Genomic DNA, 72089 nt, shown 5'->3' with positions numbered 1-72089 from the left:
AGCACAAAACATCGTATATTTTAAAAATAAGAATATCATCCTACAAATGAATGCCTCTGGAAAAAACCCTAAAACACAAACAGATGGTTTGTGTACCTTAAAAACATGAAGAGCAATCGCTTGTTTTCTTTGTGGAATTATTAAAAAACAATTCAACACTACTATCCTTTCTTTTCTTCTCTCAGGGAGTATCTAAAGCTGTTGATGAGGGAAATGTTACAGAAATTAAAATATTTCTAGATTTCAGCAAAGCACTGGATGGTTTTTTTATGACATAATGATGGAGAAGAATAAAAACAAGTAATAGTAGAGTTGTATGGGTAAGGAGTGGCTTAAATAATGAAAACCAAGGAAATGGAGTCATGTCATTTAAGGAAATCACTCATTTCCAACAAGACTCTCTTCTTGGCCCTGGCTTGAAGATGTGAAGATGACTATAATCAGACACTATGATTACTTATTTTTACATTTGTTCCAAAAAGAAATTTGAAACAGCCTATAACCTATACTAAAACATGAAAATATTATTTAGAACAAGAAAAAAGAATGGAGGCAAAGTGAGAAAATTTAAGCCAGAAATGAAGTTAGTACTCCAAACACATGCCACAAATGCCATTCATCCCCCACAGAGCAGTGGAAATTTCACCTCATCTACTTAGCTTTCATGATTAAGAGAGAGAATTTTAGATTCAGAAATATAGGCCTTGTTTCCTCATCTATGAAAAAGGGATAATAATAGTACCTACCCTTAAAGGGTGAGATGAAAATTGAGATAATACTTTTAAGATCTTTAGCAGAGTTGTAGATGCAGAGTAAAGAGTTCAGTTAATGTCAGTTGAACCAACAACTCATTTTTAACATTTATCACATTGTATTTGTTTTAATTCTGTCATTCATGTCTATTTCAGTACTTAACACATAGAAAGTGTGCCCTAAATGTGCACTGAAGGAAAGAAATCTGCAGATTCCATAAATCAATATCCATAGATTTTTAAATTTAAGACAAATGAGGGCTTAACTGCCAAAAACAAAACAGAATTAGGGAACTTGTAAATTCCTATTTTTATAAATTAAAAATTAATTTCAAAAGTGCAGGATATGATTAATCTAGCTTGAGAGTAATTTGCATGAAAAATGTGGAGGTTTAAATAGACATCAAGCCAATACACATCAATGGTGTTAAATTGTTCAAAACTCACTGGATTATTACTAATAATAACAGCACCTACAGAGATACATATACCAAGTCATTCAATCCTTAGGACCACACAGATAAATTGAAGCTTGCAGATTAGGAAAGAGTGGATTAGGAAAGATTATTTGACTTTTTTAAGGACACAAAGCAAATATTGGCTGAGCTCTTTCAAATTTGAATCTAACACCCACTAACTTAACCATATGTTATATCTACTTTTGTGTGTGATGAAGTATTTAGACCAAGGTGAGAAAGGTTGATTGCATCCTACAGTGGAAGGTGCCATTGAAAAAAATGAATGATCCCAGAAAAAGGATTATATCACATGAAAACATTTAAAGGGATGAAGAAAGCACTTAGAAGAGAAACTTTAAAATTGAACTACCCTAGCTGCCATTAAATATTGAAGATCTAACATTTAGAAAGGTCTTTCAGATAGCTGATCCATTTAATTATGGTGAGAAGTTCAGTTCAATACAAGGGAGATATTTTAAAAATTAGATACGTCCAACAATGGGCAAGCTCTCTTACTGGAAATGTTTCTTCTCTATGGAGTTTAGTTTTATTTTATTTTATTTTATTTTATTTTATTTTATTTTATTTTTGTTTGTTTAAAGATTGTATTTATTTATTTATGAGAGACAGAGAGAGAGAGAGGCAGAGACATAGGCAGAGGAGAAGCAGACTCCCTGCAGGGAGCCTGATGCACGACTTGATCCCAGAACCCCAGGATTATGACCCAAGCCGAAGGCAGACACTCAACCACTGAGCCACCCAGGTGCCCCTGGAGTTTTGTCTTATATAACTATACAAAAAGCTTTTTCTTGCCAGAACATGTTACTTATTTTACAACATTAAGATTTTTTTCTTGCTACTAGGCTTTACATGTGTTGTTCTCTCACATAACCCTTTATGGAGAGTACTTGCAAGCCAACCTTGGCTACAAATGCTTGACCCCTGTAGCCAGAGACCAAATGTCAGGTTTCTTGCATATTCACAGCTCCTTAGTCTTTTTTATTTCCTGGTTCTGCCTTGACTTTGAATAAACAGTTCAGTCTTAGCTTCTCCAATTTATGTTTTCAGTTCCCCAGCTCGCTCCATTCCCAACTCAGGATACTTATTTAATTTCAGCAAATCCCTTGCCTGTAGCAATATATGTGGCCACTTTGTCCCCTACTGCCCCACCAGGTTCCCAAAAGCAGATTAGACTTCCATTAACTTATTCTCCAGGGCCTACTGGAAATTCATAGACTTGACACTGAACCTAGGAATCGAGGGTCAGACAATTGTCAACTTATAAGAGTCTGAGATGGATAAATCTTTCTGGTGACAGTTAAACCAAGAAAACAACAAAAGCCATTTAGCAAAACAAGATTGAAGTAGCAAGTAAGCCAAGTGATTTATGTCATATTAAAGTGGCCTTTTTTTGTTTAAAGGCCATGTTCTCATCTCTGCTTCTGCTAAAGCAAATAGTTTGAAGTTCCATTGAACAACCTGGCCACCGTGTCGCCTTCAGAGGAGTAAACGATCTACTCTATAGTAGACATTTATACGGTAAATCAGCAAGACCATATTCCAGTCAGACCATACAAACATAAGCACTTAAGTGAGCAGCCACAACTGATTTCATTTTATAACATTTATTTTCCATTGTTATTACCAGGAAATGCATTTGTAATCACTTCTTTCAATTATTGACCAAATGGAAGCTTTAGTCTCTAAGGCCCAAGGATCACACAGCAAAAGGCAGTAACCATGGTTCTTATTTAATTTCTGATTCAATCTAAGTGTGTCTGGCATCAGACTTTTCAGAGCCATGTAGGATTCAGAATTAACCTAAATACTAAACCTTGTTTGGTTCTACTTGGAGTAGTTATTAGCTGACCTTGCACTAGTCAAATAGTTTTTCTGGAGTCTTTCCTCAAATACACAATAAACCTAATAATATCTGATTACTTCATAAGCTTCTAGAGATAACTAAGTGATATGACAACAAATAAAAGCACTTCAAACAAATGCAAAGGGTTAATCAAGTACAGGGCATCATATCTATTTGGATGGTCTTATATATACACCTTGAAGTCAAATACAAACTATTTTCCCCTAAATAGACCCTCTTCTTGAATGTCTTCATATCAGGTCTGAAGGCTTAGATTAAAGGGAGTCTAAATATTACCATAGGTCCAAATTTGCAAATTTCGCTTTTAATTCTCTCTTTATTTTACACCTAGTCACAAAATTCTATTAATTGTTTACTTTGATCCATATTTTAGATGATTCTCCTCATCAATTTTCTTTCATTTCTTCACCTCAGACCTAGATATCTGGTTCTCCTGCTTTCAAGGCTCTCTTTTCCATTATGACCATCACAGGCTTCCAAAGTCATCTACCTAGACAGTACATTCTTCTTGCCATTCCTGCACTACTCTCTCTTGTCCTGACCTCCTGCTCATTTTTAGGTAAAGTTCACATTCCTCAAACAACTAAGAAGCCTTGTTTTACCTGTATTTTACCTTTTCTGTAACTATTGTCTCATGAACTTCCAAATATTTTTCAAATACCTATCACAATTTTTGTTCTGACCAAACATGTTCCTTCAGTATCCAGAAATGAATGCATGTTCCTTTCCTTCTTGCATGTTCTTTTCCAGAAAAAAATTATTCACCAACCCATTCTCTACTGATAACCATTGAGCCTAATTCAATTCCTATTTCCTCCATTAATTCTTCAGAAGGCCCAGAGCTCCAAATGGACTTAATATAAATTTCTGTAAAATTTACATTCATGTTTTAGACTAGTCTATCATATACTTGCTTGGAATCTTTTTTGCTAATTGATTGCTACTAAACTGTAAGAAAAGTATATTCTCTGAGATGAGTAAATTCTTGGTTAAAAATCAAACTCTAATTTTACCTTGCTAAGTAGCCAGTCACAGACAAAATTCAACTTCTCTGAGCTTAGTTTTCTCCATATGTAAAATGGGAATATTATTCTTACTGCATTGCTTTTTAGAAAATGAAGAAATGGATATTTCCCCATAGGATATTTGTAATATTCTTGCCCCATAGGATATTTGTAATAAATATTAGTTAACTCTCCCTTTTTCAAGTATTTCATGAATATCTTTTAAATCATCAACTGAATTGTTGAATATGTAGGTATACATGTAGCAGTCTTCTACTTTCATTGCATAATCCTTATTTGTGAAATAAATGCCAATGGTGATAATAACTATCATGGTAATAATAACAACTGCTCTGATAGTCTTTGTTGCATAATAAACACCCCAAAACTTAGAGGCTTGAAATAAAACATTGACTACTTCCAGAATGGCAGTTTGAAGAGATCAGCAAACCCTCTCCCAGATGAAACAAAAATAATTAGGGAAAATTACATTTTAAAAATCATTTAAATTTTCTAGAAATTGTCCCTAGGGCAGCCAGCAAATGGAGAAGCATTCATTCAAGGAAACCTACTAAATCTTTGAAAAAAACAGCATGAATTTGTGGCATTTGGGCCACAACAGGCACCCTTTTTCTTCCAAACTCAGCATGACAGATGCTCTACTTCAGGTGGATGAGGCCCAGAACAAAAGGCCAAGAGTATTTCTCTAGGAAGGTCAGGCCAACAGCATTTCTCGTCTCCCTATCCCCACCTCAGCTCTGTGTGGCAGAATCAAGAGGCCGAGAACTTGCATTTGGTTCTTCATGTTTATAGGATTCCATTGAGACTGCAAAAACCAAATAAAAAATAAATCTACGCTGGTGCTTTAAAAAAAATGTGCTAAAAATTGATAACAATTTTTTAAATGTCTGGATGTTTTTTTTCTTTATAGAGAGAGAGCACGAGAGCAGGGTGGGGTGAGGGGAAGGATCTCAAACAAACTCCATGCTGTGTGTGGAGACCAAAGTAGGGTTCGATCTCATGACCCTGAGATCATGATCTTTAGATCATCACCTGGGCCAACATTAAGAGTTGGATGTTTAAGCAACTGAGCCACCCAGCTACCCCTAACACACGGAAAGCTTAAAGCAAATATGATTGCATTAAGAGAGAAAACAAAATGGGTGAGACTGTAATAGCAACTATGTCCAGGAGAAAGCTGAAGCACAAGTAAGGTTCACTCTTTCTACCAGAAACCTAGAGTCACAGATCAAGGGGCATGGGCACAGAGAGCAGAAATGGGCTAATGCAGGTAGCTCTTCTATCAAAGTAGTCATGGAAGACTTGCCACAAATTGGCTAGGCCAGTTCCAATTGAACCAGTCCTCTCCTATAGATAAAGAGCAGAGGGCTATAGATTGACCCCCATCTAGAGTCCCAAGAACTGAGACAACACTTCAGTTGGGAAGTGGAGAGAAGGAGCAAAGATGTAAAAATGTAATAAAGATGAGGTATTTTAATATCCTGAATTACTCTGAATGAAGTCCTCTTTACTTTGGCTGTTGTTGGAAAGCCTTGCCTCCTTACCTGTTTCCAGCCCCAACAACCTGTATTCCTTTCTTCCTACAGGATCTCTTTCTTAGAACCCTGAGCAAGCCCTCTCATTTAAGAAAAATTCTATTTGAGTATAAAACTAAATCAACAAACGTTTTTACTACAAAGGAAGAAGCATGTGAAAAAAATCCAGAGATAAATGAAAAAGATAAAGATGAACCAACAGAAAAGTTGGCCTTGGGAGTAGCAGATTATGCAAGGTAAAAAAGAATATATATTATATATAAACATCTTCAGAAAAATTTGAAGATACAGCATTCACAAAATGAAAAGAAGCATTTTTGGACAATAAGTAATTTGAGGAAAAAAGGCCTTAATTCTTAGGAATTAAAAATATAATTGACGAAATTTAAAATGAACTCAACAGAACTGCTAAATTATAAAAGGACATGGCTGATGACTAAGTTAGAAAAATAGAATAATCATACAGTGAAGGAACTCTTCCAGAATACTGAGCAAACACTAAACCGGAAAACATAGGGTGCAAAAAAGGATTCAGGTCACCTTCTATGTAATAGGAATTTCATAAAGAGAATAAAGACAAGAGAAGGAAAGACCTAATCAAACAAAATGGAGAAGAAAAAGTGCCCAAATTTGAAAACTTGTTTTTTCAGATGAACAGAGTTGTGGAAATTAAAAGATTCACACCTAACCATATTGTCACAAAAATTGAAAACTTTAAGCAAAGAATTACCTACTATATTAGTCAGCTAGATGGTCATTACAAAATACCACAGACCAAGTGGCTTAAACAAAAGACATTTATTGGGATCCCTGGGTGGCTCAGCGGTTTGGCGCCTGCCTTTGGCCCAGGGCGTGATCCTGGAGTCCCGGAATCGAGTCCCGCCGGGCTCCCGGCATGGAGCCTACTTGTGTCTCTGCCTCCTCTCTCTCTATGTCTATCATGAATAAATAAATAAATAAATCTAGAAAAAGACATTTATTTCCTCAGAGTTCAGGAGTCTTGAAATTCAAGATCAGGGTTGATTTCTGGTGAAGTCTTTCTTCCTGGCTTGTAGACACCTTCTCTTTGTGTCCTGGCGAGGCAGGCCTTTCTTCAAGTGCACAAGAAGGAGTGATCTCTGGCGTCTGTCCCTCTTCTTACAAAGACATCAGTCATATGGGATTAGGTCTCCAACCTTCTGACCTAATTTTACCCTAATTATCTCCCTGAAGTTCCTATATCCTAATATAGTCATGTGGAGGGTTGGAGGTTCAACATATAGATACTGGAGGGACACAACTCTTCACAACACCCAAAGAGAACTAGAACTGTTGGTCATAAGCAACACTGCATGGAGCAGTGTTTTCAAAGTTCCAATAAAGTAGTATTTCCAAAATTCTAAAGGAAAATGATTTTTTAAAAATATTTTATTTATTTATGAGAGAGAGAGAGAGAGAGAGGCAGAGACACAGGTAGAGGGAGAAGCAGGCTCCATGCTGGGAGCCCGACGTGGGACTCTATCCCAGAACTCCAGGATCAGGCTCTGAGCCAAAGGCCGCGCTAAACCAGTTGGGCCACCCAGGCTGCCCTAAAGGAAAATAATTTTTAAAAAAGAATACAAATCAAATTATAAATAAAATGTGAAAAAAAGTTATTGAAGAATTTTAGAAAATTTATCTCTTGAGCACTCTTTTTGGAAAAAAAATACTTAGGGATGTACTTCAGCAAAATGAAAAGTATATTTAAAAAAAAGCAGGATGTGTACTACAAGAAACAGTGTAATTAACTAAGAATGTGAGGGGGTAAAAATCCAGAAACCATTCTGAATCCAGTTTAAATTATAACAAAAAGTCAGAAAGCCTTTTGAAAAATGACTTAGAGAAAATAAGTAGATTTGAATAGTAAAATGTATACTCAATTAAGAATGTGGAAGTATCTTTTTTTTTTTTAAGATTTTATTTATTCATGAGAGACACAGAGAGAGAGAGAGAGAAAGAAAGCGAGAGAGAGAGAGGCAGAGACACAGGCAGAGGGAGTAGCAGGCTCCATGCAGGGAGCCTGATGTGGAACTCTATCCTGGGACTCCAGAATCATGCCCTGAGCTGAAGGCAGTGCTAAACGGCTGAGCCACCCAGGGATCCCAAGAATGTAGAAGTACCTTAATGGTAAGACAAAGGTATATGTTTCATTGATATATTAAATAATATAGTTTAATATGTTCTATTTAATATATTTAAAATATTTAAAAATTTTTAACTTAATATATTAAATAAATCCTGTTAGCTAATAAAATATTAAATAAAAAATGCTGGGGAACATGATAGCTGTTAGGTAACTATTATTCAAAAGAATAAACCAAAATAAAGATTTTGAATAACATTTTGAATAAATAAAGGGGAGTGGGAAAAGATAATCTATATGAAATTGCTCTTTGGAATATTTTCCTTTGATTAGCAAAAACAAAATGGTATAAGGCTATGTTTTCTTCTTTATGAACACAATCACATTATTGGTTCTTCAGTAAATAATTATTTACATGGTAATAATATTGAATAGTTCATCTATTGCTTCTCAACTTTTAGAATCAATCTATGAACAAATATTAACATTTGTTGGTGTAGTCTAGTGGCAAAATAAAATATAAATGTAAATACTATAAATATCTATCTAATCCATATCTAGACAAAGAATATATCCATATCCTTTTGGAAGAATACATCAGGAATTTATCAGAATAGATTAACTTCAACCCTAATAAACCCATTTCCTAAATATAAAAATTCTGTGTCCTTCTGAGAAAATGACAAATATTTCAGGAAATCAAATTTGGTGAAAAACTAATAAAATTAGCCCTAAAGGCATGCTACAATTATATAATGAAAATTCACTCAGTGTTTAATTTCCCACATAGAATTTTGCTACGCCGTATTTTCCAACATAGAGAGATGATTCCTCAATCCTTCTTATCACTGATTCTAGCCCTGTAGCTTGCCTCTTGATAATTTCCTGTATCTGATTCCTCCTGAGAGTCATGAGCTTCCCAAGATGTTGCCTTGTCTCTCTTAAGTTAGGCCACACATAGCTGTAGCCAGCCTTTCTGATTTAGGAATGACTACTGTCTCCCTTTTTTTGAAATGTCATCTTTGGGATCTGTTTGATTTGGATGGTCTTCTTTTCTCTTTCATTACTTTGTAAACTGGTCACTCCCAAACTTCTAACCTGGTCACTAAAATTTTAACCTTTTCAGATAAGAACATACCTTATTATTATTATTTTTTCATCTGCCCACTTCCATCCTTGCTCTAATTTCAAAATTTACTTTTTATCCCCCCCTGATGGCAACCCAGCTTCCCCTGGAAAACCTAAGCAAACTTGATTGCTCAAGCCACTGTCCAAACTACAGCTTTCTTCTATTCCTTCTCCGTCTATCAGGGATTATGATAATTACATGGACTTAATTCTGTCCCCAAATTAAAAAAAAAAAAAAATCTCTTTTCTGATATTGTTAAATCCCTTTGTGTTAGAACCCAAATGCTACAGACTAAATTCCATCTCCCCCAAATTTACATGTTAAAGCCCTAATCCTCAATGTGACTGTTTTGGAATAAGGAAGTAATTAAAGTTAATGAAGTCGTAGGGTAAGGCCTTGATCTGTTGGGATTAGTGTCCTTATAAGAAGAGACATAGAAAAGAGACAGAGAGACATCAGAGAGTTCTCTCTCCTCCCTCCCCCCTTCTCTCTCTTTCCACCCTCAAAGGGCACAGAAATAAGGTGGCCTGTCCATAACCCAGGAAGCAGCTTGTCACCAGAATTGAATCTGCTGGACCATGATCTTGGACTTCTAAATTCCTGAATTGTGAGAAAATTAATTTCTGCTGGTTAAGCCAGGCAGTCTCTGCTATTTTGCTGTGGCAGCCCAAACTGACTAAAACACTAAACTCTGGGTCCCTGACATACAAAATATAAAGAGAACATATGAAATTAAAATCCAACCCACAGCCAGCATGAGCCCACAACTGATGTATTTAAAAGCCTCAGAATAAGACCTTAAAGGGTTAGCCTTTCCACCAGAAGGTTCCCTTCTTGACCTTGATAAAGTCCAAAACAGGATAAAGAAGAACAGAATTTGGACTCTCAACCCAAGCGCCAGTTACCTATGCTTGGCCCTCCACATTTAAGTTAGAATCTCATGCACCAGCGCTCTGAAAGCCATGTGAATCTTATCTGTCTTTATATTATAAAGCTTTGGCCTGAAGTTCTAGATAAGAATCAAAATAAAGACAGCAAAATTGATTCCATCCACCAGTGCCAAAAAGACAGATAAAAAAACCCTGCATAAATGATATAATTCCTGATGTTCAAACCCTCGTCTCAGCTGGCCTCACCATAGGAGCTATATAGCCCGCTGGGCCCATTGCATCTTTTTTTGCTGAAGTAGAATGAATGGACTGTACTTACTGAGATCCACAAGGTCTTGGCTTGTTAAAAACAGCCATTGCTTTACAGACTCTGGCCACCACAGTGGGACGTAGATAACTTCATGTGGCATTTGTTCACAAATCTTGTAGGCATGTCAAACTTTCTAAGAACTATATAACGTTTTCAATGTACTAGATAATCTAATTCCTCCCTATTCCAATAATGAATGCTAAAGAAATAATTCTAGATTTTTATAATAAAGAAAATTTGATAACAACTCAAATGTCTAACAAAATATAAAGAGCATATATACTAATGCGTTAATAATTATCATAGTGTAATGCATTTTTCTGTTTTCCTAGATTTACTCAATTTTGTGTACTAAACACTTATTATTAATTGAACATGTGCTTTTGGGATAAAGAATATGAGATGCCTAGAAAAGCAATCACTAAAACTTTGGGCGTATTTTTTTGGTCACATACCTCTTGTAGCCAAAACTAAGTTTAAGCGCTCTGCTTCCAATGGTTCTGACAAACAGCTTGAAAAGCTCTTTACTTGGCCTTAGGAAAACAACGGACTGTCTGTGCCTGCCCAGATGCATGGTTAACAATTACAATGTCATCTTCTTTTAAAAGAATGGCTACTTAACCCACATGAAAGGCCATTCACAAGCAGGCCCTAAATAAGTGGACACCACTGTTTTGAAGCTCTTTCGGCAATTGATACTCCATAGTGTTCTCTCACATGCTTTAGACTCAGAAATATGTGAGAAGAAGAATATAGGGACCCCAACAAAAGGAAATGGAGGCTTAACAAAATTTCTAATTTCAAAAAAATTTATTGAGTCACTTGTCAATTATTTATACAAGACTGAGGAAGCGGAGATGACTAGTGGTCTATGCACGTCCTCAAGTAACCTTCAACCTAATGAGCAGTACCAATATGTATATAAAGAATTGTAGCACAGGTGTTGGAAAGAATTATGAAAATAGATACCAAGAGCTATGGGAGGAGAAGTGAGAGAGTGACAAGTTGTAAATGTAGGACAAACTGTGTATGGCTTGCCCTGTCTTTGTTGGTGTCACTGGGTAATAACGCAGTGGGCAGAGAGCCGCCCTGCTGCACAGTTCTGGCCAGAATATGGAATACACTCTCAGTAGTGCTCCCTGGGGTTATGCAGCGCTGCAGCTCTAGAAAAGGAAATCCTTAAGGCCTTCAGAGGATTACAAAGACTTGCAGGTGGTGGCTTTGAATCCACTGCTTCCTAGACTTATCAGTTTGTAATGCTTTTGGTTGCAGAAACTTAAGTCTATGATTTATGAAACAAATATATCATTATCTCAAATTCCAAAATCTAAAGAAGCCTATTATCAATGCTCGAGTTCTTGTTTGTGTAGAGATGATCTGCTTTTTTCTTCCTGAAGAGCTGAAGAAGGTGAGGGAGAAAGCACGCAGGTGATTTAGAGATGAGCGTGCCAGGTAGAGAGAATTGGCAAGTGCAAAGTGTTCCAGCTTCCTCTCTGCAGACAAACCAACCTGGGCTGCTGGACTTCCTCCTTCCTGCCAACTACCTTCTCAGAGGTCCTTTCTCAATTCACCTTCACTGACCTCCATATAGAAAAAAGTGAGCATCCCTCATGCAGCCCTGCCTGACATGTATTTCTTTTTGTATTTGTCTATTTCCCTCCAATAGAATGTGGCTCCTTTGAAGCGCAGGGGTTTAGTCTCTGTTTACTGCTGTATTCCTTATGCCTAGACTGTTCTTGCATGTGATAGATGTTCAGCAAATATTTGCTCAATGAATGAGTGGAGGGCTAGTAGCTAGTGCAAGTGCATGGCTTCCATACTGCTATCCTCGTGTCCAAGGCATGCACTTTGGGGCAGTTCTGCTCTACTGAAGTGGGACTTTTAAACTCCTGCTGTCTTGCTTCTCCCTCTGCCTATGTCTCTGCCTCTCTCTCTCTCTCTCTGTGTGACTATCATAAATAAATAAAAAATTTAAAAAAAAAAAAAAGGGATCCCTGGGTGGCGCAGCGGTTTGGCGCCTGCCTTTGGCCCAGGGCGCGATCCTGGAGACCCGGGATCGAATCCCACGTCGGGCTCCCGGTGCATGGAGCCTGCTTCTCCCTCTGCCTATGTCTCTGCCTCTCTCTCTCTCTCTGTGTGACTATCATAAATAAATAAAAAATTTAAAAAAAAAATAAATAAATAAACTCCTGCTGTCTGATTCTCTCCCATAATAAGGTAGTTGGATCCAGGAAAAACTGCAGTCCTCAGCATGCACTTTAATCTAGTTTTTGAACTTTTTCTGCTTCTGTTCACAGTATTTTACTATGCAGATTTCCCAGATGCAGTGCACCATTGCAAATCTCTCTGCATTTTGGGAGTTGCAGTCTCTGAATGAATATAAAAATATCAGGATAGTTATATAAAAATTAGCCATTCCAAAAAAAGAAGAAAAAATAGCCCCTTAGTTTCCTGGTTTATAAAACAAACAAATAAACAAAAACTATTGCTTTAGCCAGGAGCCACACAGTTGAAGAAGAATTTAGTTTCTATCCTCTTTCAAATGGGAAGAATTACTTGATTGACTTCCTGAGATAAAGCGAAAGTAAACTATTGATTACATTTCTCAATTAATGGAAATTTCATCCTGGTTCTAACAAAAAAATGCTAACACTTTCAATGCATGTTTTCACTATTTCATCATTTATTTTTCAGTTCTCAAAGATATGTTTTCTGAAAAATATTCTAAGCTGTGTTATAATTCATTAACCAGATGCTTTTTTAGCCCTAATGTCAGAAATTATCAAGTAGAGGCTATTAAACATCTGTCAGTGATGCTAAAAAAAAAAAAAAGAAAAAAAAAAAAACCTTCATCTAATTCCTAAATTGATTTAGGTAACATTTAAATTTTCTTCCAACTTTATATCCTGTTGACAGTAAATACATCTGAAATTGATTTAAAGAAAACATGTTTTACAAATGTAAAAACACTGTCTTACGTTTAATTCTTCCTTGGATTGCACAAATTACCTGCACAAACACTTGATGGAAACTGCTAATCGTTCACTCAAATATAGGAATTGTGATTTTGTTGGGAAAGGCAATGTGCCCAGCTTAAAAACTACATTATCCAGCTCCCCACATAGTTAGGCCTTTTGCCCTATTCTTGGATGGAGAAGCCACAGTGGTTATTATATAATGATATGAGACCTCTTGAGACTGGCTTACTCTTTTCCAATTTTTTCTCAACCTCCCTCTCTGGACTTGGTAAGCATGCCCAAGGCGGTAGAGAAGACAAGAAAAATGCTAAGCTTTTTCTTATTCTGAATTTATTTTCTATATAAGAACTACCTTTTTGGTTCACTGCAACGTATCTCATCTGTTCTCCAAATAAGTTGGATATAATATATTAGCTATCTGAATAAAAGAAAGGGTCATGGGCAGCCCCGGTGACGCAGCAGTTTAGCGCCGCCTGCAGCCCGGGGTGTGATCCTGGAGACCCGGGATTGAGTCCCACGTCGGGCTCCCTGCGTGGAGCCTGCTTTTCCTCTGCCTGTGTCTCTGCCTTTCTCTGTGTGTGTGTCTCTGTGAAAAAGAAAGAAAAAGAAAGAGAAAGAAAGAAAGAAAGAAAGAAAGAAGAAGAAAGAAGAAAGAAGGAAGGAAGGGAGTGAAGAAGGAAGGAGAGGAAGGAAAGGAAGAAAGAAATAAAGAAGGAAGAAAGAAAAAAAGAAAAAGAAAAAAAAAGAAAAGCTCCTCCTGAAAGCCGCCCGCCCCCTCCCCCCTAAAGAATAACCATCCTCCTCCCGCTCCTCCTCCCTCCGCCCTCCCGCCCCCCTCCCTCCCTGCCTCGCCCCTCCTCCTCCCTCCCTCCCTCCCTCATCCCCTCCCCTCCCTCCACCACCCCTCCTGCCCTCCCTCCTCCGCCTCCCTCCCTCCCTCCCCTCCCTCCCCCTCCTCTTCCGTCCTTCCTCCCTCCCGCCGCCCGCCCTCCTCAGCCTGCCCGCCCCCGCCCTCCCTCCCTCACCCCTGCCTCCCTCCCGATGTCCTGCGCTTCTATAAATTACTGAAAATTAAAAAATGTATTATAAGATCAAAATCCCATCTTATTCCAAGTGTGTTGGTCAGAGTTCTCAGGTGCGAGCAACAGAAACCATTTCTAGCTGATTTACGCAGAAAAGGAACTTACTTAAGAAGCTGAAAACCAGGCTTGGGGAAAAAAAGAATTTGTAGCCAGAATCCCAGGCAAAATCATTCCAACTGAAATAGCTTTTGCTGTATAATGAATCATTCCAAAATTTAGTGACAACCACTTGTTTAGCTTGCAATTTTTTGGTTCAACAATTTAAATTGGGTTCTTTCATGGGTTTGTGATCAGGTGCCAATGAATGAGGTGGCTCTGATTCTGATGTTTGGCTGGGTATGGGCTGACACAATAGGTCTATGTGATTCTCATCAACCAGAAGGCTAGCCCAGGCTCATCTACATAGCTTCTCAACAGGGTTCCAGAGAATGAGAAGTGTGCCATTCTGTCGACCTTACAAAAGACGGATATAATTTTCACCCACCTTTACTCTCATGGTGTATCAGATCCCACAATGCAAACTAGAATTTAATATGATGAATTTAAACAACTGGCTTCAATTAATTAGGATCATTTTATCCTCATAGGGTGCAGATGAGCTGTTCAAATTTATAATTGTAAATGTGATCACTTTTAACTATAAAAGCTACTAACCTGTTTTTGTGTAACAATTTTTATGTCCATTTCTCTGTTCATTTGTTTTATTTATTTATTTATTTATTTTTCATTTGTTTTAAATTTTAAAGTACTCTGAGTGGCTCGGCCCTTGAGAGGCCCAGACGGTTAAGTATCCAAGGCTCCGGTTCTGATCTCAGGGTTTTGGGATTGAGATTGAGCTCTGGGTGGGGCTCTCAGCTCAGGGCAGAGTCTGCTTGTCCCTCTCCTTCTGCTCCTTCTCCCGCTCTTGCATGTGTGTGCTTTCTCTCTCTCTCTCAAATAAACAAACAAATAAAATCTTATTTTAAAAAAAGTTCCCTAAACAAAACAAAACAAAAGTTCCCTGAATGGTATTTGAAATTGATATGGCACAAACATAAGTTTTTATTTTAAGTTAATGGAAAAACTTCCAAAAATAAATGATTTCTAATTTTATAAAGTTCTTACTCTAATGTCATATAAATTTCACTTGATAGACAAAGTGCTTCTAATTGAATGAATAAGGTACAGTTTGGTAATTTGGTATGTCTTGGTAATACATTTTCAAATACTCATTGGAAATTGAGAAAACAAATAAATATAATGTCTCTTTAACAAATCATTTTCAAGATAAGCAAAATTCTTTTCATATAAATTTTAAAATCAAACTGTCAAATTCTTCTAAGAAATAGAATTTTTTATTGGGACTACCTTAAATTTATAGGTGGCTTCAGAGAGAATCAACAATTCTGTAATATTGAGTGTCACCCTCCAAAAACATGGATAGCTCTCCATTTATTTAGGCATTTTATTTCTCTAATAAAGTGTTTTAGCTTTTACCATAGATTAACTTTAGATTACAAAACTTTAATTCCTATAAGAACTTGATAAATTCTTATTCCATTGTAAATTAATACAACTACATCAGTTTCTTCAGGCAAATTTTGATATGGTGTATTATTTCTTTTCTTTACATTTCCAAATTTTCAATATCTTCTGTAAATAGAACATAATTAATTTTAAAATCTGACATACTAGTCCTCATATATTAACTAAAATAACAGTCAACTTGAAGACCTGCAATTATACATAATGATGTATATATACATTATGCATTATGTATTATGTACTTATGTCTTCCATTTTCCTATGTTCTTTTTATTTGTTCCACCTCATATACTCTTGTTCACCTGATATATTTTCCTTTCCTCTTTTCTTCCTCCTTTGATACAATGAAAGAACCTTAGAACACTATAGACCTATTTGACTCTTTGCTAATTTTTGTATTATTTTGCTCATGTTTCTTTTTCCATCCTTATACTTTCATACGGGTCTAATCTGCTGTCAAACCTATTGGTTTAGTGTTTCAATTATATAATTTTTAGATCGGTCGTCTTCAAGTCTGTATATTTAAACCCTTTGAAAAAACTTTGTTTGACTTTTATCTCTAAAATGAATTAAGTGTTTTACCCCAATATGTGTCTGATAAATCCAGTCTCTGGAGTTCTTTTGGGTCTATTTATTGCTTCTGCTGATTCTGGCTCATGCAAACTTATCTTATTAATATTTAATATTACCTTGTAATATTAAATGATTTGATGGTCAATTTTATTTGAAAAAAATCTCTTTTAGATAACATTTGTCACTTTGTGTGATATTATCTTCTTCCGAAAGGGTCTTTATCTCCGGCTTTCAATTACCTGTGGACACTTGCAGTACAGGATCAATGTTTGAGGAATCTCTGAGCTGCCTGGGGAGTCCCCAGAGTAATCTTCACATCTTGCCTCCAGAATTCAGCTCACTAACAGGGATGTTTGCTCATAACAGGGATGGGTTATTGCCAACTTAGGCAGTTGCTGAGCTCAGGCTCAGTTCCCGGCCTTTGGAAATCTGCCCCAAAGCACAGCTTGCCTGCCAGCTGTTTATGGGGTGTTCCTACTCAGTCACTCTGGTCCTCTTCACTGAAGTGGTGAGTTGCCTCCTTCCCTGGGCAAATGCCTCTGGTGTCAGCAACTCTAGTTCACCTCTCTGTGGTGTTCACCCTCCGGAGTCCAAGATTGGTTATGTTTCACTGACTTGTCGAGTGTTCAATGTTAATAGGAAGATATTTTCTGTATATCAAATCATAATGGCATTTAGATTCCATTGAACAATATACATTCTAAAGTTATCTACCATATTTATCTAACATTACCAGTATTTACAACATGCTAACATTATATCATTTTCACTAACTTAAACTTATCTTAAGATGCAAGATACTAACATAAAAAGGACAAGGAAAAGCTCTTTTTCATATTATGTTAAGAAGCTCGTGAGAAAAATTTTGAAGGCTGTGTCTATTTTCTCAGCATTTGATTCACAAAACTTCCTTAGGATAGTGTAAACTTGTTTAGAACAGAGCTGTGCTCATTAATCTCTACACTTTACTGTCTGGTGCAGGACCTTGCATAGAATAGTCCCTCGATACATATTTCTTGAGTTATTAAATTTTTATTTTTTCCCCCAAGTTTTAAAATTGTGTTGTGTATGATATCACTGAGTAACTGATCAGCGATGGAAAACAAAATTATTTCCATTAACTCTAGTCATTTTCCTTTCTAATCAATACAACAGTTGGTTTCAGTATTCAAATGATATTAAGACCAAGGTTCCATCTGCTTTTTCTGCAATATTGGTTAATTTACTCTAATTTGCATGCCATTTTAAGTAACCTTGAAAGAACTCAGCACAGATTGAACAAATTAAAGATATTTGTGTAATGTGGTTTTTGCCATTTTATGACATTTTAAGGTTTAAAATTCCCTCTGAATAATATTTACAAAGGCATGTGGATGTCTGAAATTTAAATATAATATTAAAATTTTCTCTAATGTATTTTATGGCATAGTAGGGAATATTTTTCATTTCTATAAAATCTTTTGTGAAAAATAAACTATAGACTATTCTTGCATGTGTTATTCCTGTGTATCTAAAGTCATGTTGCAAGTTTGCTATACTCCGTGAATTCACTTCTGTAGATATGTCATTAAAGAGTCAAGACTAGGGCGCTTGGGTGGCTCCATGAGTTTAGCATCTGCCTTTGTCTCTGGTCTAATCACAGGGTCCTGGCATTGAGTCCTGCGTCAGGGCTCCACAGGGAGTCTGCTTTTCTCTCTGCCCCGGCCTCTCTCTCTTTTTTTCTCTCTCTCTGTCTCTCATGGATAAATAAAATCTTTAAGAAAAAATAGTCAAGACCAGATATTGCAGTGAGGTAGAAGATCATTTATAAACTCTGCTGTGAGAGTGATTGGTGAGAGATGGTATATGCAGAAAAAGTCAGGGTCAATCTTGGAGATGGTAAGATCAATCACATGGGGTTCAAATTAATCTCAGAGACTAAAATTGGGAGTTAGTGAAAATTAGGACAGATGGGGTGAAAGGAAATTCTGAAGGCTGTTGAATATCAGCAGTCAGCACAGTTTTCTATTACACACCTAAGAGTAACTATCTTACGTTTTGTGATCTACATGATCTTTGACACTGTGGTGTCAAAGCAGGCATAGACAACACAGAAAGGATGTGTGTGGTTATGTTTCTGTAACACTATTTACTATTTATAAAAGCAGGCTGGATTTGGCCTGTGAGCTAGCGGCTCACTGCTCCTTGCTGAAAAGGGTGCTAAGACCCCAGGAGCCAACTTTTTGCTGGAAGGATTCAGTCCACTTTCAACACCAAAAAACAGAATCAAGGCCTTACTTTTCCTATGGCATCTTGGCTCCGTTTGCTGCCAGACAAATCCAATGGAAGCTAGCCCAAGGCTGTAATCCAATGGAAGCTAGCCCAAGGCTGCTGAGATTCACTCAGTGACTTCCTGCACAGTCTGCAACATTGCCCACTTGTTCATTGTTCTCAAAGCACAGCACCATGCCAGGGCCAAGTCCAGAGGGGCTTCTAAACTTAGTTACATATTCCTCCAGAACTAGCTCTTCCTTCACAACTCTTGGGTCCTTTTATTTTAGATTCGGATCTAAAACCAGAATTACTTCTCCTTCTGGTGAGTTCCTCTTAGGAGTCTTTCTGTCTCCTCCCACCAGAAGACCTTTTGCTTAGGGACACCATAGGTCACCTTGAGAGTTGCCCTTAATTTTTAAATTGGAGTCAGAGTCTGGGTCTTTGTCTTCCACAAAGACCCTAGCTTTTTATAAAGCACACCAAAGAAAATAGAAAAGTAGTCCTCTGGCAGCAGTAGTTGCACGATACCCTTCTTTAAAAACAGTGGGTCCTATTCAATTTACATTTGCCTATGTCAACCCTTTTCAAAGCAGAAATCTGATCCAAGGTGACTTCTTTCTTTGCCTATACAATGAATGTGCAGTTTGTCTTTATAAAAAGAAAATTTTGCCTGTCTAAAAGAAGCTCTTATTCAGGTGTGAGGTCATTTTCTTGGGATGCAAGCAGCTCTTTCTGGAAGAGCTAGATTTTCTAAATTGAATGGAAGCTAAATTATCTAAAACACAAATTAGACCAACACTGCATATCTTGATTCTTTTAAATTGCCAGTACACCGCTTATCTTTATTCTGGCATCATCTCACATGTGCTGGCCCATCACATAATCTGCACAGTCCACCAATCAAAATTTGTCAACCTCAGTTAACCCCAGTGAGTTCCATACATGGACAAGATGTGTATGCCTACAAGTAGTGAAGCTCCAGAACCACTGCATATGAGAAGTTCATGGACACCTTTGTCATCACCCCTTCCTGAAAATTGTAGGTGGAGGCAAATTATGCAATGGTAGACAACTTGTGTTGAGGTTTAATTTGTAGTCATTGGCATACATTTCAAGATGATGGCATAGCATAGTAGGATTGTAACTTGAAATCAATTAGATACTATTAACGCCTCATACTTTCTTCCCAGAGGAAAATGCTTACAATATTGTTAGTATCAATCTTATAGAGTGTGTATTACACAGAAATTTTTGGTTTTTAAGTGATAGGAACTCAAAGAAAAGTAACTTGGGCAAAAGTGGCTTGGAAAGGAGGTGATTACAGACTCATGCAGCTGAATCCCAGAGAAGGCTGTGTTGCAGCTGGCTTTGTGGAAACTGAATTCAAGAACATAAAACTCTCAGGACATCTGTATCTTTTATATATTCTTCTCCCTTAATGTCAGCTTTATTCTCTTCTACTACTATATGACTTTCCTCATTTGACAGAAGAAACAGGACCATGACAGCTTGGAACTTACACTGGCATAGCCTTGCTACCTAAAAGGGAAGGAAGGGCATATTTCCCTCTGACACTAGTCAGGAAGCCCCTGCGAGAGTATTCTGATAGGTTCCTATTGGTTTCATGAATATCTCTGGACAAATCTCCATTGCCGGAAGATAAGATACCATATATGATGGGTCTCAGTTCTGTCATGTACTCACTCTATGACCAATATGGTGAACTCTGGGACAGTAAATATCCCCATGCCTTGAGACCACATATTGGCTTGTATTTGGAGAACAGGTCCTACAGCAGAAGAAGGCATGGATGTAAACCAAAGCACCAGATATTTCCAATGCCGGGAATCTACAAAAGACAAACAAATGATGAAATAATAGTCTGCTAAATTACAAATCAATGACATATAATTCAATGTAAAGGGTGAACCAATGAATCTAAGAATTCTAAGGGTTTAAATGAGCACCATCTCCACATTTGCAAAGATCTGTCATTTGTGGCTCTATACCTGTGTGAGATCAACTTTCTATTAATTTTATTCACCAAAATAAAGTCCAGCATTAATATACTTTTTTTCCAAATACCAATGAACAAATTTTTATCAAAGGTGTAACTAAACAGGAAAAAAAATTTTTAAGTGTATAATTTTCATATAGTTTATGTATTACTGTGAAATTAAGCTATAATTTTATTTGTTTTATTTTAAAGTTATGTGATATCTTAATTTTAAGAACTGTCTTGCTTTAGCCCTTTTCATAAGTGTTTGCAGAGGTGCCTGAGGGCTCAGTCAGTTAAGCATCTGCCTTCAGCTCAGGTCATGATCCCAGAGTACTGGGATCGAGCCCCGAGTCAGGGTCCCTGCTCAGAAGTGAGCCTATTTCTCCCTCTCCCCCTTGCTTGTGCACTCTCTCACTATCTCTGTCTCTGTTTCTGTCTCTCTCTCTGTCTCAAATAAAGTATTTTGAAAAAAAAAAATAGATGCTTCCAGAACATACTGCAAGAACAAAAGTGGCGTGAGTGGCAGTAAAGGTGAAAAACCACTGCTTCACATCATCTTACATTGCTTTCCATGTCTCTTAATAATTCCTTCTAAAATCTTTTGGACTCCTATCCTAATTTATCTTATAATTGGTTATAAAACATAAGCATGGTAAGAAAGTAGACCTTAAAAGTCCTCATCACACACACACAAAAATTTAACTATGGATAGGGATGGATGTTAATTAGACATTATGGTGATTGTTTTGCAATATATACAAATATAGAATCATTACTTTGTGTACCCAAAATTAAGATAATATTATATGTCAATTATACCTCAATAAAAAAACATAATGTTTATCATCACGACATTCAAATTCAAGAGTGGACATAGAGAAATTTTAGTTTAGTATGACAAATAAGATGTAATTCCCAGTCCACAGACGAGTTCAACAGCCAAGGAGACCAGAGTGGGTGAAAATATATATATATACAAGAGGCATCTAAGTGCACAGGTGCTCAGAGGAAAAAGAGGACAACTAACATTTGGACTCTAGAAAACATCTGGAGCTTTAGAGCCTGAAGATAAGGCCAGAAAACTTCATACTGGAAGTGAGTCTTCAGTAGAAATTAGGACAATTTGAGATCTAGTATTTGAGAGTGCATGGTTAGCCACTCACTGGGAAGGAAAGAGAAGAGGATGCAGAGCTGCTTTATTGAAGAACATTTCTCTGCAGCTCCAGAGAGAGGCTCAAAATTCTCATGTTGGACTAATTATTATAAAAAAGTTATGCAATCAGCGGGTAATTGCAGAAGGATTGAAAAACAGGAGTCACTCTGGACTAATTAAAACAGGTTCTTGTTTGTGTGTTGGATGCCTTCACACTTGTCGAAATTGCCAATATGCTCAAAGTGTTGAAAAAAGAAGAGAATGTTGATCCCAGCAGGATCACAAATCATGAAACCCTAAATTAATTAATCGAAGTATTTACTCAGAATCTTTATTGTTCCAGGCTTATAATTCATATTCAATAAGTATTCACTGAACTCTTGAAATGTATGAAATACTTTGCTAAAGGTTGTGTGTAGGGTCCACACAGGGGACAGTCGGAGATGAGACCAAGATTGGTGGAGACCAGACCAAGGATGCCCTTAAATGCCAGGTGAGAGCCTGGAGAACTATGGAGTGTTTTTTAGCAAATAAGTGACATGATCAAAATTGTGCTTTTGGGGAATTATCTTGGTGCAAAATTAAAGAATTGACCATAAAATAAAGACATGAGGTGCCTGGTGGCTCAGTCAGTTAAGCATCTACCTCTGGCTCAGATCATGATCCCGGGGTCCTGGGATGGAGACCCTGCCCCCACTGGGCTTCCTGCTCAGCCAGGAGTCTTCTCCTCCCTCTTCCTCTACTACTCCACCCTGCTCATGCTCGCTCTCTCGCAATATTTAGGAAAAAAAAGAAAGAAGGAAAAAATAAAATGAAGATATAAAACCAGGGAAATTGACCCAGAGGCTACTATAACGTCACAGAGACAAGGAAGACTTGAACAAAATGGTAAGAGCAGAAATGTAATGGAAGGGATGGATAGAAATGAAATGACATGTGTCATTCCCTCAGCTTACTCCTACAGGTGGGAATATAAGATTAGAATATACTAAATAACACAAAATAATCAAGGTCATAATCAAGTGCTACACTGAGCAGTGTAAAATAAAGTCTACTGCTGTTGAGATGGAGGTCACTGAGAGCATGGAGTAGCATGAATAAAAAACTCAGAAATGTGGGGCACCTGAGTGCCTCAGGGATTGAGCATCTGCCTGTGGCTCAAGTCGTGATCCTAGGGTCCTGGGATTAAGCTCTGCATCAGGCTCCCTGCAGGGAGCCTGCTTCTCCCTCTGCCTGTGTCTCTGCCTCTTTCTGTGTGTCTCTCATGAATAAATAAATAAATATCTGAAAAAAACCTCAGATATGTGAGATGTGCATGTGTTCCAGGATAGGAGAATAGCATGTGAGTGGCCTCAGAGGCAGAATGAGCATGGTCTAAGTATGGCTCAAACAAGCTCATCACAGGAGAGGACACAATCTGTAGAGAGGAAAACAAGGCTGTTTAACGAAGACAGAAGGAGTGTCCAATGGAGCCCTTATTTAGAGGGGTGTCGTATGCAAAAAAGAGCTTGGAGGACACAGCAAACTTTTGTAGGAAACCAGGTATTAATTGATGCCAATGGAAATAGGGGAGACATAAATATGAAAGAACAAAAGGACTTGGAGACCAAATACAAGGGATGAAATGCAAGAGTAAGTCCAAAATGATGACAAGAGTTTTAGAATGAGTGGTTGGGTCACTTAGACTTCAATGAGTTGCTGCATGTTAGTTACCAATAAGATAGGAGAGAATCAATTGCTCAGTGTGACACCGAAAGAAAAACAAGAGTCAACTTATATTCATGTATTTCTCAACCTTTTCACACATAAAATAGTGTATTAATACAGCACACTAAGGTAAAGTAAAAGAAAATTAAGGGCAACTACATGAAACTTGGAAAAAATTAATTATGTTTTTACAGTATGTAAGTATGAAGACAAATCAAATTTTAGGGGAGCACCTTAAATATAAAACTTCCAGATAAAATCTATTCTATTTTTTTAATGGAAAACTCGAGCTTACCCTCATAAATATGATTTTGTACATACAATTAAAATTAAAAATTTTGATCTCTCTAACTTTGTGATAGCTACCATTGGAAAAAAATCTTTGCACAAGTAGCTGATAAAAATCTAAAATCATTGCTTTGCAATCACTGAAAATACAACAACCCTTGAAATTACACTGAAAGAATCCAACAGCTCTGCTTTCATTGACCAAAGCAATGTTTAAATTTCTCATGATAATTGGATGTTTTTAAATCCAATTAAAATTTTCATGTCAGAAGTTTTGAAACAAAAACCTTGCTCTTATTTCCAAAATGTGCATGTGTTTTTAGGGCACTTGCACCCCATAAAAGAGACATTACTCACCTATGGACAAAATAGTTATAAGACAGACACATATTAGTCACTGCTTTTATCTGTACCCACAAGGAAGCTGCACCGTCTTACCCTCCAACACACCTGGGGCTGTGCCCCATGCCCCTTGGGCAGTAACATGTTCTGCAGCTGTTTGGATGGTATGTCCAATGGGTTTCCAGATGGCGGGGCTCCTTCTTGGCTATGTTCAGTGCACTGGGGTGGAGCAGCAGTTTCTGGGGCTGCTCCTCTGTTCCTTGGACTTGTAGCCCTTTGGACTTGCTATCATATGATGCTCTACCCAAGCAGAATTCTTTAGTACTCAAGCAACTGCACTAAAGGTCTTGCACAGACCCTGCCACAACCCTGAAGAGGTAAATATTTGGTAGGGCAGTTGTAACCCATTCTTAACACATTAGTATGTCACTGCATACCCACAGCAAAACTCTGCAATGCAACTTTTTTTTGGTTCCTTCTGTCGCTGCTATGGAATTTCTCAGGAGAGCTGCTACTCTCACAGAAAAGGCATATTCCTGTGGGATGGGGCTCAGTAGAAGCGTGCAAGTCAACTTTTACCTTGGCCTCATAGGGAATCACGGGGGACCATGGTAGGCAAAAGTCAGTGATAGTAGGAAAATGTAAAACTCAATTTAAAATTATCTTCTGCCAGAGAATACTGTTAGGTGTCAGATTTTTTTTTAAGGTCTTAAGTTCATCCTTTAGAGGGTAAGTGTCCTGTGATCCTTTTGTATTCATTTGGGGGTTTTTGGTTGCAGCCATCAAAAGTGGATTCTGGCTAAATTTATGAGATAAAGGGACAGCGGAAGAGGGAGAGAGAGACAAAGAGAGATGGAGACGAGAATTTATTTGAAAGGATATGGGAATTTGCAAAGAAACAAAAAAAGAGGAAAATCAGACTTCTGAAGGGAAAGGAACAGGTCAATTCTGAGAACCGAAGGACCAATATTCGTCGGTGTTCTCTCTGCACCTGCCATGAATAGATACGAGGAGTTTTCCATCTCCATATCACTCCCTTCAAAATTCAAATTCCTGGGGAACTGATTCCATTCATTTTTGCTTGGCTTGCCGTCCTCACTCCCTCAGTTGGCCTGGAGAGGACTGAAAACCTTCGCTACAGCTTTGACTACAGGAGTGGACAGTTCATCATGAAAATTCAAGTCACCCTCACAAGAAGGAACAATGGGTCTTAGACACACAAAAACAACAGATATTCATTTTATCAATCTAACTCCATTTTTAGGTGAAGAAACTGAGTTCCTGAGGTAAAATGTTCTCCTCGGTCAATGACGAGGCTAGAATTAGAACATTGCTTTTCCATCTGCTAGGACTTTGCTCATTTCACTATTCTTTCTCCTTCACACATTCAGTTCTCTTAAACCTCTCTCTTCCAGAAAAATGAAATAAAATCTTACATTGCCTCCTCAAACTGCTGGGAAGTGGGCTGATGTCTGAGATATAGATTACTAAATTAAATATACTTTTTTCAACCTTAAAGATAAATGTCAGACAAGTATTCCAAGGATGTGTAGTTGCCAGGAAGCTGAAAAAGAGTTTGTATTTGGCTGTGAGCACCTAAAACCAACACACAGGAAAACCACTTCTTCCTTATCTCAGGAGTCTGACAGTTTTAACGATCACGTCAAATGCATTTTCAGGCATATTTTTTCCAGGTTATTTGTGTTGTGAAGTACTCTGTCTTGGGAAATGTCAGATGCTGTGTTTTCCGTGGGTGCTGGTTTTCATTTGAATGCACTGGAACAGGATTTCCATTGGAAAATATTCAAGTTCTGGGAGGCACAGTAAATTGTTTTTAATGCCGCTATTATCATGAGAAGCTGCAACTAGCAAACCTGAAGCAACATTCAATGTCTAAGTTCTGCCCTTGGCCCAAACGTGGATGTGCATGATGAGTGTGGGATGGAGCATTTTTAATTTCAGGAATGTCCTCTAGTAGCCTCAATGCTGGAAGTGGCTCAGAGGTCAACCCTTCCCAAAGCTTTCCTTGACCACCACACTTAAGAAGTTTCTCCATAGTAATTATAACTTCAGCCTAATTGTTTGCCTATTAGCGTACATCACAAGAGGTAATTATATCTTTGTTACAAGAGACAGTGTGTGTAGCCCTTAAGGTCACAGAGCTTTGAGGGGCACCTGGGTGGCTCAGTCGGTTGGGTATCTGACTCTTGATTTCCACTCATGTATTGATCTTGTGGTCATGAGTTCAAGCTTATTAGGCTCCACCTTGGGCATGAGCCTACTAAAAAAATAAGTAACTCACAGAGCTTGGAGTAATCTACTAGGTTCAAAATCTCAGCTAATTGCAGTTGTTGCCCTCGTGTACAATAACTCAGGTCTTGTAACCAAAAAATGTAACCCAATAGTGTGCAGTTCTTAAAGATGTTGTAAGATTTAAATGAGGTAATGGGTGCAAAGCATTTTTAACTATGACTTGTCTGTAGTGAGTATCACGTAACTGCTTTCTATTGTTATGATTGATTTATTGTCCTGCATCTCCCCCGTCCACCTGCATTGACTCTGATTTCTGTGAGAGTAGGAACCATATCTATTATTTTATTCAATGGGTATACTGTAAGAAATGTGTCTCCCACATAGTGGGGGGGGGGCAATCAATATTTGTAGATTGAATGGATGGACAGATGAATAGATGGACCAATTTGATAACATCCCAAGTGCTTTCACATATACTGTCACATTTGAGTTCCCAAGGGCTGCTGTCAGATGGCACCAATACATTTCTCATTTTATGTGTTAAGGAACTGAAACTTGCTTTCAGGAGTGACTTGCTTGAGAGCAGATTTCAAATATAAATCCTGAGCTTGAACTCTGATCTCTGACTCCAAATCTCATTTTCTTCTGGTTCAATCTTTTATTTCTTAATGTCTTCCACCTCTGAATCTCATCTACAAGATTATTCTATAAAAGAGGGAAGTAATTTGCCCCTGTTCATTGCATTCTTTTGAACATCAAAAGTTAAAGTAGGTAAAATATATATCACACTATTACGCCAATGTAAAAGTATTGTGTTTAGTATTTGGAAGATTGCAAAAGGTAGCTGGATTGTTTTGTGAAGTGATGTTAGAGGAGAAAGAAAATATTTTAAAACAAATAGAAAAGAAAAGAGAATCTGGTTAAGGGAAGCATAAAGGATTCACAATAGACATCGGATTCGAATTCTTAAGCATTTCTTGATCCCGGACCATGTGGTCAGGTCAAGCTGGTCAAACTACCTAGAGAGAAAAGGAAAGTACCTTTCTAAGGCTTCAATGATTTCTTGAATTATTGAAGGTGGTCAGCATGCATCTTTGATACTTTACCACATGTTTTCAGCTCTTGGCTAATGACATTAAGGTGCTACAGTTTTAGCCTTCTCCCCTTTATATAGAAAAGCTGAGATGATAAATTCAGAAATCTCCTAACTTATTTTTTTTACTGCTCCCAGAAATTGAAAATTCTGTTGAGGTACTAAGAAAGTTGAAAAAAAGAAATGCACACAAAAGAACTTTGGCAGTAGTGAGAAGGATATTTGCAGATTAATAGCATGATGATTGATAAACAGAATCAACTAACAATTATTGAACATTTGGTATGTGGAAGAAAATACATTCCGTGGTTTTATATGCATTGTTTATTTCTTTCCACCTATACCTCCATCATTTAATTTAATTGATTCATTCACTTCTTCAATAAATATTTACTGAATGCCTATTTGCCAGGCACAATTCCAGTTACTACATAAGACTTGCTGACCTTTTAGAGCTTATATTCTAGTGGGAGATAAAGTCAATAAGAGTCAATGAAAAATTAGCCAATAAATACTTGATAAACTATCAGTGGCAAGTTCTATGAAGAAAAAGAAAATAATACAGAAGGATAAAGAGTAATGGAGGCCTGAAGTGATTATTGCTATTTAGGTGGAGCGAATGGTCTTGAAGAGTTTAAATTTGGGCAAAGGTATGAATTAAGTAAGAGGTTAAGCCATGCAGTGTTGATGGAAGAGCATTCCTGGGCAAAGAAACGGTAAGTGCAAAGTCCCCGAGGCAGTACAAAGCTAGACTGGGATTTCCAGATCATTAAGGAACAGAGCAACATACATGAAGCCCATGACTCGGGGAGAGCCTTGGGGGAGGGCTTAAGGAAAACGTGGGGAGGTTAGATTTTCTCTTGAATGTGACAGGGAGCTCTTGGAGGTTTCAGGAAGAGAAGTAACACAGTTGGATTTGCTTTTTACAAGTTCATTCTGGCTCCTGGAAATGGTTTGTAGGTTAGGGGCCTTGCTTGAGTGGAAACCGGTAGAAGAGTCCAGAGGAGGCTATTGTGCCAATCCCGGAAAGAGGCGATGGCGGTTGTGGAAAATGAGGGATGGGAGCAAGTAGTGGGCTGTGGAAGGTAACCCAGTTCTCTTCTGATTACTTCCACTGTCTGAGTGAAATGAGTTGATGTCATTAGCTGAGAATGACAAGATCTGAAGGAAAAGAAAGCGTGAGTTGGTGCCCAGAGTGAGAAAGTGAACAGACTATGGAAAAATACTAGGGCCGTGGGGTAGTGGGGCCTGTTTGAAGTTTGTGGTCATCAGTGTAATGTGAGACAACACCACAGGGCTGTGTTTTTCTCTGCCCACCTTCTATTGTTCTGGCGAGGGCAGAGAATTGGCTTTAACTGGGGCTGGGCTTTTGCCTGCTTAGTGCGGTGCGTGGGGAGGTGGAAATGAAGGGTATAGCTGGGCTCTGGAACCCAAGAAAATGAGGGCAGAAGGTGGTAGTGCCAGTGAAATGTGGACATTGGCAGATCAGATTGTCTCCGTGCTGCCAAAGACCTACTGGAGTGTACTGTGGACTGCACCTCTGTGTCCCCTCGAAATTCTTATGCTGAAACCCTAACCCCCCGTGTCATGGTGTTTGGAGGTGGGGGCATTTGAGAGGTGACTTGTTTAGATGAGGTCACCAGGGGATTGAAATTGGAGTGGGAATGTTGGCATTGGTGGTCAGATGCTTAAAAGAGACTTTAAAGATTTGGGGGTGGGGGGGGCAGGCCATCGTGGAAGTGGGAATCTTTAGTAGTACAATGCAGTGTTTTATATTTGCTGGGTGTTTTTCCTCCTCTGTGTCACCGGGCCCTTCTGGGTTGTCACAAGGGTCCCAAAGTGGAGGCCAGCCAAGCTCACTGCCAATGAGGTGAAGGACTCATTTTAGATGGTTGCTGTCTGCAGAGGTGCCTCCTGTTAGTTAAGGCGGCGATGCTGGCTTTGCTGTGGAGGTGACACGAGGGGGTCGGAACATGCCCTGGCCTTGGGGCTCGGTGGGAAGGGGTGCACTGGGCCTCCCTCGAGGCGGGGAGCCCTCGGCCTCCCCAGGCGGGTGCAGGAAGGTGTCCGCAGGGGCCCGGGGGAGCCCTCCTTGGGGAGCCCCCGCCCGCCGCACGCTCCCTCCGCGGCCTGCTCCGGGCTCGGATGCCAGTCCGCCGCGGGGTCGCCGGGCTCGGGCTGCCGCGGGGGCCGGGTCTGCTCCCGGCAGGCGGTAGGTGAGCGCCTCCCGAGGCCCGGAGCCCCCGGAGGCCCGGGGGGGGGGCGCTCCCCAGCCTCGCCGCTGCAGCATCCAGGGCTGCGCCCCCCTTCCCGGGTCTCGCCTGACGTCAGGCTCTCCGCGGCGCGGGCGGGCGGGGCGGGAGGGGCGCCGGGGCCGCAGCGGCGCTCGCTGGGGCAGAGCGGGGGGCACCTGCGGGCGCGGGGAGGCGCGGGGCTGCCGCAAGGAGGGGCGGGGCGCGGGGGGCGGCGCGGGGGGCGCGGCGCGGGGCGGGGCGGGGCGGGCGGGCGGCGCCCGCGGGGCCCGTGACATCAGCGGCGCCGGGCGCCTGCGGCTGGAGGAGGCGGCTCGCCGCGCTGCGCACCTGCCGGGAGCTCGCCGCTCGCGCCGCGGCCGGGATGTCGGCGAAGGAGAGGCCAAAGGGCAAAGTGATCAAGGACAGCGTGACCCTCCTGCCCTGCTTCTACTTCGTGGAGGTGAGTTGGGCCGGCTCCGGGGCGCCACGGCTACGCGGGTCCTGCGCGGCCGGGGGCGGTCGCTGGTTGCTCCGGAGCCCCCCCCCTCCCCAAGCGCGCCCGCGAGCGGCGGTCCCCAGGGCGGGTGTCCCCAGGACGGGTGTCCCAGGGCGGGTGGGTGCCCCAGGGGCGGGTGCCCCCGGGCGGGTGCCCCAGGGCGGGTGTCCCAGGGGCGAGTGTCCCAGGGCGGGTGTCCCAGGGCGGGTGCCCCAGGGCGGGTGGGTGCCCCAGGGCGGGTGTCCCAGGGGCGGGTGCCCCCGGGCGGGTGTCCCAGGGGCGAGTGTCCCAGGGCGGGTGCCCCAGGGCGGGTGGGTGCCCCAGGGCGGGTGTCCCAGGGCGGGTGCCCCAGGGCGGGTGGGTGCCCCAGGGCGGGTGTCCCAGGGGCGGGTGCCCCCGGGCGGGTGTCCCAGGCCGGGTGTCCCAGGGCGGGTGCCCCAGGGGCGGCCTGCGGGCGGAGGTACCTGTGTGAGTGAGCGTGCGCCGCGGCCCGCAGCGGCCAGGATGCCCGCGCTCGGGGCTTGCGCTTGCAGCCTCCCGGATGGAGAACTCTGAGCTTTCGGTGAGAATTCAACTGCACCCGGCCGTGCTCGGGGTGTACGAGGTCTGGGGACGTCTAGAGAGCCCTGGAATTACTGATGGCTCTGTTTAAAAACAGCAACACATCCCCCCGATTATAATGACTGGGGTGCTCCCATCTACTCCTAATACTGGGTCTGCATCTCTAGTCTATTGGCCCTTTTCCATGGCTAACAAAAATTGTACATATACACGGGAACTTCTATATATGTAGGGATGTATATATGGACGTATAATATTTTTAAAAATATGTGACCCTCATCTGCTTTTGCATGATCTGTACATGTGCTTTTATTTGGGGCTGAGCAGTCTTACTGATAAGCAACTAACAGGCAGATGTAGTCATAATGACCCTCTAACTTACCAAAATGCAGTGTTGAAGAAAGGAACGATTTATGGGAGGGTTATAAAGATTGACAGGTACAGTGATTCCATGCACTGTGGTCCATTGCATTAGGAAGACATTTTTTTAAGCAAGAGGTTTATTAAGTCATAGGTAGAAAAGAGATGCATTGAATAGGTTTTGGGAAATTAGATGATTTTAGTCATAAAATTATGTTCTGTATTTAAAGCCCGGATTGCAATAAGGAATATAGGACTGTTGCTGAATTATAAACGTCCTTCATTGGTTGTCTTTTCAGACAAATATGGAGGTTTAGCACTTCCAAGTACATATACTAGATTGTGTATTTGATGATTGTGAGGCTTATCTATATTGAGGGATAGCCACTGCCTTGAAACTTAGGGGAAGGGACGTTGTCAGATTGTTCTGATAGAGAATAGTATATTTGCAAATTTCTCTTAGGTGTCCGAGATTTGAAAAATGGTTTCAGCTTAAGAAAGATGTATGTGACTTGCATAAGTCTCAGAAAAATGATGAGTGACTCCTTCATCCATGACCCATAGGGGGGAAAAAAGAAAAAAAAATAGAGATATGCTGTTTATTTAAAGTAATTAATGGATTCATTTATTTTTGTCCTTTTTCACAAGGGATTTTGAGGTCATGGTTTAGATAATTTTGTTGAAAGATAATAGAGAGTTGTCTCCAGAAAGATGTGGGCAGCAGAAGATTCTGTGATGAAAAGGGAAAATAAATAGAAAGAAAATGGAATACCTGACTTTAAGCTACATCATGTCAGGCCACTTGTCGCATTGTGCTAAGCCACTGTGGTTTTATACTAAAGCACTTTCATCCATCTCTGGACCCCTTATGTGTACTAGGAGAAATCAGTTCATTTCTGGGTTCCACCTTCAGGATGGAGCACACCTGAGGTCAGCTAGAAGCTGACCACATATGCACTGCAGTTGTATGGCTTCAAGGAAAATACTCTTATGAAAAAGGATGCAAACCAGGGAATTAAGGACTTGCCTTTAAGGAGTCTTTTGAAGTACCTTCCACAGGGTACATGTCCCTTAATCTAAAATTTTATAAGTTAAAATACCTCATAATGCATTTGAAACATATCTCTAGGAACAAGCATTTCACAAATGTCACTTCTTTTCCATGAGTGGAAATAGCCCCAAATCATTACATTCCCACTGACCTATTCAGAGACCCTTTACAAATTCCTTAGCAGGGCAAGCTCTCAAATAATTACTTGAAGACTATGTGTGGAGTTTGAGCATTAATGACATTATATCTTGGGAGTAACAGATTTCAAAGTGAGAGTCACAAAAATTGGGTTGCAAATTATCTCCCTGAAACTTCAATGTGTGATGAACAACTAAAGAGCCTCTAGACAATTGGAGGAGACAATAAGTATACCAATTATTTAAGGAGTTGACAGGATGCACTACCAAGCTTCTTTGGAATGACTCATTTTGAAGCTAGTGAGAATGAACTTTATATCTCCTTTGGAGGATGAATACATAGGAATTAACATGTCACTAAAATGCTCTAGAATAATGACACGTCGTTTTACAACATCGTTTCCCAAGACCTTAGTAACTAAATGGAAAAGTGAAACATGAGTGAATCCTTCATCACAGATCAGTCCAAAGCACCTATCTCAAGCCTTTCTCTGTTACTTCAGATAATAATTAAGCCACCTCTCCCCAATTTCCAGAGGTGTTTTGGGTTCCAGAGCATTCCTGAAATTGACCTATTTTAGTGGACAGGAATGGAGAGAGTAACCAACTGAGAGCTAGTAACAGTTTGTACAGTCATAATGGTGACCATTTATGAAGCACTTACTAGGTACTAAGAATAAAGGAAGCCAAGTGCTCTACCTGCACCATCGCATTCAGTTTTCAGAGGTTCTCATTAAGAAAGATGCTATTATTATCTATGTTTTAGAGAACAAGAAACAGAAACTCAGGTAAGTTGAACAACTTGCCCAGGTTTACAAAGCAAGGTCAGAGGTAGAGCTGGCTGTTGATTCAGAGCATGTGCTCCTAACCACTGCCCCCAACTGTCTCTCTCGACACGCTGAAAGAATATTCACACAGACAAAGTTACTGCCTTTGGTATCCCACAGGTAAACACAGGGGAATGTAGTTTGAAGTAAGGGTACATGGACCAAGGTAACAGTTTTGCCTGATAACAGACCATCTTCCTCAGCTGAGTTCTTCTTTCACAGGATGATGCTAGGCACAAAAGGTTGCTGAAGAGTGTCCACTCCCCATACTGACTGATACACTAGTTAGGGGCCAGAGTCCCCCCCCCAATAAGTCCCCATGGCCAGGTACAGAAAAAGAGTGGAGACCCCAGCATCTTGTGCAGAATGTCAAGAGTATGGAGATTAATTACATCCCTGGGGACACTGGCTTGAATTGCTCAGCCACTAAAACCAACTAATCTTGTCACAGTTCACCAATGTTAAGCAAACATTAAATTAATAGATAGAATTAATTTTTCTTACATCTTTGGTTTATGCTGCCAACTGTCTGCTGATGAAGGCTGATGGGTGACAGTAATTAAATATATTAATATTACATGGTGATTTAAATTTACCATGATGATTTCCAGCACAGTACCTTGCTTTTTGAACAAGTTTGTTAATTTGGTTTTGCATTGTTCAACTTGAAAGGAGCTCTCAAAAAAGCATATCCAACGCCTTATCAAGTTGAACAGAAAAGCAGGTTAAAAAGGAATGTTCCACTGAAGAAAAGGTTTCTTTTGCCTTTAAAGTTGCAAAGCACTCTCCAACTGTTGGTTGTATCACTTACAGTGGCAATTGCAACCAGCAGCACCCATAGATTAGTAAAAGGTCTTTCAAGCTTAATCACCCAATATTACATTTGATAAGGCTGATTTTCTGGGAACCTAATGCATTTCCTTCATACAAGGCATCATAATGGTTGTACCTGTGCTCAGACTCATTTGGTTCTCATTAGTCATCCTGCTCAAGGATATGAGTTCACATCAATCCAGTATGTAATATAAACAAATGACAAATACCTTTGAAGCCAAAAAGACTCTTAATAAATAAATAGGAAAGAGATTCTTTTCATTTAAATGTTCTATTTTATGACATACATTTTTATTACTAATTTAATGGATTTTTAAAATGGAAGTAGAAGAGCTGTATTTGGCCAATATGCAAGGATACTTTTATAGGATCACAGAGACAGATAGTTTGAAATTTTTGTTTTTTGCGCGCGCGCGCACACACACACTCCCCCTCCACATATAGGCAGGCACAAACAGAGGTCAAGTGAGAGTACATCTATCTCCATTAAGCATAAAATAGCAGTATCAGAAGCAGTACAGAATCAGAATATTTTAAACACAACAAACTTGAAATCATACAGGAAGTTTTCACTAGTGTGAATGTTGTACTTAACAATGGTTGTATTTCAGGATTTTGTTAATTCAGGCTAATTATTATGGGGTTGGAAACCAGACAGTGTGTTAAGGAGTAAAAGCCATTGTTTCTCAGTTGCCGTTCTACCTGGAGAAGTTCCAACAGCCTTTGTTTGAGCACAGATACCCTAGTTAGGTCAGTCTAAACACCATGCCCAGACATTCTGGTGTCCTGATAAAATGTTAATCTGATTTTTTTTTTCCTGCTGGAAAGTGTCCGCAGATTCTTAATTGTAGCAAACCTTAATTCACAAGACTTCTGTTCTAACTCATGATCTATATGAAAATTATATAACTCATTTGATCTTCTTGCTGGGAAATATAGCTAGCTTATTTCCTTCTACATAAACTTTGGCATCAGTAAGAAGTACAAAATCACATTTCTGCATTGCACATACCAAAATAGTAACTGTAGGCTTTTCCCTTTTCTGGGTGGCATAGAGAAATAGTCTGCTCAAAGAAGTCCTGCAAACCCTGCCAACAGAGATGAGCTGACAAATTTTTCCTCCTCTTTTAGAGTCACAATGCACAAAGTTCTTTGATGAAAAACAAGAAGGAAATAGAGATTAGATGCCTAAGTTTTAGAGAGACTAAATGAGGACATTTCCACAAATACAAAGTATTGATAAATATGCAGAACCTATTAGGGAATTCTGTGCTCTTCCTAGGCACCATCACCATCCTACTGTGTCTCCATGGCCAAGTCGCTCGTAATGTCCTTTGGCCCACTTTTCTCTAATAGGAAAAAGAGAAAACATTTGGCTTCTACCAACCTCAAAGGAGATTAAGAATAATAGTAGTAGTAATAAAACAGAGTAATCAATTTCAGTCCTCCTCTGCTTGACAGACGCTGCCCATACTTTATTTTTCATCCTGAGGACTACCCTAGAAGGTAGCATTAATATTGCATTAAAGTATTAACAAGAAGATATTATTATCCCTATTTTTTAAATCAGCAAACCGTAGCTGAGAGAGCTAAATGTTTCTGGCAACAGATGGCAATGAAGTGAAGCAGCCGGGATCTGAGTGCTGGTCCATCTCACTCTTGCATTGCCATCACACTGCTCCCCCTCTCCCATGCTCTAATAATAAAGGTAAATGTAACAAAGTGGGAATGGGGATAATGACCTCTACCATGCCTGGGTATCATGGTATCTAAAGGCATGTCCTTGAAAGATATCTGGTTGGGGCTTCTTCTAAGATGTACAGTCAAGTTTTTCTCCTTTATTCAGCTACTGAACTTGGCTCTGTTAGCACTGTCTCCTACTCACAGAAAGTGATTTAATCCTGACATGGAGGTATAGATGACACAGTATCTGTCCACCTAAAAAATGTGCTTCCTTTGGGATGGCGCAGGGCACCCAAGAGCCTCCTGTGGAGACTGAGCACCTAGGTAAGGAATGAGGGGTTGTTGGAACTGAAATAAAGCTTGGAAAAGGAGAATCTGCAGGTCTTCAGAAGGATGAATCCCAAAGACATAACAGAACCAGAGGAGGCCAGGCCATGGGGGAATTAGGAGAAAATGCATGAGAACCTAGAAGGTAAGAGCGAAGTCCAAGTGAGGGTAATGGGGATCCAGTCTGTGGGCAAACCATGGAGATTCCTTTCAGCACTTGGGTTGTCTAAGCTGGCTTGTTAAATAAAAAGCACTTAAGTCACAATTGTCTGTGTTTATGTCAAGAGTGTATTACAAATATTATGCACAGCAGATTTCCCTTCCGCATATGTGTACAGCCCAGGCTATTTTTCAGGCAACCTCTCTTAAAAAAAAAAAAAAGTGAAGAAATATTGTATTACAGAATTAATTCTAATAAAATCATGCACTCCAAGAACATCTGGCCTGGTTCCTCTATCACAGATGAGAAAACTGTGGCTTGAAAAGGTTAACTGAGTTACCTAAAGAAACACTCTGGTTAACATCAGATCAGGAATAGAACCTGAGTCTCCCGACTCCTGTTCTGGTGCTTAGTCCTAATTATTACTATTTCTAGAATTCCTCATCTTAGAAAATTTCCCCCTGGATTAAACACTTAAAATACAGGTCATTCTAATTCTAACTGTACCTGTGAACAAATTGTGCTAGTTGTTTGAAAGTTGTATCTCAAGACCTAGGTTGCCTATTTCATGACATTACACTGTGTTAATCAACATGTTAAAGCAATTGTGAATGGATCTTCTACTTTCCCAAATTGCTAGGCTCTTTGAAAAGCATGGTTACAGCTAAAGATTCTAAGTTTGGAAGTGATATTTTTCTTTCTTATTGCCTAACTGCCCACCTACAATTTCACAATTGCTTCCTTTGACATGAGGTCGCTGACAGAGGGTAAAGGAAAGAGGAAACATGGAAGGAGTAAGAATATAATTTACAACATCAGTAACAAAATAACTATTATAATGTGATGTCATTTTTCACGTATATTGTCTTTTGTGATCCTTTAAATACAACTTAGCAGTAGATATTAACTCTGTTCTACAAATTAAGTAACAGACTCAAAGAGATCCAAGAAGTACTATTCTCCTATGTTGGGCACAAGAAAAAAAGAAAAGAAGTTTGTATTTAGACTGTGAAATGTCTATTTATGAGCACCTTAGCTTCTATGGTTTCTTCTGGAATTAATTAGCTGAGAAATGTACTTTCAATAATTTTCTCATGGTCAAGTGGATTTTGGACTATGAAAGCCAAGAACGGAAATACTAATTTTGACAATTAATGTGGAGGTGTTTTTTCCTGTCAGTAATTAGACCCTGAATCAATTGTCCTGTAGTTCCATTATTCTTCAGTTGTTTTGAAATCACAAAACATTTATGTTAATGTAATATAAAGGAGGATAATGTAATATAAAGGAGGATACAGCTTTCTTATTTGCTGTAACAAGATGGCTTCTGTATATTTTTCTAGAAGTGGCCTTAGAAATAGGTATAAATGAAAGAAAGGGAGAAATGTAGGTAATTAAAATCAATGAATTTAGAGGAAAAAGTAAATGAGGTATTAGTTTGTTTAGCAGACTGTTGTTTGAGAGTGGGAACCATGGAACTACTGTGAATGTGTTATTTTACAGTTTAATGTCCTCACCAAAAGCCTGGGCTGTGCAATTGCCTTAGTGGTAAAACTGCCTTTTTATAAAGTCTTAATCATGCTTCAGAAACTGAGCCCATGTGGACAGAGCCTAAAAGATACCAATTGTATATTAAGTAGTCTCCAAAAGGGGGGCTCTAAAATGAAGTACCAGAGTGTAATCTGTTTGTACCTTCATGACAGTTCATTTATTCATTGAATAAATATTTATTGATTGCTTATTATGTGCCTTTTAGTTAAATTAGTGGAAATAATATGGAACCATTACTGGCATACTTCCTAGTCCATAGTAGAGTTTCAATAAATTTTCACTGAATGGATGGAATAAAACAACACTAACGTGAACATAAATTTGTTCTTAACTTTCTTTTTTTCAGCTAATGGAGATGTTTTTATTTATAAAGTAAGTGCTGATGAATGTCCCATAAAATATGTTGCTCTGTCTCATGAATTATTGAACAATGGAAGATTAAATCAATCTCCAAGGGTCTATATGAGTCCTCATTTCTTAATTATACTCATACTCATTTTATTTTCTAAGGCATACTTAGGGATTTTTTGAGATTTGAGACTTCAAGGAGCGGTATCATTTAAACAAAAAACACTCATCATTCTAATTTTCATAGATAACTCTTTTAGTTACATAAGACACACATTCTAGTGAACTCTGGGCAAGTCACTCACTCCCTCTTCATCTCAATTTCCACATTTGTAAAATAGTGAAAATACTGTGGGCACATTCGTTTTGTGACTCTTTGATTGTGTACAAATTATATAATATGGCTAGCAATTTCTAATGCTTAGCAACTGAGTAACTAACTCAGTGCTTAGTAAATGAGTTTTCTGTTTCTCATTTGCCAACACCCAGCCACTCCTTATCTTGTCTGAAATAAACTTTTTATGTGGCTTCAGACTTTAGTAAATTCTCCAGAAAGAAGGTTGTTTTCCTGACTTTTTTGTATCACACATTTTGGTATGTTTTATAATGTGCATACACTGATAAAGTAATTTGTTTCAATATATAAATGCATACAAACAAATGCTTATTGGATTGCATGCTCATTTTTTATTGATAGAAACACACAAAATAAAATGGAAGCCACTTGCTTTGAATATCCTTACTTGACCTTGTCAGTGGGAGAAAATTCACATTTACTGAACACCTTCTATATACTGGTGTAACCCTCTACTGCAAGTCTTCACCCAAGGATGTTGGCAGGCGCACATTCTGAGACCTTGCCATTCTTATCTTTTTAGAATTCTGTGCTACCATATATGAACTCGGCAGCAGCTATCCAGTGCAAATTACTTATCTTCTCATGTTTCAGTTTGGCCATCTATGAAATTAAAAAAAAATATGTCCTGCAAGAAAAGATGAATCAAAGGATAATCCAATCTCTGAGAATGAATGACCTCATTAAGGCTATTAGGGTGAAATTCATTGAAATTTGTCTTTTGAGACAGTTGGGTATACCCTAAAGAATTAACAAGTTTTTGCCTCCTGTGTGATGATCTGGAGATGCTTGTATCATAGCAACTGAGATTTGAGTGATTAAAACATAGAGAGCTTCCAGTTGTAAAGATTTGGGTATATTTTATTTATTTATTAAAGATTTTGTTTATTTATTTATTTGATAGAGAGAGAGAGAAAGGAAGAGAGCACAAGCAAGAGGAGTTACAGAGGGAGAGGGAGAAGCAGGCCAGAGCTGAAGACAGACTTATAACCAACTGAGCCACCCAGGTACCCCAAGATTTAGGTTTAGATCATAAGTCTTCTCCATGGGAAAACATAAAAAGAAAGGCAATTGTATACTAGAAAGAAATGAACTTTTGAAATGAGTTAGACAGGATATAATTATTTTTTCCACATTTTACTTATTTTTTTAAAGATTTTATTTATTTATGAGAGACATAGAGAGAGAGAGAGGCAGAGACAGGCAGAGGGAGAAACAGGCTCCATGCAGGAAGCCCAATGTGGGACTCAATCCCAGAACTCCAGGATCACACCCTGGGCTGAAGGCAGGCTCCAAACCACTGAGCCACCCAGGGGATCCCCTTTTTCCACATTTTAAAACTCCAACCTCTAGAGCAATAGAAATAGCAGGGAGAATATAATAAGTTCTCAACAAATTTGTGTTGCATTAATGTCATGTTGGTCAAGAAATTTGTCAGTTAACAGAGATAGGGAGATAGAAACTATACTGAGCCTCAGCTTTGGTCTTAGTTTTGGCCTCAGTCTTCTCTGGCTGAGTCCAAAGCCTACTTACTGATCCTTCTAGTCCAGTTAAGAAACGAGCGAAGAAATTGCTAATACTTCATCACCCAGATAAGTATTCCAACATGTAAGAAGGGCCAGGTGCAGCACCACCCAAAAGACGCCCTCTCTATGGGGGGGGGGGGGGGCGCTATGAAAGATTTTACAGACTGCTCATTCCAAAGTTCCCATCCCACCTGCTTCAATAGGCCCTGTCCCTTCCTCCATACTGCCCTTTCATTTTAAGATTGCAGAGGTTAACACAACAGAGAGGAGAGATGGGTAATAGGAGAGTGGCTCATGAGACATTGTTAAGTTCTTATCTAAAAAAGTTGATTAGAAATTCCTTTGCTGGGGATCCCTGGGTGGCGCAGCGGTTTGCGCCTGCCTTTGGCCCAGGGCACGATTCTGGAGACCCAGGATCGAATCCCACATCGGGCTCCCGGTGCATGGAGCCTGCTTCTCCCTCTGCCTATGTCTCTGCCTCTCTCTCTCTCTCTCTCTCTGTGACTATCATAAATAAATAAAAATTAAAAAAAAAAAAAAAGAAATTCCTTTGCTGGATAATTGATAGGTCAAATAAAATATATCAGGCACATAATATACACTCAATAAATGTTAAATCAATCAATTACTTATTATATAATAAAATATATAAACTTTTATAGTGCTTAAATTAAATGATTTAATGCCAAATTTCGTGCCTGAATTTAGTAAACAACTCAGAAAATGTTTCCAAAATGTCTCTAATTCAATAATTTCTGTTTATAATGTAAAATTATATGTCACTTTAGATCTCAAAATCAGAATTTTTTTATTGTGCTATCTCAAAATTTTAGTAATTTTTAGTTACATTTCATTTCCCTGACATTATTGCATGACAATATTTTTTTTCTTTTACTTCTATGTTGTTTCATATTAGGAAATATGTATTGGACCCCAAAAGTACTGTGCTGTGTACATTTCCTTTGTAAGACCATTCAGGTAAAAATATGTATGCTTTCTCTATATGAATGAAATAATTCAAGTAATAGTGAAAATGTCTTTTAATCTAAGTATGTTAAAATTTTAATTTTTTTAAGAGACCTCAAAAAATACATGCACAATACCAATCCCAGCAGAAATTGTAGGGTGGCATTCAAGGTATATAAAGATAAAATGTACTTAATATTAGTTTATTTCTCAATGTCTTTGTGAAGGCAAAGCTCAGAGGTGGAATCTTTTAGAAAAAGGCAGTAAGTATATGATCATGAACATGAACTCAGGTGGTAGATTTCTTGGAGTTTATAATCTAGCTAACCAGTTGTATAGTTTTGCGGGAATCATCTAATCTGTCTATGCCTCAGTTCTCTCAACTGTACTGTGGGGATGATGATAGTACCTGTTAATAGTAAGAGGTTTTGCAAAGATTGCATGAATCAGAAATGTAAACTACTTTAAATGGCATCTGGAAAATATTAGTAGCATTAAATTGATACTTGTACCCATGTCTTTAAGAGTCAGGTATATGTTCCAGGGAGAAAGAAATTACGAACCTAGAAAGATTTAAAAGTAATTACTTTCAACAATTGAGGTACAGGTCCCCAGCCTCAGGTCTTAATGTCTAATTTAGTTTAAAGAACAAAATGCTTTCCCAGACAATGCACATACTTCATTGTCTAATTATGTAAGAGGAGCCAATCTTCAAAACCTGAGGTTAAAACTGGTGATTACAAAGCTTACTATGCCAGTCTAATGCTGTATCAATATTTGGGTGATAAAACAGAAATATATTATTATTTTAAACTTTACTCTTTGATCATTGACTGATTGTAATTAGTGTTTTTGGAGCTGCAAAGATGTAATTGATATTTGGATATAATAACATAGAACAGGGTTTTCCCATCAAACTTAACATATATATTAGGTCTGGTTGCTCATCCCTATTAACTACTATTGCTTTTTGAAGGATTTAGTTTGAGTTTCTTGTGTTCTTCAATGCTTAAAAAAAACATTATTAGAATTCTAGAAATTTATAATAGGAACATGTTCTGTGATAGAAGAAGGCAAGGATCTTTTAACATGGGGATTTTTCTTTTATCGTATTACCACACAACAAGAATTGTGTAAACACTTAACATATATGTTCAAGCTACCCATCCATGTATGTTTTTATTCTACATTGAAGCTACTGAGTATGTCCTTTGCTTTACTAGGCCCTGGGGATAGAGAATTAATAAATAAGACCATTTCTCTGTTCTCGAGGGTTTTATCACTGAAGAGAAGAGAAAAGTGAAGGAACAACTGCCATACCATATGACAATCACTATGACAGAGGCCTTCATCTGGCCATCTCTGTGCAGTTAGAGAAAGTGATCCAAAGGAAACATCAAGGACAGAAAGCATCTGGAGCTTTAAGGATGCCCAATCCCTGGTATTTTATACCAGAAGTTCTTTACGAGGGAAAACAAAAGTGAAAATAAAAGCAGAAAACACCCAACATATAATGAAGGGTTCTTAAGATATTACCAAAAAAAAAATTAAAATTGCATTGGAGAAACTACACAGGGAAGAAATTTAAGACCTTGGAAATCAGATGATTAAGAGCGTGATTTAAAAGTACCAAGTACTTTTCACCCTTGATGCCTCTGTTTAAACCCCTCGCATGCATGGCCAGCTCTCGCCTCTGTCCTTAAGTGGCATTTCCACTGAAGCCTGGGGCTATTCTTTCCTGAAAAGCACCAGACTAATGCCAGCTGGCGACATGTGCCAGAGTGGCAGCAGGGTGTAGCGGGGCTTGTGCTTCCAGGGAATTTAACAGATAGGGTTCCCCACTCTGACTTGCTACTCAGAAGCTGAGCATGTCATTTAGCTTCTCTGGTGGTAGCAGGGTCGGTAGCAGGGTCTCTTCTCAAGATTTATCTTAAAATTCCCAAAGGGGTCATGAGTATTAAATTAGATAATTTATGGGGAAATGCCTAAATAACAACCCAATAAAAATTCTTTTCTTCTTAGACCTGAGTTACTGCTCAATAAATCCTACCTTCAGTAACTAAAAGGGAACTCAGCTGTAGAAAAGATAGGTAGTAGATTTGAGCACAAGAAGCAATTTTCATGTTTGGATGCTGAAGAAGTTGGTAGAGAAACTATGTAATAGTAAAGAAGCAGTTTTTTTTTTTTCCCCAAAGGGCACATATTCCCTGAAACACCCTCTTCCCCTTTGGCAATCCCAGCCATTGTAGCAATGTCGAGGGGAAAGCAGGTTGACAGCCATGAGCAAAGAAGTTTACAGCATGTGTCCTGGAGGTAGGCACCTGGGTAGGAATCTGGGTGCTCCCACTCACCAGCTTCGTGACCCCTGGACAATTCATGTAACCTACATCTGCCTCAGTTTCTCATCTGTAAATTGGGAATATCCTTTAGAAGGTGTGGACTGAATGCAGCAGTCTTTTATAGAATTTACCACAGTATCTGGCACCCACATGCCCAACACAAATGCTATGTGAGTGTTAAGATATTGTTCATGTTTTCTGTGTAATAGTAATGTCCTGACTTCTTTTGATTGAATTTGGTGGACATTTACTGACCACCTAAAACTTCCAAAGCACTGTGAGATACACAGTTCTCACTTTTAAGTATATAATCTTAGGACCGGGGCTGAAATATACAGAAAACTATAATACAAGGCCGACAAACAGGTCCTTCAATAAAATATATATGGAGTACAGGAGTCAAGAGTCTTCAGTTCTGAATGAAGAGCATGGAGAAGGTTTCAAGGAGAAAAAAATCATGTGATCTTGACCTTTATGAGGACAATTTTTATGGGACACGAATGTGAAAATGTAATGTGAAGCAGAGACAACAACATGCCTTTTGAGACATCAGTGTGATGGGAACATAAGCTGTTTGTGGGTTGGGACAGTGGAAAGTAGGTATGGAGCAAAATTAAATGAGAAAGGCAGACTAGGCTATATAATGTTAAAGGTCATAAGTACCATTCTAAAAAATTGGCACTTATTTTGGTTATTGGTGGGACACTCTTAAAGGCATGATCAGATGTGAACTCTAGAAAAATCAGCCTAGAAGCATTGTAGAGGATGAAATGAATCACGCAGAGGACAGAGGTAATACATTACAGAGGGTAGTGACCATGTAAAAGAAATGGAATAGAATGTTTCTGAAATCATGCCAGCATATGGAGAATTCTAGAACTAAATGGCAATGTAAGCAACCCCTCATTTCACTGACAACAGATGAGGCCCAGAAAGGTTAAATGACTTGCCTCAAATTCCAGAAGCTAGTGGAATAAATGAGGGGAGAAACTGGCTTCTCCTGGCTCTAAGGTTGGCATTGGTTTCCTTCTATCACACTGCCCTGTTTGAATTTGTACCTATGCATGCTATTGAAACCACAGCCAGTTTATTTCTGAAAACTAGTTTAGAAACCTAAACCTTGAATGATGTTATAGACTCATTCTTGACCTGTTCCTTCCCTTAACAATACTACACGTTAGTGTGTTGTTTTTTATAACCCATATTTTTGAGATTCATTGTAGTTCATCTAAATATGCTGCAATTCAGATAGCCTTATAAACTATAAAGCCCTATACCATATTGAAGTATATATTATTGGTAATTATCATTGCCAATATTTTAAGGAAACATTATCTCTATTAACTACAAGGCAAAAATTACTGAGGAATGTCATTAAATATTGCACCGTAGGAAGTGGAAAATTCTATCATCGCTGTGCTGACCTATGACAATCTCCTTTGTGGCACAAATTTAGTAAAATTCCTTTGATCTGCTGATATTTCTTCTGTTTTGAACTTGATTTCAATATATTGTGTAAACGTTTTAAATTTCACATTTTATACAATTTGGGGATACTTCATCAGAATTGATTCCCAGCCTCTCATTTAAAATTTGTTATTCAGGGACATCTGGGTGACTCAGTGGTTGAGTTCGTGATCCTGGAGTCCGGCATTGAGTCCCACATCAGGCTCCCTGCAGGGAACCTGCTTCTTCCTCTGCCGTGTCTCTGCCTCTCTCTTTGTGTGTCTCTCATGAATAAATAAATAAAATCTTTAAAAAATAAAATAAAATTCATTATTCATAAAAAAATAAATAAAATGAAATTTTTTATTCACTTTTAAACATGTTCTTTTTCTTGTAGATTACCTCTTGCACATGAGTAGTATGAATATACACAATTATGTTCTTTGATTCTTGTGCCAATTATTCTTATGAAAAGCAAAGAAATTTCGCTCTGAAATTTCTTGTGCAAGTGTTGTTTAAATTATCTTGTAGCAATAATGCACAATTTTCCACCAGCAGCCTTGGCCCAGATTGGCATCTTACTCTTTTCTGACAGCTAAATTCTTTGATACCTAAGAGGCATCTTTACTTTTATATTTCCAGAACAGAACCTCGGATTTCTCTTACTCAATCTTCTCCCAGCCTTCCCTCTTTCCATAAATGATGCCACTGACCTGATTGCTCAAGCCTTACATCCTTCAAATCAGCCTTTAGTCTTTTTCCTTCAGTGACCAGACCATCAACAAGTCCTGTCACTTCTGTCTCCTAAATCATATCCAGGTCGGGCAACTTCTCCACACTACACCTGCGTAAAAGCTGCCATCACGTCTTGCCTGGCTTACTGCAAGTGCCATGCAGCCACTAGCATGGATGCTCAGTGGGTGCAGAGAGTTTGCTCTTTTGTTTACTGCTGTCTTTCTCACTCGCAGAGCAGTGTCTAGTGCGTACAGTATATTCAAGAAGCATTTGCTGAGTTTTGATGAGTCTTCTAAATTTTCACCCTGCTTCTACTTTGACCCACTACAATCCATCCTCAACCCAACAGCCAGAGTGATGTTTGTAAAACAGATTTCAAGTCATATTACACCTCTGCTTAAATTCTCCAAAGCATTTCCAAATGTACTGTGAATAAACGATTAACTACGGCCACAGCCTTCAATTCTTTGCAAAGCTTGGCCCCAAGAGGCTCCACCTTTGACTTCTTACATCACTTCTCCCTTTTGACTCTGCCTTTTACCTGGTTTTTATATGTTCTTTCTTGCCACATCAAGTCTCTGCTTAAATGAAACCTTACTTAGGTAGGTCTTCTCTGATCTAAGGTAGCAATCCAGGCACTCAATTATCATAGCCATCTTTTTTTATCTTCTTTAGAGTATACACTCCTTCTTGTACCATATTTTTTAAATTTTTATCTGCCTTCCTTAGCTAGAACGAGATCTTTATGAGAAGAAAGACTTTGTTTGATCCTATCTGTGTTCCCAGGACACAGAGCAAGGCCTAGTGCTTGCAGGCTCTCAGTAGATATTTGTTGAATAAATAAATAAACAAAGGAGCATTTAATATTATATATGTTAATTGGCCCTTTGCGACTATGATCCCACCAGTATAGGAGGATTTCATAAGACTCTACATTCCCGATGGCCATAAGAAAGGAAAAGAATGGAATTGACCTGTAATTACTCTAGGCCAAGAGCAAGGTAAACTCTCCCAAATGAGAAGGAGAGTTTGTTCTTATTATCAACATGCTAGAAGCAAATTAAGTTATCTGACCTAGATAAAATGTCATGATAGATTCCATAAAATGTTTTGCTAAAATTGATATCTATTGTCGATTTGTATTTTTTAAATAGGCCTCAAAAAATCAATATTATCTGGCAAATATAATCTTTTGAAACACATTTCTTTTGTTTGCCTTGTCCTCTAAAACTGTTGTAATTTTCTCTCAAGAATTGCTTCTACTATTTTTACTCACAAGTTCCTTAGCAGATGATAATTAGACGAATCAATCTCGTTTTTTTTGAAAACCATTTTCCTAATCTTCAGGTAATTTCTTTCCATCCTCTATATTGCTACATAAAAATAGGAAATTCACACTTTTTTCTTGGCTACAACATAACTAGAGAATAAAATTCTTAATGCCTGCCTATATGGATTTTTAAAAATATCTTTTTAAATCTCATTTTAAATGCAAACGAAAGATGTCTGTGATTTTATTATGTATATATATCAATTCTATATCTGTGCCCAAATTAGTGCATACCATCTGTTAAAGTTCTTCCATTCAAAAGGAAGTTTCGTTGATGAGTATTTCAAAAGATGATACTTCTGAAGATAAGTGTGTTAGAAGGAACCATTGTAATTTTTTTTAATTTAAATCCAATTTACCAGCATATAGTATAACACCAGTGCTCATCATATCACGTGCCCTCCTTAGTGCCCATCACCCAGTCACCCCATCCCCCTCACTACCTCCCCTTCTGCAGCCCTTTGTTTCCCAGAGTCAGGAGCCTCTCATAGTTTGTCTTCCTCTCTAATTTTTCCCACTCAGTTCCCTCTGCTTCCCTTATGGTCCCTTTCACTATTTCTTATATTCCACAAATTAATGAACCCATATGATAATTGTCTTTCTCCAACTGACTAATTTCACTCAGCATAATACCCTTCCAGTTCCATCCATGTTGATGTAAATGGTAGGTCTTCATCCTTTCTGGTGGCTGAGTAATATTCGGAAGCATTGTAATTTAATTCATTACATTGTCTGGTAGTAAAATATAGTATAGGACAACAGTGTATAAAACTACTTTTTCCACAAATACTATAAATATTTTGCTCAGATCATTCTTAAGAACAAATTGAAGGGTTCTGGGTGGCACAGTCAGATTAACGAGCTACCTTCAGCTCGGGTCCTGATCTCAGGGTCTTGGGACTGAACCCCACATCAGGCTCTCTGCTCAGCGGCAAATCTGCTTCTCCCTCTTCCTGACACTCCCTCTGCTTGTGTTCTCTCTCTCTCTCTCTCTCTCTCTCTCTCTCTATATATATATATATATATGTATATGTATATGTATATGTATATGTATATGTATATGTATATATAGCGGTTTACCGCTGCCTGCAGCCCAGGGTGTGATCCTGGAGACCCTGGATCGAGTCCCACGTCAGGCTCTCTGCATGAAGCCTGCTTCTCCCTCTGCCTGTGTCTCTGCCTCTCTCTCTCTCTCTCTCTCTGCATCTCTATGAATAAATAAATAAAATCTAATATATATATATATCCCTGTCTAACAAATAAAATTTAAAAAATGAAGTAGAATACAAAGAATAAAAGTTTTTTTTTAAAAAAAGCCAGAGAAGTACCAAAAAGAAGAAAAATATGACCATTATTCTGAAAACAGATGAGGGTCTTAAAATATGTTTCTATAGAACTGTAAAGGCTATTAATACATGGGTAGAAAAATGGTGTAGCTGGAAAAATGGGCAGTTTCAGGAAGACTGCTGTCTGCAATGACTAAGGTGCATCACATTACTGAAGGAAATTATTTTCACTCAAAAAATTAATTTACTATATTTACATACATGCATATGTACTTGGAAGTCACTCTGATGTATATTAGTGGAAATATAGAAATGAGTAAGATTAGGCCCCCACTTTAAGGAAATTTTCATTGAGAAGCAGAGCAAAGACTCCAACTAACCTATAGCAGATAACTATTATAAAGAACAGCATATAAAAATTTCCTGAAAAGAAGAACTAGGGAATTAAGAATGAGGAAATTACTCTCAAAAAGAATTACCATGTAAAGAATTATGAAAAAGGGGACACTTGACAAGTATATTACTAATAGTTATAGCAATAGCAATAATAATACTAACATTTATAAGCTATTCTTCATCCCAAGTATTGTTGAAATTACTTGCAGTGGCTCCTTTCATACTTTCAACTACCTGTGATGATGGGTACATACTGTCAATGTACTGATTTCATGGATAAGAAGACTGAGACTTAAGGAAAACATTTCCAAGTTCACATTGGTGGTAGTGAGTAGAAGAGCTGATATTAGAACCCCCTGGTTGCCTTGAAAACCATATGACCCCATTGGTTTGACTACAGTATGTGGAATTCAGAGTGTCCCTTCCTGTTTATACATTCACATGTACACACACAGACACATGCACACTATAGGACTAGAACTCTCATTTCATGGCTATATCTTCATTGGTACAGTTAAGCAAATTCTAAAGTAATCATCCACAAAATTCAATGCCAAATAATGTCTTTCCTAGAGAAGATTTGCTTAATTTTCAGATTAGACATGTTGACTAAGTCTTGTTCACTTTTCTGCAGAAGACATCAAACACTTCACTGGAGCAGTAGTATCTTAAACTGAGATGATCAAACGTCTTTTAGGTGGGCATTAGGGGTCTCAGATCTGATTCCCATTTACAAAATATCTTTGTAAGATCTAAAATATGAACTAAAGGCATCAGGGAAAGAGGAAAGAAGATGGGTCATCAAATCTGGTTTAAAAGTGAAATACTTAACATTCACATTAATGGAGGGAAGACTTTTACTGACTTCATGGAGTCAGTACTTTTAAGATAATGTCTATTTATGTTAAACTGATACATATTTTTGGGGATCCCTGTGTGGCGCAGCAGTTTGGCGCCTGCCTTTGGCCCAGGGCGTGATCCTGGAGACCCGGGATCGAATCCTATGTCGGGGTCCCGGTGCATGGAGCCTGCTTCTCCCTCTGCCTGTGTCTCTGCGTCTCTCTCTCTCTCTGTGACTATCATAAATAAATAAAAATTAAAAAAAATTTAAAAACTGATACATATTTTTAATTAAAAATTTGCAAGTAAGACCTTTAATTAGAACTTTAAGCTAAACAGCCCTCCCGCCATTAATTGATGCTAGTTGTATTTCATTATCCTAAAACTAATATCATTTTTGAAAAAAAAGAAAAGCATAGAATAGTGGTTAAGAAATAAGACTTTGGAGCTCCAATCCATGGGCTCAAAATCTGCCACTTACTAGAGGAGACGGAACAGAAAATTGGCTGGTACATAGTAAGTGCTATATGCATTATTTGTTAAATTAAAACTAAAATATATTTAAGTGGATTTACATGAAAAATCTCCATCACACACATGCAGTGCAAAGCTGGTCGACACTCAAAGCTCCTATGCGTGTATTACAGGAAAGGGAATGGTGAGGAGAAATGATCAGATGTTTGAGTGATCAAATGATCGTGGGTTCTAATGAGAGAAATGTGAGTGTTTTGGTGTACTTTTTGTTCTATTGGAAAGTATCAATCTGAATAACAGGAGGACAATGCCAGATTAATCTCTCTATATAATTAGTTTTTCTAATAAACCTAATTCTCACCTCATTACAAAAAGACTCTTGAGAAGAGGAGGCATAATGTTGTTTTCTAAATTTGGTGTTTTTTTTTTTTTTAACTGAACAACCAGATACCACAGATGGTCAAGAATGTCTTCATCAAAAATCTGCCCTGTTTAGTCAAATAAATATTGTATCCTCTACAAGTAACAAAGTCTTAAGCTAAACAATTCTTAATACATGTGTGATATAAGTTTTCAGATTCTGAAAGTATTTATTGCAGTATTAAATTATTAAATGATGTACTACATGCCCATCATGTGCCAGAAACAATACTATGCCCTAACTCAGCAAAAAATAAATATCCCTGGAAAACTCACTTCATGGTTCATGTACCTCAGTGGGAGATGGAGACAGAGTGATGAAAAATAAACAGGTGAATTTCAGTTAATGACCACAAAGAAAAAAAAAGCGAGATGGTAGAAGGTTAGAGAGGGAAGGATGGATCAAGTCTTCCTTCATTAGAAAGTACAGGAAGTCATCATTAAATGATGAAAAGAAGCCAGTCATACAAAGAGCCAGAGGAAGAGCACAAAAAAAAGGAATGGCAAATGTGAAGGTAGAAGTGAATTAGACTATTTAGGAAAAGCGTGGAATTTTAGGAAAAGTGTGGAAACCAACTAGATATGGTGGGCAGGCGTTTGGGGTGTTGTATAAATATCCTACAAGAAGATGGAAGAGAAGAGAAAGAAAAGAAAAAAAGATGAAACAAGAGTCAGTCCATGCAGAAATTTATATTCCATGATATGACATTTGAATATTATTCAAGTAGAATGGAAGGTACTAGAATGATTAAGATAGGGAAGGATGTGACTGAAAATATTTTCCAAAGACCCTTTGGTTTGCTGAGTGGATAGTGGATAGGTGGGGGGGGGGGGGGGGGGGAGGAAAAGTGAAAGTACAACACCAGTTAGGAGGTTGATCCGGGAGCAAGGGTGAGGGACAACGGCATGGGCTCATAGCAGGCTGGTAACAGAGGTCGGTGAATTAGAGATATGTTCTGAAAGCAGAAGCCGTAGTGCTTATGAAGGTTTTAACTCTGAGATTGGAAAAGAGTGGTGAGAGAAGGGGAGATCGTCATTTGTTTCTACTTAAAGATGCACTGATCCTATGTGTGACATGTGCACAATAATAAATTGCTCTTCTACATCCTTCCTTCTCAGTTGCCTATATTGGCATCATCGGTGGTTAGCCTGTATTTCCTTGAACTCACCGATGTCTTCAAACCCGTGCACTCTGGATTTAGCTGCTATGACCGGAGTCTTAGCATGCCGTATATTGAACCAACCCAGGAGGCAATTCCATTCCTCATGTTGCTGAGTTTGGCTTTTGCTGGACCTGCAATTACGGTAAGAACTGCCCCCCAATGATGTTTGTCAGTCTACAAAAACTAAGAATGACCATGTTTGTGTAATAAACGCGTTAAAAACAAAAAGTAGAACTTGAAATCTTGAAACAGAAAGATCATGTCTTTGAGATATTGTGAAAACGACATGTGACTTAATAGTTGAAAATCACTGGCAATAAAAGTTAAGATTGGGTCGCCTGGATAGCTCACCGGTTGAGTGTCTGCCTTCGGCTCAGGTCCTGATCCTGGGTTCCGGAATCGAGTCCCACCTTGGGTTCCTCGCAGGGAGCCTGCTTCTCCCTCTGCCTGTGTTTCTGCCTCTCTGTCTCTCTGTGTCTCTCATGAATAAATAAATAAAATCTTTAAAAATAAATAAATAAAAGTTAAGATTATATAATTACAAACTTGATGGGTCTCTAATGTTCAGTTTTATAAATCGTTCTCAAAAATGTTTGTGACTACATAATTCTCCTTGAATAGCTAGTATGACATTTCTGATATGCTCCCTAATTAATGTGTTGATTTGGTATCTGAAGTCTGGAAAGCTGGAGGGGAAAAACAAATAATTATATAGCCAAGAACTTTCTTCTCACAAGGCATGTTGATATCACTTACAGCTAGATTTTTTTTACTGGATTAGCACTTTTTATTGATTATGAGCACTGAACATCAACAATTATAAAGTAGAAAGGGCATGATTCACATTCCTGGCATGTTGGTGCACACAGGCACGCACACACAAAAATAAAATACTTTAGATGCAAAACAAGCATTTGCATTTTTAAATATATACTATAAAGAAATGCCCTAACCTACTGAAATTAAATTTAAAACATAGTTATTTTTAGTTTGCTAACTTACACATTATGAATAAATGCATTTTCATTAATTCATTAATAAATAAGACTGGACAAGCCTTTCTACCATCTCTTCTGCCCCCAAAATCCTACATAAAGGACAAGGAACATGTTTCAAGGTTAATAATATTTATTTCTACCAGTAAAAGCCCTTAGTTTGCTTTTATCATGCTCATGAATGTCAGAGGAAGTGGTTATTAAATGAAAAGCTGTATTTGAATGGAAGTTTTACAAGATTCCCTAATGAATTGGCCAATTCTGGTTCAGCACATCAGCAATTTTAGAAAAATCTGTGCATAGACCTTCCAAATTCTATACTTTTATGTATCTATGAATTTGTTTTTTTTAAATTTCCCGTGTTAAATAATTATAGCATATGTTTACACACCAAATAAATTATATAAAATATTCTCAGAAGATAAAAATCAGAACTTAATATTCCATAGAACTTTATCAGACTTAAAAGTTCTCAAAATACTTTGTAAATTAATGAGTTATTTGAACTCCAGTTAACCCCAGGGTGACTGGAACTATTAATGATGTGCTTGGAAATAGCTGAGACTCAAACTTATAAAACATATTTAAAGTGCAGTATTGCTCAGAATAATAGCATTTTCCTATCATTTCTCTAATGACTTACTAAAAAATCCATATCATCAGTCATCTGACAAGAGCAAAAAGAATATATGCTTTAAACTATTACACCAGGAAGCATTTCTCCTAGTTGGGGTGTAATCCCCAAATTTATTATAATAGAATACTTGAAATAAAATTCTGTACAAATGTTCATGACTGTGTTGATATTAAATACAAGACCATTTGATATTTAATCATTTAAATAATTTTCTCTTCATATATCCAGAAGCCTTTCTTCCCTAGGGTATTTTATTACATTTTTAAGAAAGCGAGTCTAATTGTAGCACTTGCTGCTGGAACCGTTTATCTCACACTGATCCCTTTGCTAACACTGTTACATGTCTTGGGAACAATGACCTTGGCCTCAACACTGTGTTCCTGCCGCTGTGACTCCTTCATTTCCTTAATAAATATTCAACATGCAATTTAAGGGTGTTTTCTGGGGCTTCTGGCCAAAGCTTTCTTTCTTGAGCCCTGAGAAATGACAGGGCAAATCTGAACCTGGAAATCCAGTGCCAATCCCCCCACAAAGGACCCACTGAATCTAGGGATCTCTACAGGGCCTCCAGAGTGGCTGCATGCCTCCTAATGAAACAAAAGGCAAACTAGGAAACTATTTATACTCTGGGGTCCCTAAATTCCCTCCTATCACTTAGAGCTCTGTGACACTCCAGGATGTCAGTGGTTCTTTTCTTCCACACTGGGTTTGTAGCTCTGGGGTAAACACACAGTGGAAAACCAAATCCTGACTTTACTCACATCTAATACTGCTTTCACACCTTTCTCCCAGATATATATCATACTTCTTCCAGACTTCTTTCCAATTCCATTTTCTCCTCTATCTTTAAGGACTTATCCCAAAACATTCATTTTCTCAACATTGGTCTTATAGAGTCTATAGTCTCCTTGTCCTGGACCCATAATTCTGTCTCTAATCTTACTACATAGTTACTATTCTAATCTCCTCCTCTTTTCCTGAAAGTGAAAAATAACAAGTAGACTCTCATTGTCAACCATCAAGGATACTCTGCTTTCTTTTTATCTATATTCTAGGATAAACCTGTTGCAAAATGGGGTGGTGAGTGGAGGAGGGAAAGCAAGAGGAGTCCTTCATTTTGAAATGATTTTTAAAGCCCACCTCTGATAGGCATTAAGGAGGGCACTTGATGTGATGAGCAGTGGGTGTTACATGTAACTGGTGAATCACTAAATCCTACACCTGAGACTAATAATACACTATATGTTAACTAAATTGAATTTAAATTAAAAAAAAAACTTTTTTAAAGCCCATTTTTATGAGGAGAGGCATTTCCTGCTCTCATCCATTCACTTGGAGAGAAGACCATGTAAAACAAAAGACCTCATGTCAGCAATAGTCTCTTTAAAAGAATCTTTATATGAACAAAAGAAGATCAACTGATTTTTGATACAGGCATTTAAATATAAATCACTTTGTGTTTGCTTTTCAGATTTTTAAAAAAATGCTTGGAGAGATATTTTAAAAATAACTTGTCTTCGTGATGTTGTACCAGAAACTGTAAAAATTCCTTTCGTGTCTGTGAAATACTTTTTCTTATATCTCTGAAATTGCCCTTAAAATGGAAAATTTCATCCTTAATATTCCCTTTTCATTTACTTTAAAGTGATAATGAAATAAGTATTTTGTTCAGTCCTTTGGAGATTGTATCTCCAGGAAAACAAAATAGGACATCGTAAATCTTCATGAAGTCTATATGAATAGAAAAAAACATACACTTTCTCATCCCTGGAAGTACATTTTTATTACAAATTTTTTTCATTTGTTTTTACTGAAGTTCGATTTGCCAACATATAGTATAACACCCAGTGCTCATCCCATCAACCAGTCACCCAGTTACCCAAACCCCCCACCCACCTCCCCTTCCGCAACCCTTTGTTCATTTCCCAAAGTTAAGAGTCTTTCAAGGTTTGTCTCCCTCTCTAATTTTTAAAAGATAAATATATCTAACCTGATGGGAGAATTCTATTGGATTTTGATTATAGTTCTTAGTTTTATGACAATCAAAATGTACAATATTAAATGTATTAGGGTTTCCAAAAAGATATTCAACTGGGATCCCTGGGTGGCTCAGCGGGTTAGCGCCTGCCTTCGGGCCAGAACATGATCCTGGAGTCCCGGGATGGAGTCCCACATCGGGCTCCCTGCATGGAGCCTGCTTCTTCTCCCTCTGCCTGTGTCCCTGTGTCTCTCTCTGTGTCTCTCATGAATAAGTAAATAAAATCTTTAAAAAAAAGATATTCAACTGCATATTTAATCACTGAAGATACTACTATAAATATTATACTTTTTGTCATTTTCTTTTGTTGGTTTCACAAGAAAGATTTCTTTGATTGTGAGTTCTCCCTGTGGTGGCTAGGGCCATGTCCATATGATTAATAAAAAGAAATCTATTTCTCACCATGTCTCCCCCACAGCAGAGTCACTTCAGAATCTCTTCCAAAAACCCACCCAAGATATTCAACAAGAAAAAAAAATATTTTTTGGCCTGTGTACAGATAAAATAGGATACTGTGAAAAGATGCTTGTCACAGACTGTTTTCTATTTGCAAATGACAAAAGCAACAAATAATTTTGTCAGAGCCTAAACTCTGAAACCATATTTGAGCACAACAGCTTGCCATTCAGAATGAGGAAACAAGCAGAAGCATTTAGAAATACATCAGGAAGCATCTCCCTTCCCCCTAAGGAGAATTCCTTCGTTAGACAAAATTGAACCACTTTGAAAATTCATGCAGTGACATATAGATCAAGGTTAAGTGAATAGAACTGTGAGGAGAAAATTGATGCATTTCCTAGAGAGGACAGTTGGGTGATGTCAAAATAATGACAAGAAACCTTGATCCATAATCAAGCCAAATAGTATTAAAGAACTCTCTTGACATATGAGTTCTAAGCATATTAAACAACTAAAATAAAACTCCTGAAATCTCAAGGTCATTTGAGATAATGGCTATTGTGTTGTATGATAAGACATATTTCCCTAATGGCACTACACAAATAAAATCTTATATAATTTAGCATTCCTGGTCAAAGTATGCATCATTACATACATAATTGAAGAGAGGGGAAAATTATTCTCAGGATTATTTTTGAGGAAGTGAAGATGAAATCATCTTTTAACCATACAGCAATGCATTTCAGAAGTGAGCGGTTAATTTTCTTTGAAATGATGAATTTGAGATAAACATTATCTTACTCTATGAGCGTGTATAGTACGTCACATCTCTCTATGCTGAATATAGGACGGATTGTGTTTCCAGGTCTAACTTAAAATGATAATGTAGGATGATATTTTTCAAGAAGTATAAAGAGCTAATTCACTCTTCAATGATTTGAAAAAAAAAAAAACATGTTTTGATGATTTCTATACAATGGATCTTAAGGATGTTTATCACGTTTGCCACGTGATTTTCACACGTGTGGTTATTGGTAGAGTTCCATTAAGGATGTTTATCACGTTTGCCACGTGATTTTCACACGTGTGGTTATTGGTAGAGTTCCATTAATAAAGTTATTTTTATACAAATTAAGATTCTTTATAATTGCACACATACCACAATACCAACAGAACTAAGTATAGCAGACTGAACATTCAAAACAGAAGACTTACTGCCATTAGTTTACAAGAACTGTAATCTTAAATACTTGATAAAATATAAGTTAAGCTAGTAATGAGAACTGGGAAGTTTATCTAGGGAAATTTGTTTGAGCCCCTTATCGTGACTATGACCTTGAAAGAGACTGCAGTGTCTCCAAAACTTGACTTTTCTCAGCTCCAAACATTTCTACCAATCAATATCACATTTCATAATAATCCCTTAGGCACAATGATCTTAAATATTTGAACTTTTAAATAAATAAAACTCATAATTTCAAATCTTGCTATTCTTATATACCATAACTAACAGCCGGAATGCCCAGGATAATTAGCCAACCAGAATCCCAAAGTGAAGGTAACAAACACAAGTCCTATGATGCCAGGCATTGTGTCAGATGGTGAGAATTAAAGGTAAATGAGAAATGTCCCTCCCCTCAGGGGGTTTTGGTCTAGTGAGAGACAAACAAATGAACAGTTGAAGTGCACTTTAACCAAGCTATGCTAAAAAGGAGGGATGAGATGCTAGAGAAGCTAGGAAGGGGACATAATTCAATTTAGGGTGCTGTAGGATGTTTCAAGGAAAACTTCCTAAAGGAAATAATGCCTAACTATATTGGGTCCCTTCTTTGATGTCCTATGTCCTAGAATCCAATAGCAAATACACTTTTCTTTATCTTAAAATCTTTACCTGATATGTTAATCCTTCTAATACTACAGTATGACATTGTCCATTGTAAACACATTTTCTTTTCTTTCTTTCTTTCTTTCTTTCTTTCTTTCTTTCTTTCTTTCTTTCTTTCTTTCTTTCTTTCTTTCTTTCTTTCTTTTCTTTCCTTCCTTCCTTCCTTCCTTCCTTCCTTCCTTTCTTCCTTCCTTCCTTTTTTTTGAAAGAAAGAGAGAGAAAGCACAGGGTGGGGAGAAGTAGAGGGAGAGGGAGGGAGAGAATCTTAGAATCTCCGTGCCCAGCACAGAGCCTGGCGTTGGAGCCCTGCCTCACAATCCTGTGATCATGACCTGATGCCAAAATCAAGAGTCAGAGGCTCCACCGACTGAGCCACCCAGGGACCCCTGCAAACACATTTTCTAATCTTATACCTAAGAAGTAGTGACCTGCTTACCTAAATTCTCATGTAATCTGCATTCTCCAGCAAAATAGCTGCCAGCCACATGTGGCTATTTCCATGTTGTCTAAACTGATTTAAATTTTTAAATACTGAATTAAATGCAGTGAAGTGAAATTAACAATTTACCTCCTCAGTTGTAGTAGCTAAAGTTCAAGGCTCCATAGCCACATGTGGGTAGTAGCAGCCCTATCGGACAGGATGGAAATATTTTCACCATCACAGAAATTTTTATTGGACAGCTTGGCATTAGATAACACCTTTCTAACTTCATGCATGGCTTCCATGGGTCGAACTTTCTGTTCAATTCTGAACTGGTTTATTGAAACAATATGTTAGTAAAATTTCCTAATCCTAGCCCTGGTGCTTACTTTATTTCTCCTCGATCTCACCAGCCATCATGTTTTTGTGCTTTAAGAGATGAAATGCCAAGACTCTAAGAGTTAGGCAGAGTCAGTCATCGTGCAATTAGTCAATTAGGCATCATCCCTGCATGTTGTTGAGCAAAGGGCCAAAGATTGAGTGCTGCAACAGCATGAAAATGCTAGGATAATATCACACCCTTGGCCAGTACATAGGTACCCAGAAGATCCAACCAGTGCTCTCTACAGTGTTCTGATTGCTTCTTCTCACTACTCCCTCAACTACTCAGGAGACATTGCTCACATCTCTAACACTTTTAAGAAAAAGACATCTGTACCTTGTTGAACTGATGATGTGTTAAGAGATAACTTGGAATTCATTTGTACCCATTGAGTCCATTCTGAACACTATCCTGTCTTTGCAGATTATGGTAGGGGAAGGAATTCTCTACTGTTGCCTGTCCAAAAGAAGAAATGGGGTTGGACTGGAGCCCAACATCAATGCCGGAGGCTGCAATTTCAACTCCTTCCTTAGAAGAGCTGTCAGATTTGTTGGTGGGTGTGGGGAACCACAAAGAAAGGAAATGTTTTTTTTAATAGAAATGTTATATTTAATTACAGATATTAAATCTTTAAAGCTATAATTTAAATGTATAATTTCGGGTACATGATGAGTTTTACATTATACAAAAAAACGTTAAAACAGTAAGATTTGGGCTTTGTATCTGTAATGTGTTATTTACAGCTATAGTCCTTGTTTTGAGAGCTAACCCGCCATGCATTTCAGTATATTTCTGGTCTTAGCTGTAGTTAAAGCATAAATTTAGTTTAAAATGGTTTCTCTGGATGTGTGTTCATTTTTGAAAGTGGAGAATAAATGTCAGCAATGTCCTAATGGCCATTAGGAATGGATAACTCTTCAGAAATTAGTTTAGCCACATCAGTGATTCCATTTCAATTCTCTTGGACTGCTCATCCAGAAGTTACTGCACATGGAAATGTCACCATAGAGAACCAAATTGTGGTTATTTTTCCTTAGTTATAGCCTCTAACTTTACTCCTATTTTTTATGAGATCTATAGAAAATCAGCATCCGAATCTAACCGTTATCTAAACTCTCATCTCTTGATTAGCATATGACCATCTTAATGTTAGAATCACAGGCCTTTTGGCTTTTTTAGCTGAATTGAGAAGTCAAAACACAGTATATGACATCAGTATGAATGTTTTACATTCATTCCCAGGAAGTCAGTAAAAAACTACTTCACCTGTAACCTCTCAGCTCAAAAGAATAGGTGATTAAAAAAAAAAAAAAGAATAGGTAATTTCATTTACTATCTAGAAGGTAATTAAATGCAACCTTCTCTCCTGCTAGAGGAAAAGTCTGGTCTAAAAATTATGCATTAGACTCTGTTCTGCTAAGCAAGGTTCTTGGATGTGGTAATCCAAGAACAGACCCCTTAGCACAAACTGAGGCAAGGAAAGAAATCTTTAGGACATATAGCTGATCTCAGACAAAAACTTCCCCAAGGCTGTGAAAAGCCTCGTGCCTGTAAGGATGGTCCATCCTACCCTAGAGAACAGTGTCCCAGAGTCAGCAACTCCATTCTCCGTGGGTCTGGAGATTGTCATGGATGGGTTTCCCCACTAAAGCATACTCCTCTCCAAGACCTTACATGCTGCTAGGAATCAAAATATAGAAATGAAGGTCCTATGTCTTGAATCCCAGGTGAGAGGATGGAGAAGAAATTGGGAGAGTAGTTGCTAGGTGGGGATAAGCAGAAAAGGAAAGTGGAAACCAGGGTAATGGGCAGGCCAGCAAATGTGGTCTGGAGGATTCTACTGATGAATTTCTCAGCTGCCTCTTGCATTGATTTCTATGAGCAAATCATGAGTCAGAATCCAGACTGTCAAGTCAGAGTGAATTCAGAGTGTCAAGACAATGTAAAGGAAGCTGGCAAGTTCAGATTATGTGTATGTGAGCAGAACTTAGCTCCCACGCAAGGGACTTGGAGCAGGAATGGAGTTTGAGTGTACAACCTGCATCAGAGTTTGTGGGTTTATGTTTTGAGACTGGCCCCCAGGAGACAAAAGAAAGAATTTGCACAGGGAGATACGAGAACATCATCTCTGAATTCCAAATATGCAGGAAGTCTTCCATAGCCCTGTACCCAATAGATGATGATTATTTCCATGACAGGACCCACCTGCCCTCTTCGCTGTTTTAATGAGTATTCCTGGTATGACTGCAGCTTGTAGTGAGTTGGAACCAGTTCTGCAGGGTTTGGCAACTGAGGCTGGAGTCAGGAAGTACTGGGGAAAGAGCCCTGAAAGCTCAGACATGCTAAGCAATTTTAAATAATTTTGAATTTTCCTTCATTGCCCATATTTAATCCTTCTCAAATCACACAATTGGTCACCTTTACATGTCCCAGGTGTGTGACAAGCGACCTATGGTAATAATATTAAGAATGGGTCCTATTTTTACCAAAGTGATGAAAGTACCTCAAATGACGACCTTGGAGACACTCACTGCCCTTATTTTGGCAATGAGTATCTGGTTTAAAGGTTTAGAAATCTCCTATACTAATTTTCTCTAAATAAACTCAGAGAAAATGATCTCAACAGATTTGCAGGTCACCACGGAAATGTATAATAAACATGGTTGGTGACGGCACAGCATCAGCATGAAGCACTAACTTGATCACAATTTCTTTTCCTTTTGCTTATAGGTGTTCATGTGTTTGGACTGTGCTCTACGGCTCTCATTACAGATATCATACAGCTCTCCACAGGGTATCAGGCACCATACTTTCTGACCGTGTGCAAGCCGAACTACACCTCTCTGAATGTGTCTTGTAAAGAAAATTCCTATATTGTAGAAGATATTTGCTCAGGATCTGACCTTACAGTTATCAACAGTGGCAGGTTAGAAATTGAGATTTTGAAACTTCCTGTGTCAGTGTTTTCATTGTACATGAATAGCGTGGCGAATTGTTTTAGGCTTACATTTGTCAGTCATAATGATTTTGGTTTGCTTTTTTCTTTTCTGTGTTTTTAATTCAGTGATTCCCTTAGTTATACCATAGAAACTCTTTGGTGGCTCATTCCAAATCCTTCTGTCTCACAAATTTCAGCCTCATATTCTTGCCACTAATCTTCATATCATCAGATCCTTTCATGTTTTCTGATCTACTACTTATGGTTTTAGGATATCACAATTAGTTTCTTTTAGGATGTTTACAATTAGTCATGACTTATAGTCAATACGCATTCCTTAAGTGGAAAACTAAGCATCAATATCTTATCTCCACTATGTGCTTTATTTTTTAAAAATCATGTGAATTTTCTTTCTGGTAGAGTTTTCTACATACATCTTCTTTGCATAAACCCAGAAGATCAGTATAGCTTCTAACCTTGCATTTTAGAAAATAAAAGACAGAGAAATTCAAGAAAATACCAATGCATTAAGTTTTTTTCAGTCAGTAAAGTAAAAGTTAAACTTTTTTGGCAAGAGATAATGTTTTGGAAGTTCAAAAGAAATAAATTACAGAAGGACGAAGGGCAATAAGTGATTGCTATAAGAATTGCATTTGTCATTCAGTGAGTTCCCAAAATTGTTTTGAGTCGAAAATAAGTAAGTACCCTTGAAGAAGCAGACCTGATATTATGTAATTATACACATTCAAGTTCTCATGGTCCATTCAATAATTTTGAAGCTACCTTTAAGACCTATGTCCTCTATTCTTTCTCAGTCTTTTTACATATCTTGTCTGTGTTAAGTGGTAATCCTTTTTCTTGGGTACCAAATAATTAGGAAAACATTAATATAACTGAGTTTTATCTTTTTTAACCTTTTTTTTTAACCATTAAAAGAAATATTTGGGTTTTTTTCTTTCGCCTGTCCTTTTCAGTGTCTCTTCCATATCCTGTGTTCCACCTCTCCTACCTTGCTTCTTAAATCATTTAACTAAATAAGATGCTCTGTGAGTCTTGAGATGATAATTATGTGAAAGTAGAACATACAAAGAAACATTTTGTTAAAATTGGACTTCTTGTGTTTTCTTGAGTGTAAAAAATACATTTAGACCCATTGCTGTGAGAAAACAATGTTGTCTTTTAAAGTCTTATGTAAATGAAACCGTATATTTAGGAGCATAGGAAAAGCTTCAGAGCTTTAAAATCCTAGGTTTTATGATTTACTTTAAACTGATATAATTCGAATACCAAAGAACAATGATAATGTTTTCCAATCCACTTCTACTTCCAACCATCATTCCAATGGTGTAACAAAGTGATCCCCTTCAAGTTGGCACTTTCTATTGAAAAGCACATTTCTACTATTTAATTCTAATGGTGATTAGCAGTGTTTATTTTATCACTCAGATCTTTCTCCAGAAAACTAAACAGAAATTAAAGTTATCACTTATTGCCTTGAGGCTTTTAAGTTGAACATTTTAACCATCCAGTGTTCTTGAGAGGATTGTTAGCAGTGGATCTGAAATAGGAGGCATAATTTGACTGTCTTCCTTTGGCAGAAAATCATTCCCTTCTCAACATGCGACCCTTGCCGCCTTTGCAGCTGTGTATGTTTCGGTAAGTCACTGGCTCTTTTTCATTGGTCTGTGTCCTGGGGAAAATCAGAAAGGACTGTTGTCTCCAAGTGACTAATTAGATTATATAGCTGTGCAATCACTGAACAGTAAACTTGAGTACAGCAATCCTTCAACACAATTGCATTGAAAGCAGAAATTGGATGATACTGTACACGGTATTATAGTAAAAGAAATTTTCTACACAGTCTTCGTATTTACTCAGCCTGGTATACCTTCCATGTAATATACCTCATGGCAGGGTATTGTGAACTACATGAATGTTATAAATGCCCAAACCAAAAGAATTGTTAAGCACACACATACACACACATACATATGTGCTTTCCTTTCAGTATTTATGTAACAAGGAGTTCAAAGTCAGTCTAAATGTGATAAATGATATACAATGAATTGTCATCACGTCTGATTAATACAATAGTCCATCAGATCTTATGTAAGAAAAGTGGGTTGAAATTATGTGAAAAATAGCACAGCAACTAAACAGTTATCTGGCTAATTCTACTGCTTCAATTTGTCTTTCAAACTTCCATGTAATTAAATGAGATCTGTTTTTTATTTGATGAATTTTGCTATATATTTCCTCTTTTTCAGGTATAGAACATAACCATGGCAAGGGGAATGGAAGAGTAAAATTAATGTCAAGTGTACCAGTTAGACTTTGAGTCAACTTTTTAATTTGATTATAATTTAATAGTAAAATGACCATTCTAACATACCAGATTTCTTTCATTTTTCAGATGTACTTCAATTCCACATTAACAGATTCCTCTAAGCTTCTCAAACCTCTCTTGGTCTTCACCTTTATTATCTGCGGGATCATCTGTGGGCTCACACGGATAACTCAATATAAGAACCACCCAGTTGATGTCTACTGTGGCTTTCTAATAGGAGGAGGAATTGCTCTGTACTTGGTAAACAATTTACTATTCTTATTTGATAAACCACAGTTTAAGTGGAAAACATGCATTGAACATTTTTGCACTGTAATAATTTTCTTGCAATGTAGTTTATAGTCATGAGAAAATCTCTGAGTGCATCTCCATCCTGTGCCAAAACACATATCCTGCTTTCAGCAAAATAATTTTTTTAAACCCATACCATGGACCAGAAACTGCAACTTTAGGATTATTGCATTTTTACACACACACACCTGAAAGGGTCAAGGACTATTTTTGCTACTATAATTTTATAGATGAGGAAAGTAAATATAAGTGAAACTAAAGGTTTGGTGGAAGTTTATATAACTTGCCCAAGAACACAAATGTAGCACTGGGATATGTTAGCACCAACTAATACTGAATTCTTAGTATAGCAGTACTCTATTTTCAAGCCTGATCTTCCTTCAGAAAAAATATTCTCAGCATAAGAAAACTGAAATTGCCCATTTCATGCATTTGTTCATGCATTCATTCATTCACTCATTCAATATCTGATCTGTGCCAGGTACTATACTCAGCATCAGAACAGTGAGAAATAAGGTATAGCCTTGAGGAGTTTTCTGTGTAAAGACTGATAATAAATTTAAATAGTTGCAATATGCTAAATGATATATTTTGTTCATTTAGTGAACAAAATGCTTTGGGAATAGCAAACTGAAGAAGGAAGTTAGAGAAGCCTTCCTAGAAGTGATGTGGTTTTTAAGGAATAAGAAATTTTTTCTTAGAGCAAGGAAAGGAGGAAGGCCATCCAAGCGGAAGAAACTGCACATGCAAAAAGATGTAGGAGAGAGTCAAGTATAAGTGGAAGGTGAGGGACAGGAGGAGTAAGAGGTAATGGCCAGGTTTCTAGCTCGGAAGACTGGGCAGATGGTGACTTCATTAGTGGACCAAGAACATGATGGAGGAAGCAGGTTGGTGGAGGCAAAGGGTTTGTTACCTCAATTTAAAGATCAATAGACAATAAATAAATAAATAAATAAATAAATATCAATAGGCAGTTGAAGAGTTGCATCTGGAGCTCAAAAGGGCAATCAGTAGTGGAGAAATAGACAATGATGACAAAAAAATAGTGGAGAAACAGAATGATGACCAAAGTAGTAAAAACACTGAAGCAAGCGACTATTTTTCATTTTTATAAACTAGCATGGTCAGGATTGTCACTTCAAATCTCACACTTATGCATATGCTTTCTTCAGTGGAGGAGAAAGTGATCAAAGTAAAGTTAGCATGCCAGGGACTGCGCGTAAGCTTGGGTTTCCCATGGGAGTGTTGACTGGCAATGTGTGTCGCAGAATAAGCAAGGAAGACTGAGAACTGCCTCTCTCAAGTTCATGCATTGCCTTTGCATGGATGTGATTTCATCGTGTCCTGGAATTAGCCTGGGCTCCATACTCGGAAGGATTTGGGCTTGAATCTCAAATACCTCACATTTGGCTGAGTTACCTAATCTCTCAGAACCCTGTTTCTTCACTTATAAAATGAGAAGAATACTAGTTATTTCATATCATAGCAAGGATGGAGCAACTATATTAAGCACAGTGCTGGGCACTGCATGTTGAACAATATGGGCAGAGGTTACTTACGGTCTCGTGGACAATTTTCCTGAACCTACAACTTTAAATAAAATTATTAATAGAGCATTAGGTAGGGGCTGCACTTCCTGAGAACTCTGGCAGTGAGAGCATATATGGATACTATTTAGAAGAAAATTTGAACCAAGAATTAAAGTAGTTGGAGAGGCAGAAGCTTGACTTATTTCATTTCTGTTTGTACCCTATGCCCTGGAATTGGAAATTCTTCAATTCTAAGCCAATGCTATTGTAAATTGTTCAGCACTCTATAAAATGTTAAATCATTGGGATTCTTAGGTTTAATTTGAAAAGTGTCTACCATCTATGGAAATTAGTACCCAAATAGCTATCTGCTGCTTGCTCATGTCTAAATAAGCACCTCATAAATTGAAGATCCAACAGAGATTTAGTCTTCTCTGTATAAAAATTCTGACTCCAAATGTTGCCATATCCAAATTTTTATCCCCCAAATCTAAAATAATAAAAAATTAGTAGGTTGAGTATGAAGATAAGATTAAATAAAATGTAGCTCAAGTTTAGGGTACTAAAACACTGAATTGATCAGCACTGAATTGATCAAATATTACTTCCAAACTTAAGACCAAGTTAAAGGAAAGAATGTAGGTTCTCCAAACTAGTCATAATATCTGCCCTCTCTTTTGAGAACACTCTGTACAACGCTGAATACGCAGGGCTGTGTTTGATCTGAGTTTTAACAACATTCGTCCCTGACCTCACTGCAAAACATGATGGCATGTTTTATGAATGATTCACTGTTTTATATTTTTCACACCTCTCCTGCTTTCCATCATAAGGTGTGATTGAAAATGGAGGGTAAAATAAATCAGTTAAGCTATTCAGGGTGTCACTCGACAAGAGGTTCCTAAATCCAGAAAAATGAATTGCCTTGAAAAGCAGAAAAATGTCCTTATTTCTCTCATTGTCTGTCCTTTTTTCTCAAAATATACAGAGGATGAGATTCACCCAAACATCCAGTGGGATGGAGAAAGGACAGAAAGTCCAACTAATAAAAAATAATGGGCTCCTTATTTCTGAACAGTTAGTTCAAGGATTTATGATATAACTTAAATAAATTATGTCCTGAGTAATTGTAGTTTGGGTTTTTTGTTATTTGTATTAGTCAATGGTATGGAGAGAGCACCTACCTTATTTATATGCTTCAGTGGGTCCTCTAAGACAAATGTTTAGTGATCACGTCTTCTAGTGCATGGTGTTCATTGTTTCTCTTAAACACTAGGGCCTGTATGCTGTGGGGAACTTTCTGCCTAGCGAAGAGAGTATGTTTCAGCACAGAGACGCCCTCAGATCCCTGACAGACCTCAACCAAGACCCCACTCGAGTTTTATCTGCCAAAAATGGTAGCAGCAGTGATGGAATTGCTCACACAGAAGGCATCCTCAACCGAAACCACAGAGATGCTAGCTCATTGACAAACCTCAAAAGGGCAAATGCTGACGTAGAAATCATCACTCCACGGAGCCCCATGGGGAAGGAAAACATGGTTACCTTTAGCAATACCCTGCCCAGAGCCAACACCCCATCTGTGGAAGACCCTGTCAGAAGAAATGCCACCATTCATGCCTCTATGGATTCTGCTCGATCAAAGCAGCTTCTCACCCAGTGGAAGAATAAGAATGAAAGTCGGAAGTTGTCCCTGCAAGTTATAGAGACTGAGCCTGGACAGTCACCACCCAGATCCATAGAAATGAGGTCAAGCTCAGAGCCCTCCAGAGTGGGAGTGAATGGCGACCACCATGCTCCCAGCAATCAGTACCTCAAGATCCAGCCTGGCACTGTCCCCGGGTGTAACAATAGCATGCCTGGAGGACCAAGAGTATCCATTCAGTCCCGCCCTGGGTCCTCACAGTTAGTGCACATCCCCGAGGAGACCCAGGAAAACATAAGCACCTCTCCCAAAAGCAGCTCTGCTCGAGCCAAGTGGCTGAAGGCTGCCGAGAAGACTGTGGCCTGTAACAGAAGCAACAGCCAGCCCCGAATCATGCAAGTAATAGCTATGTCCAAGCAGCAGGGCGTCCTCCAAAGCAGCCCCAAGAACACTGAAGGTAGCACGGTCTCCTGCACTGGCTCCATCCGCTACAAAACCTTGACAGACCACGAACCCAGTGGGATCGTAAGGGTTGAGGCTCACCCAGAGAACAACAGGCCCATCATACAGATCCCGTCCACTGAAGGTGAGGGTAGTGGCTCCTGGAAATGGAAAGCCCCTGAAAAGGGCAGCCTTCGCCAAACTTATGAGCTCAACGATCTCAACAGGGACTCAGAAAGCTGTGAGTCCCTGAAAGACAGTTTTGGTTCTGGAGACCGCAAGAGAAGCAACATAGATAACAATGAGCATCACCACCACGGAATCACCACCATCCGCGTCACCCCAGTAGAGGGCAGCGAAATTGGCTCAGAGACGCTGTCCATCTCTTCCTCCCGCGACTCTACCCTGCGGAGAAAGGGCAACATCATCTTAATCCCTGAAAGAAGTAACAGCCCTGAAAACACTAGAAATATCTTCTACAAGGGAACCTCCCCAACACGGGCTTACAAAGATTGAATGATGGTGTTCAATCACTTGAGTGATCCCCAAAAGACCACGTGTTGATTCTATCTGTGCTCTGTTCCAGCGGATTGAGAAGACTTCTCGTCAAACTGGGTCATCTACCATCAGCCCGGAACTCAATGACTCTTGAGAACTATTACATTCAAGCTTGTAGATTTCACATCAAGGGGAGGGAAAAGCACAATGCAAGAACCTAATTAATGTGATAATGTGAAGAATCTTAAGACCTGTCTTCAAACTCAAAAGGTTTGCAGAAGGCAGTATCAGAAGAAAGCGGTTTCCTTCAGTGTATACTATTTTACTTCCTGAATGTGCCAACTTTAGGGATTTTTCTTTATAATTGGCTGTGGGAATCCAGAACACATGTTTCCCTACAGCAAAGGCCATGCAGTATTATATATTCATTTTGCAGAATCTGCACCTAAAGCTCAGTAAGGGTGGTGCTGATTATTATAGTACATATACCATGTAAACTCTCAAATTCTATTTAGCTGTGAAATAGTGGTGTGCAATTCCTTGTCAAAGAAATGCTACTGTATTAAGAAGATGCTGGCTGCTTTGTGTTAGAATAGGACACCCCGCAGCTTCTCTGTAGTGGCTCTGTCACAGTCAAAAAATGAAAAGGTTTTGTGCATTTCTTCAAAATTATACTTTCTTCAACAACAAGAATTGTGTAGAAATATTTTAAGTGAGAGGGAATAACTAATACATTTCTACATTGGTTTTTTTTTTGCTGCTTACTTTTTATTTAGGTATAGGTACTATTAATGGTTCTTAGTGAGTAAATTTGCATAATTTTAAAAATACATTGTTTTGGAGTCTTTTGAAATTGTGATCATATTTTGCATTTTATGGTTCCTCCTTTATTTATTAATTAAAAACTTCTTTTGGTGTTATGGGTATGTTTTTCTATTTTTAAATCAAGAATAACAGTTGACATTCCTTGAGCAAAATACATCGCTGTGAATTTATAAACAAGAAATCTGAACCAACACTTGACATTGTGAGTTACATTGCCAGCAACATTGGTTGCGTCTACGCTTGGATGTCTCCAACCAGCTGGCTTCGGTTGCTATCTTAACAAGTAATCCAAAAACTTCATTTTGTTCCAGATTATTAATTTTTATATCCTAATAACCAGTAAATAGTAGAGCAATAGTAGTTGGGTTTTACCTTCTTCCTTCAGATATTTTTATTAATTGGACATCAACTGGAAGAATCTGAAAAAAAATGCAAATTGATATTTGAAAGTATCTCACAGTATAAATTAAGAATGTATTTCTTCAAAATCTCTAAGTAGGCACAGTTTTAGTGCTTAATATGCAAACAACAGTTTTGCTACCTATCCTGAATAAAGCCTTCAGCCTAAATCAAAGGAAACCAATATTATCAATAAGAAGAAGATAAAACCAAAACATTTGGAGGTTTTTCCAACTTAAAAATTTAAGTATGGAGAAATATTTGGTTCTTGGAATTTAGTATCAAACCTTTTTTTACACCATTTCTTAGGAATTCTAATATACACTCGATGATTGCCAAGGGGATAAAAGGTAACAACAAAGCTGGTTGATTTGATCTGTTTCATTTTCAATGAGAACAGAAGGAGTTGTTTAGAGATAAAGACTATCACATCATTATCAACTTCTACAGGAAAAGGGCAAAGCTTTCTAGAGTCACCAACCTCCTAAAGCATTAGGGATTTAGCTGAAACCAGCAGAATTGAAAACTCTGGCAATAAAATATGATTCAACTATATCCCTTCTGGCAATTTCCTTCTCAGAGAGGGGAGTGGGAGTAAAACATTGCCTTCCCCACTTCTCGCTACTACCACCGTCACCACACTCCTACTGGCTTTTGCCATTGCATAGAGAGAAAGGTGGACTGGTTTTAGTACTCTGAAGAAAAAAAAAAAAAGCTGCAGCATTTCAGGTGCAGTAAGATGTTTCCTAATCTTTCCTATTTCTTAACAAAAGATTTTAAAGTACTTCTCTAGTCATTGAAGGGTTTTTTTTTCTTTACATAAATATTGATATATTCTTTTTCTACTCAAAGTGCCAAAGGCTACAGTTTTTAATGACTGAACCAATTGTATCACATTGTTAAGGAAATATAATGATAGTCGCTAGAACTCAGACCTCTGCATGTATATTTGATAATACATCTTTTGTAAAAAAAATTACAAAAAAATATTTGTTTACATTCCACTGGTACCTTAATTTAAAACAAATGAGACTAACAGGTGGTATCTCTTCTTAGTGTTCTATTTATCTGATTTGCTAATGAGAGCACTTCTTCCTGTGTTAGGCTGTGCTTTACTGAGAAAACCAAGTATTGAATAAAGAGAGTAATTATCTTTTTAAAGTAAATAAAATTATGAAAAAATATATATAATATATATAAAGTATCGTGTTTAATAAAATGTTATGCAATGTTTTCCAAACTGATAAAGTTTGTAAAGTGCTATAATGTATTTTGTTAAGTACAGATTAAAGCTATTGTGTGAGTATATTGTGCTAACATCATAGAAATAAAGATTAGATTTCTTCATCAAAATTGGAACATTTTGATTTTTTTACTTTAGACAGAGTGTGAATGGATAATAACTTGGCTTATGGGAAAACAGCTGAGGAATTAAGAATGAATCAGAACTGATTATATTCATAATTGTTTAGAAGAAAGAGTGTTACACTCACAAAGAAAAGTTTGTCAAACTATGCCATAATGTTCCCTCATCATTTAGAATTTCTATTTTGTGCTTATTATAGGAGCTCATTTAGATTTACTTAGACGTAGATTTCTCACATGTCAATGTTATAAAGTGTAAAAACAAAAATATGTCAGGGCCAATTGCTCTGAATCAATTTTTGACGAAGCGTAGCTGATGTGCCTCTTTTCCCCAATATTATGCCCTCTGTGCCAGCTTTTCTTTAAAAGAAGGCTCTAAAAAAATAAAAAAAATAAAAAAGAATGCTCTACTGTTAACTCCAGGATTGTTTCCCAAGCCATTCTTATCTGTTATATGAGTTTTACTGCTGACACTCTGTACATTTCACTAGAAGGTACCAACACAAGTTTTTAGACCTCAACCGGGAATTATGTTTTACTCAAATGATCCGAAAGTGGCCCACTTACTGAAACATGAAGTTACAGTCGTCCAGTAATGCTACCCAGTTCATGCATACCAGGCAACTACATCACGATTGTCACCTGGCCAACAACCACGGTATGATGCTATTCATTATAGAAAATACGTTGATTTTAGAGATGCTAACATTTGAATAATGAAGTGTATTTTATAATGGTTGAAATACAATATTGAAAAACTGGGTCTTGACTTTTCATCTCTAAAATGGGGATGTTTGGCTCTATTATCCTTTCTAAAAGATATCCTAAAGTCTTTTCTAAATTTCTCTAGATAATTATTAAGCATTTTATCCAGAGAGCAAAGACTAGTGTCAGAAGAATAAGAAATAACTTGCTGGTCTAACATGACTAACTAATGAGTATTGTTGTCTTTGATCATACAGCTAATATAAGCAAGACAATGGGGTTGCTAAGAGCCTATATCAACCATTTTGTTATATAATATGTCAAAATAGGTGATTTATATGCGAGTAACCCTGATACTAGTATCTTTCTTATCAGGTATCAAGTGAGTGCATTCTGGATTATATACATAAGAAGGATCATTAGGGAATTATATCATTCCTATCTTTTACAGGTCAAATCTTTATTTAATATCTGTGGGTCATTTTTATTATAGTTCGAAGAGAATATGAAAATGTATGCATAGTTCAGAGAGTAATTTAATTACAATAATATGTCAGAAGGAAATCAAAAGGAATTGAAATGGTTCCATCTAAAAGGAAAATGTAACTTGAAAAATGGATAAAGTTCTGTTTATGACTGAACATTTCATTTTCTCCATTTATTGAATGTGTTTCCTGCATTTAATCTGTAGAAAGCTTCTAAAATGCCCCAGGATCAAATGTTCCAGTTTGAAGAAAACATAGCTTTCAGTAATAGTATATTATATTACAGGTAAGATCCAATTATAGGAAATCCCCAGTGACCATACTTTCTAATAGCAAAAGAATATCTAGATGAGTCCTCTGGTATAGAAATGACTCTTATTTCACTGTCCGTACCCTTGTTAGTCAATGAAAGCTCCCAATTGTTTATGATTGTGTACTGTAGTCAACAATAATAAGGACAAACTGAGCAAATCTATAGTTCTACCACTAATTCTATTTAATAAATTTGTTGAATGCCCATATTACCTTCTTTATTGCCCCTACCTTAAGATTCTTAGTCACTGCCTTTGAGGAGAATCCATTTAAACTTTAATGTTAGCTTTACAAAATAGTACAACTGATAATTGGGAAATGGGTTTGAAAAAAAGTATGAGAATAATATTCCTGTAAAATCTCTTTTTTTCCCTTAA

The 72089-nt window shown here is 38.0% G+C and overlaps 1 protein-coding gene across 2 annotated transcripts; it reads left to right on the top strand.

Annotated features, from left to right (window-relative positions):
* The first annotated feature begins 29864 nt into the window (after window positions 1-29864).
* Window positions 29865-70193, top strand: PLPPR4 (phospholipid phosphatase related 4). 2 transcript variants are annotated; one of them, XM_038541235.1, is made up of 8 exons: window positions 39227-39261; window positions 40697-40758; window positions 51132-51317; window positions 58356-58485; window positions 60663-60858; window positions 62469-62526; window positions 63284-63457; window positions 66314-70193. In XM_038541235.1, exons 2-8 carry the CDS (start codon window positions 40702-40704, stop codon window positions 67637-67639), a joined length of 2127 nt encoding a protein of 708 aa, XP_038397163.1. In that variant the 5' UTR covers window positions 39227-39261; window positions 40697-40701; the 3' UTR covers window positions 67640-70193. The 2 variants fall into 2 exon arrangements, with proteins under 2 accessions (XP_038397162.1, XP_038397163.1); XM_038541234.1 differs by lacking the exons at window positions 39227-39261; window positions 40697-40758 and adding an exon at window positions 29865-30024.
* Window positions 70194-72089: the final 1896 nt, after the last annotated feature.

Source organism: Canis lupus, chromosome 6, assembly GCF_011100685.1.
Source record: "Canis lupus familiaris isolate Mischka breed German Shepherd chromosome 6, alternate assembly UU_Cfam_GSD_1.0, whole genome shotgun sequence".
Taxonomy (NCBI): Eukaryota; Metazoa; Chordata; class Mammalia; order Carnivora; family Canidae; genus Canis; species Canis lupus.
Note: the sequence above shows the minus strand (reverse complement) of the source record. Positions and strands in the feature narration are given on the sequence as shown.

Excerpts from the sequence above, each read along its gene's own strand:
- PLPPR4 (XM_038541234.1), top strand. The coding sequence starts at position 29,947 with ATGTCGGCGAAGGAGAGGCCAAAGGGCAAAGTGATCAAGGACAGCGTG. Across the intron at positions 58,486-60,662 it reads AAGAGCTGTCAGATTTGTTG|GTGTTCATGTGTTTGGACTG; the intron begins GTGGGTGTGGGG and ends TTTTGCTTATAG. Across the intron at positions 63,458-66,313 it reads GAGGAATTGCTCTGTACTTG|GGCCTGTATGCTGTGGGGAA; the intron begins GTAAACAATTTA and ends CTTAAACACTAG.